Source organism: Hermetia illucens, chromosome 2 (assembly GCF_905115235.1).
Source record: "Hermetia illucens chromosome 2, iHerIll2.2.curated.20191125, whole genome shotgun sequence".
NCBI classification, from domain to species: domain Eukaryota; kingdom Metazoa; phylum Arthropoda; class Insecta; order Diptera; family Stratiomyidae; genus Hermetia; species Hermetia illucens.
The window spans coordinates 174,143,021-174,215,109 of record NC_051850.1 but is presented as its reverse complement, the minus strand read 5'-3'; positions in this window follow the sequence as shown (position 1 = coordinate 174,215,109).

Here is a 72,089-nt window from a genome sequence, read left to right as displayed (position 1 = left end):
CTGATAACATCTGTTTGCTCTCTCCGTGGGCCATAGACCTTGGCCAAATGGCTCTGGATTTGGGAAGAAAGGCAAATAGAGTTGAACTGAAGATAAACACCAACAAAACCAAGGTTCTCAGTCTGACGGGTCATCGCACTCTCCCTATCCGCATTAATAGGCAGAACATCGAAGGCGTCGATAACTTTATATATTTAGAAAGCATGGAGGCTATAGCTACCCTGTCTGAAATCTAGAAATGCAGCTATCCCAACACGAAGATCAAATTGAACTCTTCTTCTCTCCAATGCGGCAAAGAGTTCGCAATTTTTCTTGCTAAGAACCCAAGTTTCCAAGGAATACATGAGGACTGGCAAGATCATTATCTTGTCCAGTAAGAGCTTTGACAGTTTTTGCAAGCTGAAATAGGCTATGTTGGCTGCCAACAACCGTACGCGGATTTCATCATCTTAACTATTATCGGTTGTAATTTTCGACCCTAGATAGGAAAACTTGTCGACGGTCTGTGTCTGTCAGTGCAGTTTGATGTTGTTGGTTGGGTGGTTTTCAGTGCTGACGTAGCCACCATATATTTTGTCTTACCTCGAGTGCAACCCAAGATTTCGCACCAATCACCGACTACTCGATCTGGATGAAGGCAGTTTGTACGTATCGGGTGGTTCTTCCCATGATGTCGATATCGTCAGCATAGGCCAGTAGTTGGGTGGACTTGAAGAGGATCGTACTTCTTGCATTTACCTCAGCATCACGGATCACTTTCTCCAGGGGTAGAGTAAAGAGGACGCATGATAGGGTCGTTGTCGTAGACCGTTGTTGATGTCGAATGGTCTTGAGAGTGATCCTGCTGCTTTCATCTGGCCTCCCACATTGGTCAGGGTCAGCCTAGTCAGTCTTATCAATTTCGTCGGGATACCGAATTCTCTCATGGCCGTGTACAGTTTGCCCGATTTGTTGCTGGTTTGCCTGGAGTGAAGCCTCTTTGGAATGGGCCAATGATGTTCTGGGCGTATGGGGCTATCCGGCCTAGCAAGATAGCAGAGAATATCTTATTGATGGTACTCAGCAACATGATACCTCTATAATTGCTGCACTGTGTGATATCTTCCTTTTTGTGTATGAGACAGATAATGCCGGTTAAAATCCCCAAGTATGATTTTGATATCATATTTGGGACAGGCTTCGAGGGTTCATTCTACCTTCCCCGACTCTGTAGTCTCCTCTGTAAGGGCGTGAACGTTAATGAGGCTTATGTTTCTAAATTTGTCTCGCAAGCACAGAGTGCATAGCGGTTCGCTTATGGTTGCAAGGCCGATAACAGCGGGTTTCATATTTTGGCTGACTAAGAAACCTACTCCGAACACACACACGCTGCTTGGCAGCTTCATTTCTGTACAGAGAGCGCACGTCCCATGAGAAAATGCGTAAAACGTTATTCCTTTTTCGTTGCCGGGTTCGTCGTTGTAAAATCCATCCAGTCCGAAGCTCCTGTTGTGGCCTGAAGGACCAGTTGGTCCTGTTTTTAGGCGCGAGAGACTCGCCTTCATCCTTCTCCGTCTGGAGGTTTTCGTTAAAGAAGAGCTCGCAGCGGTCACCACGTGGAGGTGGAGATAGGGTTTGGTAGTAGAGCTGTTGGTGTTGGTTCAGCAGCCGTTTCCCAGGTTTTATGCTCCATCGTGGGTACCAATCCACGTTTCGCCCTGGGACCTATACTACCCTTTGACCACTAGCAAGCGATGATATTAACCTTATGCTGGAACTCTGATTCCGCTAGTTGATGGGCAAATTTCGCTTTGTGCACGGAGTTAACATTCCATAAGAAAATGCACAAATTGGTTTTCCTATTTCTTCTTCGAATCCGCTTGTTTTTCCTATCTAGTACAAGGCTCCTTTCATGGCTCTGTGGCAGGTAGTGATTCTTTAAAATGCTGTCACATCTACAGCAACGTCAAATCTGGAGGGTCAGTTTTCACGGTTTCTCCGTTTCTAGGTGGAGGAGTCTGGCCAAATTGTTCTCCATCTCTAGAACCCTCGGCGATCACTGTGTTCCGTTGGAGATAGAATTTGTTAGCAAGACTACTGGCGTCGGTTCAGTAGGCGTTTTCCTCTCTTTGTGCTCCATCGTGGATACCAATGCACACTATCACTTTAGGACCTATATTATGATTTTAAAAATACTAAATTTGTTTTTAGTAAAAATACCGAAAGATACAATCAAAAGTAATTGAAATTCCTTATTTACAGGTGCATCACTTTCTTATGGTATATCGGTAAGTATCTTCTTGAAATTTATTCAATATTTCTTCGTTTTATCAAAGAGAATCCAGATTAGGTTCAGGAGTCAATACATTGTCTTCTTAACTCCGGCATCCTTTTCTCAAAGGAAAGTAAGTTTCATTAATGCAAGTTCGATATAGGCCTTATCGCAAATACCCTACGACGCTCCCTAAGCGTGCAGTGATTCTTCCTGGATTATTGGACGGGGCGTCCATATCGTAAATGCTGTTTGTTTACCGTCCCCGAAGATTGGAAATTGACCTCATCACTCTTGATCAAAATGAGATTGCCTCAAAGCAAAATCTAATGACCTTTCTGTGAATCTGAATCTTCCACATAACAATTTTAAGGGTAAATAGATGGAAACGAAGCTGGAAAAGAAATTTCTACGAAGTGAACGTAACGCAGGGCGGAATCAAGAATGATTTGCCGCAAACCGAAATGGCTCCTTCCAGCGAGTAGATATTAACCATTCAAAAACAATCAGTCAACAGCCCATGAAAATCTATTCGAAAATACAATGTTTTCCTTCCAGACCATGCAGATACTAAAAACAGACGAAATTTGTTATTTCAATATAAGATACTATATCTATTCTCGAATAACAAAATATGTTTTACAAGTAACGAAAAAGTTGCAGAAATGAAATACAATATTTCTATTTGGTCCCCCATCGAAGTGATGGCCACCTCCAATAACACTTAACTTCGCTCGGCTGCAGAGGATCCGCCTTCAAGGAATAAGAGTCCCTTGAATTGTTGTTTATATAACATTACGTTATTTCGTACATGAAAACGAGGTCTAATTATTTTTTCGAATTTTTCGATAGTTATTAATTCGATTCTGAGGTGCATGCCATTTTCATGGAGCTTTATTAAAATTCCTGACAAAATCGCAAATATCTTTCAAATAGTTGATTCTATTTGCAACAATAGAATATTGGAAAAAGAACAAAGGACAAAATCAGAATGAAAACAGTTCAGTCAAAAATCTTTGTTATGATTTTTAGATTTTTAGATACATATATATGTGAAGAAAGCCCAGTTCTTTCCCTACCAATCCCAACCACCTGTGCGGTCAGCAACACAGAAATCGAGAAATCTCCACTGCATAATCTGAATAGCAACAAAAATGGACTTCAATATATTTCCAGCTCATTCACTTATTCAAAACCAACATAGATGGATTCCTCTTGCACATTCATATTTTTATTCGTCCGTCTTTCATTACCCGAGAGAGAAGCCATCCTTTCCGAAACCGTGAATGGTTGAAAAACTTTATACTTGGGAGAAATGGGAATTGCTATTACAAGGATTCCCATGAGCAGCAACAATAGCAAGCAGTTAAAGTGGAGTTGATGAAAATGATGGTGAGGTGATGATGAAGACGACGGTGATGTTTGATGATGTTGTGGTTGTTGCTGTGCATAAGGATTCGGGTAATAGTTGCGGTTTCATCGATGAATACGAGCACAAAGAAAGACTTGTTGACTGTGAAGCCTGAAAGGAGTAGGGGTGAACGTTTAAACAGGTGCGAAAATAATAAGGGTTGAGGTTGAGCAGTTTATTTTTTTTTATGAAGCAAATTCAGGGCGTCTGCTCTTGCTTTATCGCTCAGAAATTTTAAAGATATTACAGAATCGGCGAATAGTTTCACCTCCTTTGTATGGCGATAGGACATGACTAAAATTAGTCTACTCTTGTTATTCAAAAGTTTCTTAAGTTTCCTCTTAAAATGTGTCCAATAGTGCTATCCGCGAACAAAGACAACAGTTCGTCTTTCATAGTAAAAAGGAGCGGCTCCTTAACAATAAACTTAAGCAGCAAATTAAGGACTTCATCCACTGAATAACCTTCTCGAATTCTAGATAAAATTGCAAATCTTTACTTTAGAGAAGCATTCACGAAGTTAGATAGTATTTCAATCAACACTTGACTAAAGTATCTAAACCGCGTACTTAGCCAACTTTACTTTTCCACTCACAAATTAATTGATATTTTCGTATTATCTTGTCGGTGCAGATCAGTTTTTAGATGCCACCCTCAGATTTATTGTATTCCTCGAAATCTCCCACATAATACCCCCTTATTATCCGTATGTGAACCGGAAATTGTCTTCTTATATCCGTGACTTCCCAACGTACTCTTCTACTGCACAGGAAGCAATTTCATTCAGAAACAAACGGCACTTAATCGGTTGTAAGAGCATAAAGTGTCACCTTTTCCCCAAAATGCCTCCCTTTTATCATCCCAACCTGGATTAAATTCGTCTCATTCTCAATCCCAATTTTCCAGATTCACTCTGTAAATTTCACAGTACCGACTAAGGATGATACCACCTTGGTTACGTTACTATGGTGTTATTAAATTAATGCTCCCAAATTCCTTCAAATTATCAACCGTGAAAATCCTTGCGGCAAAATTTCCGTGTCGATTTGAGAGGCATAGCATCGTTTATGGTAATTAAAACATTCTCATGGCTCGACTGGAGAAAATAAAAGAGCGGTAAGAGGACAGATTTTGAATTACAGCAAGGACTTAACGATGGTAGGAAATGTGTCACGTACGATTCTATTTTACATTCAGCTTTTGATTTAAATAAATTATTGCGTTTCCGGTCTAGGCCTGCCTCAGTAAGGACACCTCTTCGATATCCCTAAAAGCTGTCTGGCGTCCTGACCTAAGCCATCGCGCCATCTTAGGCAGAGTCTGCCTCGTCTTCTTTTTCTACCATAGATATTGCCCTTATAGACTTTCCGGACTGGATCATCCTCATCCATACGGATTAAGTGTCCCGCCCTCCATAACCTATGGAGCCGGATTTTATCCACAACCGGACGGTCATGGTATCGCTCATTGATTTCGTCGTTATGTAGGCTCTTAACAAAGCTCCTAAAAAGGTCGTCATCATCAACGACGGCGCAACACCCGGTATCCGGTCTAGGCCTGCCTTTGTAAGGACACTCCGGTTTTGCGCCGAGATCCACCTGTTCGATATTCCTAAAAGGTCTCCGGCGTCCTGATCTACGCCGTCACTCCATCTCAGGCTTGATCTGACTCGTCTTCTTTTTTTATCATAGATATTGCTCTTATAGACATTTCGAACTAGATCATCCTCATCCATACGGATTAGGTGACCCGATCTTAAAAGATCACTAAGGACCTACAAGAATAATGCGATTCGACTCATGTGTTTCTTAGTAATTTTCCAGTTTTAAAAAAATAAAATATCAACCGATAGCAGACCTAATCTTGGAAGTCTTTTCACGCTTAAACTGACAAATAGCCCACAAAATGGCTATGCAATGGATCGTCCTTTTTGAGACTCTGCGGCAAGTGTTAGGTATTAGAACATCACGTGGGATCTGTTTTGTCCTAAAGGGAAGCGCAAACATCAATGACCGGAACTGAGATTTAAATGCAGGCTACGTTAAACAAAAAAGTATGCTCCCTAAGACTTGCTCCAGTGTAACAGTGGATGAAAGGAGAGTAATCAGCTCATCACCGCTTTTTGCTATAATTTTTGTCCAGAATGCGTTTATCAGAGTAGTCATGACCTCTGTAGAGTAGGTTGGGGTAAACAACCGCCCGTAAGGTAGAGGACATTTAGTGCCATTGTGCCCTATTTGACACTATAAGAACCGCCAACGCTGACTATTGTATACGAGGGTAAGGGAGACACAATCTGGCAGATTCTAATTGGTAACGCTCCCCTTTAGTGTTCATAAAAGATATCAACTCCCTTACTATAAAATTATTAATTCGGTTCGCAAACGTCGAGCTTACCTTGTCTCCGTGGCTTAGCTCTAGTTATATCTGGGCAATGGCAATGGAAGTTTTATCCTCTTCCCCAGAAAATCCAGCAATTCGTATCATAGCCTATGGTGAATTTTGAATGGTCCCCTGCTAACAACGACCTCTTACAGACCGTAGTGATCTTACACGCACTCGTCTGGCTTAAAAGTTTCCGTATCTGGATTTTGCCGGAGGAATACTAAATTTTCTCAATCTTACTCAGGTAGTAATCCAGCGGCGTCTGAAACAGAAGACAAGTACTCTCTTATAGACTCCGCTTCAAACAGCTTGCACCATTCATGGTAGATCCAAAATTTTCGCATTAGGGTTGAGGTTTTCTACCCCGAATCGTGGTTCATAGTGGCTGACAGCTATTTTATTTATTGAGGTCTCCTGTTGGGCGAGGCTGCATGGCGCAGGAGTACCTATTTGTGTAGTCTTTTTATCCCATTATACTGCTAACCCGCAGTTCAATATTTACGACCGCGGGAAGTCAAATTCAGTTATCTTTGGCTTCGTATTGAATAGCATCAGGTCACTTCTGCCTAAATTAACGCTAAATCCGCATCCTGAGATCCACGAGCACGAACGTAATTCCACCAATCGCGTATCCCTTTATCGTATCCTGTGTTTATTTACCCTGGCACAGGCCCTTCGCCAGTACGAAAATTTCTTCGTCAAGTTATCAAAACCTCTAACCGTATTGTTGCCTTCTCTGCCTGTCATTCTCTTGAGCAACCTTGACCTTCCTATGCTCCAGGCCTTCTATCTCTTCCTAATAACTCCTCCCACCCTTCACCCACTTTACCCTCTCTTAAGGAAGCCCTGTTGTCGCCCACTATTTCAACCTTTTCAGAAACCACTTAAATCACACTCTTTCACACTTTCCAGGGTGTAGCTTTTTCTAATCCCCTCATGACCTTTCTTATGACGTTCCTGACGTCCACCGTCTTGCTCTCGAAGTTGATGCTCAGATCACTCTCTTATTATGGGCAAGTCTCCCCAATTTAACTTCCGTAAGATGAATTTCGAATTCCATTGCGAAGATCAGCTTAGATCCTCCCAGCACTTTCTTCACTATTCTGTTAGATCTCCTTCCTTGCTAAGTCTTCTTTTACTTTAAGTCCCTGTGCTCTTACCCAGTCTAATTCACCACTAAAGTTCACCAAAAATTTCGATGGAAACTTACCGCTAGGAAAGAGTTCTTGTCTTCTGGAAACCGAGCTGGTTTTGCTTTCTTTTTCAAAACTCGTCATTTCTCAGTCAAATCTCTAACGATTAGGTCCAGGAATCGCCTGCCGCATTCCCAACCAGCTATCTTCTCCTTTCATCAACTTTTCCCAGTTTATGTTCCCTCTCCTTCCAGTTCTCACCTCCCACAACTGGATATAGCCTGAAAAAAAACTCACTGAGGACGAGGAGAACTGGTCCTCGAAATACCGCTATATGGGGAATAAAAAACTCACTATTCGGCATTAAAAAATAAAATTTGTCTTTTTTTTTCATTATAAAATAAGCCGGAAAAAACGACACACACAACCGAAGAAATGGATATAGCCTGCCCAGTATCTCCTGGTCAGGCTCAACAAGAGCATCGAAGAAACCATTTTCCTAGCCTGCAGAAAGAGAGAGATGCTCTTATCGTCCCTACTCAGAAAAGTCGAAATCGCACTCTCGCTGAAAATTATCGCCCTCCTTCGATCGTGTCCTCCTGTTCAAAAATCTTGTAATGGTCTGCCAGTGACAGGTTCTCTACCCGCTTTGGCCACCCGATGATGAAAGAGCAACAGGATTTTGTTAAAAGTTCATGAACTGACAGCAACTTGCTCGATTTCACCAAATTTTTGGCCAAATGTCTCAATTCTCGGCAGGAAATACATATTAAATACATTGATTTTTCCAAAATCTTCGGCACTCTCAATCAAAAGATGATTGTGCAAACTTGCTTCTCTCAGCGCCCCTATATCACTTGTAACATGGCTAGCCTCTTACCTTTTCAACAAATCCTCCCTTGTATCTTTTGGTGATTTTACTCCTGCTGCTCCCTTACCCCCTCCTCTGGTATCGCACAGGGCTCTCTTTTAAGCACATTCTTCATCAACGAACATCTCTCCTCTTTACTTGTTTCTGTTCCACCCTTGCTCTATGCCGGTGACCTCAAGTTGTTTTCCGCTATATCGTCACCTATGGACTATATCTTCCTACAATCAAACCTAAACACTCTAATTCGCGGGTGCTATGCTAATGGGTTAACGCTCAACTTCAGCAAATGTCAATCCGTTTCTTGATGGATAGTCCTTATCAAATCAGAACTCTACATAATATTTCGGAATCACTTTCGACAATAAGTTTCGCGTCGGCACCCACTACCCCACTACCACTACCTCGAAGTCACCAACCAATTTGTCGAGTTTTATACTATGCTCCTGCTCTGATATTAACTCCTTCCAATCCTCCTTCGCACTCTTCAGCCCCCCTTTAGAAGTATTCTCAAGCTCTGTTCCGTGACCTGGTCACCCTCCCGTAGATGTGATTGTCTTGCCCTCTTCCTTAAAAAAAAACTTCACCTTTCTCATGAGGACTACCCTCCCGTCTCCTCAATTTTAACGTCCACTTCCATCAACAACGTAGATCCTGTCTCGATTCGTCCCTTCACGGAAGTTGGAATCTATTTCCATTCCCCGATTCCAAAATTCGATGTTACAACGAACTATAGTTTGGTCCTTTTAACACTTGTTCCTACAGACATTTTAAGCATAGGTTGAGGTTTTTGCTTTCTTCTGCTTCGAAAACATTATAAAGTATAATTGGAGTTCACTCTATCCTTTATATAAATAGATAAATAATAAATGTTCAGAAAAGACAATTGAAAATGAAGTCATTGGTTAGACCCTCATATCTTTAGCATAAGCGACAAGATTATGACCATCTATGTCCTCCAACTCTTCCGATGGCTCTTGTTTCCACAGACTTCTCATCGAGTTTGGCATTATACCTCTGTACAGCACATCTTAGCTGAAGAGCGCATTATGGGTAAGATACTATGACTCTAATGAGTACTCCCCTTCCTCTTGCGGCAATGTACTCTGGAAAGGCAAATTGTAGCAAGCGCTAATACGGTGTTGGGTTGTTTATGACAGCTAGCGCAAACCAGACACCATACGAGCAACAAGATCAGCCACTTTGTGACCAGCAGTAGATTTATGACTTGTCTGTTAAATGTGCTTAACTAGAGAGACGCTGAAATCGACTTCAAAAAGGATCACCATTTGATGGTCGCTTACGTTCACTTGCGTGTTGCGTCTGCCACTTCTTGTAGGTGGGCTGCGACCTCCTAAGTTCAACAGCGACCACTTGCATGATCCGGCTGTCGCTTGCCAGTGGGAGAACTATCTCGCTGAGCTAATACCAGATATACTGAGTAACCGGCCTGAGAATATCGATAAACATTGAACTGCCATCAAAGATACTCATTTCTCGGATGCTACACAGGTAGTCGGTCACGATACGAAGGAGCGTATTATGATCTGGCTGACTGCAGAATGGAGGAAATGGATCGATGAACGGAAAGGTTTGAAGGCTCTATTGATTGTTACCAGTGATGGCCGGCGTGACGCGCTCAGACTATGATAACGACCGAAATCCCAGGAAGTGTTCACAGATCTATCGATGGTCTTGTGAACGATGTTTACGTTGGCGAGCAGCTAAAGTAGTAGAAGGAACACTTCACCACCGTCCTTAACTGCATTACATCTAGCAAAGTTCCTCCTCTTGTATATGAAATGAGTAGTCACCGCCATATACAGAAATATACTATTCCTCCCAGCAAAAGCGAAATGACAGGTAGTAAAGCCGCTAGGCTTGACGGTCTCCACGCTGAATTACTTACGAGTAACACTGCATCTGCAGTTACTGCAGATCTGTTATTTCCACTAGTACGCCAATCTTGGGAAGCAGAGACCTTTCCCAGAGAGTAAAAGAAGGGGATGATTGTGAAGATTCCACGGAAGGGCACCCGTTTTGAGTGATACAATTGGAGAGTTATTTGCATGCTCCCTGCCTCGCAAAAATAATGGCTAAAATAATCCTTGAACGCACCAAACAACATCTCGAAAGCGATCGGCAGAGCAGGCTGGTTTTCGCTCCGGACCCTCCTGCATTGACGATGCTAACACCCAAAGGATCATTTTGGGACAGTGTGCGGAAGTTAAGTCTTCGGTTAACCAATTTCGATAAATCTTATGAAAAAGAACGAACAGCATCGAAGTAAAATGTCAGAGGAGTTTGAGGTTCAAAGCGAAATCCGCCAGGGTTACATATTATCACCGATATAATTTCGTCGTATTATCAGAGACGTTCTTCATGTTTCCTTGTCTGGAGGATGTGAAGGAATTCAGTGGACTATGACATCTTTCCTCTACTACGCTTATGATATCTGTTTGCTCCCTCACCAGGTCATGGACGGGTCATATGGAGCCATATCCCATATGATATTACGTCACGTGGCTGGATCAGAATTTATCCTGCACTCGTGTTAACATTCGTGTTTTCCTCACGTTCCTCGCGAACTGTCGCCAAGGAGCACGAGATTCTCCGGTAAGATACGCTCGATCGTAAAGCCGTTGTCTTTCGTTCGCCACAATCTCAATCGGGATCATTTCTGCTATCACGCATGCTGCTTCATTGGATATTGTTCTGTAAGCGCAGCACGTTCGGAGTGCACTTATGCGATACGCAGCTCCAATCTTCCCTTATTTGTTGTATTTTTCAGTGCATCTGTCCATACTGAGGCTGCATACAGTACGATCGGGCTAACCACTCGATTTGGTACTTCGGCACGCCTGAGTTGAATAGCGGAATTGAAAGCGTTCCTCACATCTGCACAACATTTGTCCTCGTCAAGTGCGGTCTAAGCTATGTTAGCCACCAGGACAACTACATCCATTGTAGGAGTCCACTTTCGATAACCGACCTGATTCTCAGAGAGACCGCTGTCCTTTTCGGCAATTGGTAATAATCTCTTATAGATTATTCCTATGTCTGTCTGTCTGTCTGTCACACCCAATTTATTCGGAAACGGCTAGATCGATTGCCAAGAAAGTTGGCTAGGGCGTGTGATCTGTGGGTCCCTTTACATACAGCAAGTGGCACCATTTTGTGTTAAGTTTAAGGAAGGGCTCCCCATGCATGTAAAATTGTTTTCCTAAGAATGTAGCCATGCGGTGTGTCAAATTGTTTAGAGTGAGCATCATATCTAGGTTTGTAATGTGTGCGCATATCTTATAGTTTGAAAAAAATATGAAGGAGAGTACCAAAGTCGATAGAAGGGTCATTTACTTGAGAAATTTAGACTGTTAATCACTGGCTTTAATCAAATCATGAAGTTGATCCTTGAAAACCCCGCCCCCCGCCTACGAACTCCAAGCTATAGTTTGTATAATTTTACTTTATTATGTAGCAATGAGACAGGAAAATGCTACTGCATTTTTATTAGTGTTCACAATGATCCACAACAATTCAACATTGCGAAATGTTTTTATTTTTAAACTTTATTAAAACTTTTCCTTGATTGAATTGTTCATTCGAACCGACTGATTTCTATGCATATTTTCAATAATGTTTACTTCTTTGGAGTAATGTTTGCACTTGGTGAATTTCCCGTTCGGGAAAATAGTGTGGTATTTCTATGTACGTACCTACCTGTATATGGATGTGCTTGGAAGCTACGTTGGTTGAATTCATTGAAAAGTGAAACTCTTTCCTTTATCACATCACAAATCATTCAATTATTCTTTCTGGCTTTGTTCATATTGTATTTGTTTTGGTAATGAAACAGAAATTGTTCCACTAGTTTTATCGCCCCTTTTGGAAATTACTCATAAATTCATTTACGGTGAGAAAATGGATGATTTTCCCCTATACTCCACAACTTCCTTCCATCCACCTCCAACTGCAATCTACGATACTTTGAAAACAAAAGGAACAGACAAAAAGCAATTAGCATAATCGAAAACCCTTTCAGCCAATTAGCCTCATGTGGGGATGAAAAAGATAAGCCTGGCAATGTGCATTCAAGACTACACTCAGATGCCGTGGTGTCAATATCTTTAATTAACGCTAAAAGCACACGAGTGGAGTTTTTATCTGCTGAACACACGAGAGTTGATGCTGTTTACAGATGGCTCCCCGCCGGGAAAGGAGCTGCAATCCTTTCAGCGATGAGTGTGAAATGCACTTTCTCTTGACGCTTTCATGCCAAAGGATAATCTAAATGCTTGTTAGAGATGAAAAGAAAAAAAATGAGCAGCAAAGGATTTGGATCAGGAAAAAGCGTATGGTGTTTTGGGAATGTACATACACATATGTATCTGAAGGTTAAGAGCTTCATAGATTACATCGAGAAAGGGAGCGTAAAACTCCTTGCATTTGAGTTGCCAAAATTGAACATTGGCAGATATTCATAGTGTTTAATAGATCCTTCTCGGGCATTGTATTAGGACCTGAATTCATAAAATGTGCGGAAGCACTAGGGTAGCTAGGTAGGTATCAGTGGCAGCTCCGAGGAGCCCAATTAGCGCTTTGGTGCGCCATTTTGATGCCACAAACTCCTAAGACCATAACTATTGTTATGGGAGCAGGGAGGCAGAGTCCAGCCGGCTCGGATCTTCGGAGCCAGCCCGTAGCATTCAACAAGGAAAGCAGCTCTACCACCCTGCAGCTAGAAATCTCTCAGAGGTTCCTAAAGAATAGTTTGCCCAGTGTCCGTAGCCTGAAACTAGCTAGAGCTGGGCAATTGCAGAGAAAGTTCATGAGGGTTTCCCTTCCTTCTCCGCGAATTTCGTCCCCTATAGGTTAGTGCCCCGTACAGACCGCCGTAATCTTGAATGCATTTGCACGCGTCTGGTACAGGAGCTCTCGTGATCGGGCTATGTTATAAGCGGGCCAAATTTTCCTTGACTTGACGCAGCTAGTAAGCTTTCGCCATCTAAGGCCCGCGGCTGCTAGACAATGCGAGTAGACTCGGCCCCGACCAAATTCAATACTGGTGAAGGCTTCCTTGATGCGTTGATACTAACGTTGTAAAAAGCTCCCTCTATATCCAAGAAGGCAGCTGGGATATACTACTTGTACTGCAGCGACCACTTAAACGTGCCAATTACCTCGTGGAAGGCTGTTTCTGTGGATTTTCCTTTGAGGTAGGCATGCTGGAACCTAGAGAAAGGCGTTCTCTCGATAATCATCCTTAAGTGAATGTCCAGGACGCGCTCCAGGGTCTTCAACACGAAAGAGGTTAGGCTGATTGGTCTAAAGTTCTTCGCGGACTAATGACCGCACGTGCCCGCTTACGGTATGAAAACCATTCGTGCGCGTCTCCAGGACTGTGGTATGTATGCTTAAGAGATGCAGCTCCAGTAAATCTCAACAAACCACGGCACAACCCTTTCCTGCTGCTTCTGTAGCATGACTGCCAAGATTTCTGTGGTCGGCTTCCTGAAGCTGGAGAGGTCTTCATTCCACCACGCTGGCAGTGTCTTTTAGCTGTATTTAATATGGCACGAGACTTTTAAGGCGGTATTGAATGTCTTTTCCAGAGCCTCGACCTTTAACTCCAGTTCGTCTGTCGTGCCAAACTTACCAATTTGCGCGCCCGAGAGTTTGTTCTTAATTACTTGACCAAACTTTCTCCCGTCGATCTTCCTGGGGTCTTTGAAGAGTTTGGAAACCTCTGCAGAGATCTAGACTGAAAACTATCCAACTGTGATGAGAAAAGGATCTCCTGACAGACACTCTCCAGTCTTCCACCCTAAGAATTGTCGGTTATTAGGGTGATATCAAGAACCTCCTCCCAACCGTCACAGTTCTCCGAGCAGGGAAAAGGGAAGGTTTGTGTATTGCCGCTGTTACACACCGATAGGTCTGAAGAAATAATAAAATCAAAGAATGACTCACCTCTTTCGTTGATTTCCGAACTGCACCAAAGCGTATGCCTTGCATTAGCCGTCGCAGCCTATCAACAAGTTGGCTTTCTTCGCTGCTATGGTGTTCATCAGATGTTGTAGTTCTTCTGACGGAACTGATCGGTCGTGAACCATGTAGGCCGAGGAAATATACATGTTCTCTGCCCTCCAGCTTGACCACGACTAGGTCGTTGGACAAGTCCCCATCGGACCATCGATCGTCATCTCCTCCAAGTGCTCGTTGGCGGCCTCGATTGAATCTAGGTCGTCGTCCGGTTTTGCAGAGCGAAACACTTTTACCTTTGAATTCGTGACTCCGAACCGCACTTTATAGTCGACCTGTTCCAGTGCCTCCAGGTGCTTTTCATTTATACGGAGTAGAAAAGGTTGGCTGTTTGTCTGAAGTTGCTCCTCCTTGAAAACATTCGAGTCGTCCATGGGAACCTTAGGGATTTTGGAGGCGCAGGAATTGGACGAGCTTGTCCTTATCCATGTGGATCTTCGGCAACAGGATGCGAGCGACCGGTCTCGTCGTAAGAGATGACTTTGAGCTTTATCCCCTTCCAAACGCCCCTGATCATAGCGACGCACGAACCGAGAAAGTCCCTAGAGAACTAGTCCTCGCAAGCTGGAACGTGGAACCCACGGACTACCTGAGAGGAATCAAAACAGGGGATGGGTTCCGTGTGCTTGCCTTCGGTGTCCAAGAGATGCTCAAATACCATCCCCAACAGACTGGCGTTAACACTGCTCTACACCTCTGGCGCTAGTTTACCACTAGCAGAATTACCGTCCGCCAGCGCCACTCGTAAGTGGCTCCTGGCCACGTCGCTGAAGGGTTTTGCAGTTTGTGGCCCGTCGGCTGACTGTTGCTCCGTACTTTTCTTCGGATGTTGCTTAGCGTCTGAGCTCCAGCCCACTCCGTTCCGCTTCTGATCTTTCTCGACCTAGTCTTGAGATCGATTGCATTTCAGAGCGATGGCCTTCGCCTTCTGCTCTTCTGCCAAGTATTTGCTATTGTATTCCTCAACAATCGCCCGGTATTTAGCGAGATCTTTTTCATCCCGCTCAGCGACAGTACCGGCCTCCTTATTCTTAGCAATCTTGCTGAGAATATGCATGGCCTTCTGGTACTGGCTCATGAGCAGGCGACCTTCGCTTCTTAGTCGGGTTCCGACGACCGACGTTTTGTCGGTTTTCACTTTCAAGGGATCCCCCGACGTCGAGAGGATCGAGTTAGTAGTACTATATCTGGTACTCACTACGCCCAGTTTAACGGCGGTGGCTTCCAGGCTGGAAGCCACTAGTCTGTCTGCCGCCTCGCTCCGGGAGGTCCCTGTGGTTGGTTTCATCACAGCAGTACTACGGCTGGCACCGAGTGTACTGCTCTCGACGGCTACTATCTCCTGGCATCACCCCCTATTCTTCTATCGTCTTTTTTTTTGCTTTTTTAAAATTGAGTCCATGTCTTGGTCCCACAAGCAGTCCGGGAAGAATAGGAGGGAAGAATAGGTAAGGGTCTTATTTTAAGGTATTTAGAGTTCGCATATTAAAGACCAAGCTCCCCATTGGCCACGCAGCCCTCAGCGTATACTGTTCCACCTTGGCTTGGGGTCCTATTAGCACCAATTAATCCAGAATGTGGTGATTGTCGTCAGATGTCTACACAATAAATCGCGAAAAGTTGAGAAAGAATCAAAGAAAGGCCTTAAAACTACCTTTGGCAGTAACGCGCTCAACCCAGGTGTCACTGAACAGTGTACCCGCAAATGATCGGGGGCCTGGAGTTCTTCTCTTCTGTAGGAGTGTCCCCCGCTCCCTCTACGACATGATGCTTTCCTGCATATCGGAGCCCCTCATTGGGCACCATGTCACCTTCTCTGCTTGCTCTTGCCATTTGAGCCTCTATGGCTTCCGCGATTCCTTCGCTACAGTTGACACTGAATTGCAATGGTAGAAAGTCCTTAAGCCAAAGGCTCCAAAGCCGCATAAGATGGAACCAGCTGTTCTTACCGATCAATCACCAAATTCAGAATATTTTATGTTCTCCAATAAAAATATCACTCCGTCATCTTTATACGAGAAAATAAATAGAATAATGGGTTTCCAGATAACAATACAATGATCTAATTATCTGATAGAATGAGGATATGAAAGTCTCCGCCATCGTTTTTTTAATACTTCGTAATTATGCTCAGCGACTTTATTTCCATCTTAATGGAATGAATAATAAAATTGTAATTTCCTTTGGTAGTTAATTTTATGAAACATGCTTCAATGCATAGAACGAAGATGGAAGGACTCACGAGAAGGAAAACGATAGATGAAAGTCAATGGAAGTAAGCAGACAGCTCCTTGAATTTGAACAGACTCTGCAAGATTCGTCACTACAGATGCAGAGTATCAAGGGTGTAACCTGTTAAATTTTTATGACATGATTTTGCATCCTTGAAGGATCTCTTTCCGTGCAGCGAACTGAATTATGCTAATGTAATTGATCTAGATCGCTTAATATGGCTGCAGGGTTATGTAGGGTTGCGAATTGAAAACGAAGAGTCCTTAAAGGTGAAGTCCTGGCCAGAAGACGATTACTAGGACCACAAAAGAACGAGGAGGAAATTGAAGAAGCGAAATTAATTTATTCTCTGAAACATTATTTGGCTAAATTAAGGCTAAAAGCTAGTTGCCGGGTATAATGAGATACATCCAATTTCTCTTTTGTTCTGGAGATATTGACCTTAGCTGGTACTAAATCCCAGCAAGAATCTCCAAAGAAACAAGCAAGCAACCTTTTATTTTCTGCATCAGGAAAAAAAAAAACCTAAACAACAATAAACACTGAAAGGAAAACTTAAGTTCTTCCTACCGCCTTTACCAGAGAAAACCAAAATGGGTTCTCGTGGATTGTGCAACGGAAAACTCAGGGGAAGTTCGGGATACAAACAAACAAAAGAAGCAATGAAAGAAAAAGAGCGGAAGTCACCCCCATTACGATTAAGGAAATGTTTAAAGCCTTAAGATGCCGAATAACAAAAGATGCCCTTTCCTTGCTTAATGTTAATAGAACATGAAATTTTCGTGACTAAACCGGAAGAAAAGTATCTCAGTAGCATCCCTCACTTACTCACCCCCATTCTCTCTCTTGTGATATTCATTTTCAGCTCCGATTCTCGCTAAATAAAAGTCGAATGTGCGTAATTAGGGTGAGTCTGTATTACGGACTTTTTGACGTCCTGCAAGAATATTCATTTGTGAAAAGGATGCTGGCCGTTATGATGCCAGTGAGCAAGTTTTCAGATGCCTCTTGCTATTCAATAAGATCTTTTTGTTATATCCTTTCTCATTCCAATGTTGGTTTGTTCATTTTCTAGACGGAAAATAGCTGGACTTATGATTGGTGGAGGAGAGACTATTTGAAAGGATGTTGGCCCGGTTTATGACACTCAATTGTTGGGAAAGTTTATTTATATTGCTTTATATCATTGAGTTCTTTTACGGTTTGAATTTATTATATTTCACTTTTTTGGCTCCTGGCTCTTTGGTTTCACCTTTAGTTTGTTGCAAGGAATGGAATTCGAAGTAAAACAAGATATTCCAACGTATCTTGCAGTAGGAGAAAATTGCGCTTGGGTGAGCATGTTATGTGTGGTATATCTGACTTTTTTTAGATGGCTGCCATTTACTCCTTCGTAAATGTCATCACTCACCTCTCCTTTTTCTTCAACCTTTGTCCCTTTGCTCACAAGCGGGGTCTGTTTGTCGTGACCGGTTTTGCCATTTGGTTCTATCAAATGCCTGATCTGGATGCAATCGCAAGGCTTTTAAATCCCCATCCAGCGTATCAAGCCACCGTTGTTTCGGCCTGCTTTTGGTCGCCTACCATCGAGCTCGATGTTCAGACCAACTTTGGCAAGTGAATTCTCGTTAGCGTAAATTACGTGACCATCCCATCGAAGAGGCCTCTCTCGCAGCTTTTCAACGATCGGTGGAACCCCATATCGATCACGGATGTCCTCATTTCGGAGGTTAAGTCCTTGAGGGTTTGACGTGAGGACCTGTCTTGCGACTTAATCCCACACATCCCGGTTCCCATGGTACCAGTATACCCCTGGTGAGGTTTCGTGGCCAATTACCACCTCAGATGAGTCCCCGTGCAGACTCGGGTCTGATCGCCCTGATTAGGCCTTTGGAGCATTCGCCTACTGCATCACGGCCGGCAAGCCAAAGTGAGTACAGCGTCTCCCGGTGCCACCACTATGAAGGGACTCATTTCGGAGGTGATCAAAACGTGTCACGCCACTAGTCCAACACAGCATTTTCGTCTCCATTACCGCAAGACTACGTCCATTGTCTTTTATAGTCGACCAACACTCAGAACTATAGAGAGCAACAGGACGGGCTCCATCACTCACGATTACCCGAAATGCATTTCAGCTCACCCCAGGACGCTTGGAACTCTTGAGATAGTGAATTCAGCTGCACATCTTAGCTAGCGACGAAATTGTCCCCCCTCCTCCATGTGCGACCTACCTACTAAAACTTCTGCCTTTCGATCATATCGCGTATGGTTCGTTTGTAATAGTATCCTTATGATACGACGCAGACAGCTGCCGATAAATGCTTAGATCCTTTAAGTGACAGTGATGTCCTACTCCCATACAGCAACACGGAAGAAATACTGGCACAGAGCAGTGTCAGTGCTTGACCTTGGTGTTGAGATGCATTTGCAGATTTTAGACCAAGCAGCAAAATCGGATCTAGCACTGTTAATACGTCGTTCAATATGCAGTTGGATGTCCCGTCGACAGAAACCACGCTTCTTGGAAAATGGATCGATATCTTCAATGCCATTTGGTCAAGGTCCATAACCTGGCGAGAGAGTAAACAGATACTATCAGCATAGTTGAGGTGTTTGAGGAAGATGTGTAATGTCATGATGAACGTCAATGATAACAAACAGCAATAAAATCGGGACAAAATATAACCCTGGCAGACTCTACTTCGACGACTTCATATTACTCTGAGATTTTACCTCGGTGCCTCACGTGAAATTTTGCATCGCCCTGATAATAGTTATCAGTTTCTTGGAAATGCCCCTCCTACGTAAAGCACGCCAAATATACTCCCTGTTCACGCTATTGAAACCCTCCACGGATTCAATGAAGAACAGGTGAAGCGAAGATCTAAGCTCCGTGCACGGTGAATGCAGGAGAAGCCTGCTTACCAAATTATTCCAGAATTATTTTACGATGGCAAGGAGGACGCACATAATCCTCCAATTGGTACCCTCAAAACAGGTGCTCTTCTTTGGAATCTTCTTCCACTCTCGAGGAAAGTCCCCGCTTCCAAAATTTTCACCTGAATGGAACTAGGTGGTCTGCTGTAACTGCAGATGTAGAGATGGATACATCGACAGGGAAACCGCCAAGCAGCTTTACTCCATGTTATGGTAACTAGCCACTCCATTAACGATCATGCCAGTCAGCGATCTAAGTCGACATATTCGCCGTATTTCCCAGTGGTCGATACCATAAATTCAAAACAAGGCCTTATTGAAGACCCCTTCTATGTTCCTACGGCAGTTGTTTTTCATTCAACTGGAACCTGGGAATCGGACTTCTAGAAGAGTTACCAGAATTTCTCTCTCAGCTCTTGAGTGTATTAGCTAATCTCAGACCGCAAACAATCGGCAACTAATGGGTGAAGGTGTGACACCTTTCAAGGAATTTTAATTCATAGTTTGCATAGTTTGTTACAGGTTTCATGGAGGATCTTGTTGCGCTGCGTGCAACCTTCATTTTTAAATATGCCGGTTCAGTAACGTTAGATCTGAGGTGTTGGTCCCTGGTATAAAACCGAAAGGGATTACTGGTTGTATTAACCGAGTATACCATAAAATCCGAGATCTTGATAGCCTCACAGAAAAGGTCGAAGTAGAGGAGGCGATAAAGCGTGAATGTCCAGAGATAACCAATGCCCGGGTAGGTACAACCTCTGTAAATGCTCGAAGCCAAAAGCTCGCCGTGGTGGAAGTCCCCGAACAATATGCGAGGGAACTCGTTAGGATAGTCCCTACCAAGTGCTACAGGTGTCTGGACTATGGAAACACGTCAGCAGCTAGCATGGGACCGGACAGGAGAACAGTGTGCCGGAGATGCGGCCAAGTGGGTCATCAAGCGAAGAACTGCAATGAAAGCGAGAGTTGCGTTCTCTGCAGGGATCATGGCGCGTCTGGTGAGAACGTCGCACACACTGCGAACTCTGGACGGTATCCAATCTTAGGGCGGAATTGGAAAAGGCTAGGGTGCGAACGGGTTTTTTTTACAAATTAACATGCACCAGAGTGCAACCGCTCACCAGTTGCTAGCTCAGTTCGCTCCGGAAGTAAATGCTGATCTAGTACTAATTAGCGAGCAATACCGAAACAAGGACCCGTCCTCATGGCATCTCAACTTATCGGGCACCGCTGCCGTCTGGGTTAGGGACGACGTTCAACTTCGTGTTCGTGCTGAAAGCGGAGGGAATGGGTTTGTCTGGATGCGGTGTTTGGGGATAACGTTTTTTAGCGTTTACCTGACGCCTAACGAGAGAGCCTTTTGGCATCGGCTTCATGCTCTAGGGGATGCAGTTTCCACGACGGAGGGACGAATCCTGGTGAGCGGTCATTTCAATACCAGGGCTCTTGAATAGGTCATGCCTCAGTCAGAATCCGAGCTCGTAATTTTAAACGTCAACCTTTCGGCACCCAGACTGTGGAGGAAGCATTCCTGACATTACTTTTGCGTCGGCATCATCAGCGGACGGGTGGCGAGTCCTAGAAGACTTCTCGGCAAGTGATCATCAGTTCATCGCGTTCGAATGGTTGGTTAGCGCACCAACACAACGCTTCCCCGGCCTGTGGAGCGTCGAAGCTCTTGGAGCAAGCAGAGCCGCGCTGGAGGGCGGTAGTGTCGCAGGTGCCACCATCGTAAATTCAGTGATGAACCTGATAACAAAGGCGTGTGAGATTGTCGACCTAAGGAGGGAGTATCATAAGCTCCACCGTTTGTCACAACGTTTGCACGCCAACGAGGAGGCATGTGCCATAAAGACACAGTATAGATCAGCAAAAAGGAGACTCCACAGCGTTATGACTAAAAGCAAAGCTCGCGGCTAGCAAGACCTTGTTAACGAGGTGAATGAGGACCCGTGGGAGCTTGGCTATAAGCTTGTTACCCGAAAAATCGGGGCTCTGCCGAGGCCCTGCATACTAAGTACCGACCAGATGGACCGCATTGTGCGGGCATTGTTTTCCAGACACCCTGTGCGGGTTGACGTAAATAGCGCGGAAAGCGTCGAGGATTGCCCCCTTTTCACAATGAGAGAGCTCGAAAAAACGATTCTCACTATGAAAAACAAGAAGGTGCCAGGCCCCAAAGGTCAGAATTGCTGCTTGACACGTTCAACGCTTGCTTGAAGGAAGGCATTTTCTTTGTCGCTGGAAAATGGTCAGACTCGTGCTGATTAGTAAAAGTAAAGGAAACCCGGAGCTCCCGTCTGCATACCGACCACAATGTATGCTTAACACGGCCGGAAAAGTAATCGACAAGCTCATCACGAGTAGACTCGCAGAAACGATCCGCGCTGCCGGGGACTTATTCCCAAGGCAGTTCGTCTTCAGAAGAGGGAGATCCACAGTGGATGCTATTATGAAGATGCGGACTGAGCATAAACCCAACCAAAACGCAACTGATGCTATTCATCACAAGGACACGGATACCTGAATTCCATCTACCACGGCTGGATGAGCAAACATTGGTTCTTTCCTCTAATGTAAAATATCTGGGTGTAATCCTGGATCCTAAGCTAAATTGGAAATTAATTAATCGTTGGAAACACCGCATAATTTCACTCAGATAAATTGAAGATTGAACATAGAACTGAGGGTTAAGATGGCCTGTATAGCCCTTTATGCCTGCAAGAGAACCTTTGCAAAGAAGTGGGGTCTCCGCGCGTGCGTCCAATCCTAACGAACGGGTCTATTGTATGGTGGCAAATACAATAGAACGAAGCTTAATGAGATTCAAAGAACCGCGTGTGCGGTGCTACTGGGGCTCTGCAGTCCTGCCCGGCAGATGCTCTCAATGTATTCCTGCATCTCCTCCCCCTAGACCTCCATATCAAATATGTTGCAGCGTGCAGTGCCGTCAGACTACGTGAGTCCGGATGCTGGACAGCGAAGTCCTACGGCCACTGCAACATCCTAGACCTCGGGAAATCTGGGCATCCCAGACGGACTATGTCACACGCAAGTTGAACTTCACGAGAGACTTTGCTGTGGACCTTCCAACCAGGGCAAAGTGGAAGACCGGCGGCGTGTTGCAAGACTATGATAAAGTATCCTTTACGGACGGTTCAGAGATGGCTTATGGAGTCGGCGCGGGGTTTTCTCGATGATACACATGATGTATCCAAGTCGTATGGCCTCCTAGGTTTCGCCAGTGTATTCCAAGCGAAAGTACTGGCGATACTGGAAGTCTGACGATGGCTGAAGCGTGATTCGAGCCCCAAGCGTAACATAGTCATTCTGACCGATAGCCAAGCGGTCATCAAAGCCTTGTACTCAACGACATCTTTGAGGCTGGTGGGGCAGTGCAGAGACGCGCTGAACTGTCTGGGCGGCACACTGAAGGTCATTCTCTTCTGGGTTCCCGGGCATAGGAACATAGAGGGGAATGAGCGGGCTGACGGATTGGCCAGGCTCTTGGCTGTCCCTCGGCGAATACAGTCAGTGTTCCGCCGAGGGCCAGTCTACTCGCACTACCTAGCAGCCGTGGGTCTGAGATGGCGAAAGTTTACGAGCTGTGCCAAGTCAAGGAGAATTTGGCCCCCTTATAACATAGCCCGATCACGAGAGCTCCTGTGCCAGACGTGTACAAATGCATTCAAGATTACAGCGGTCTATACGGGGCACTGCCTCACAGGGGACCATCACGCCAGGCTCAGCATACCCTAGAATTCGTATTGCCGAAGCTGCGGAGAAGGAAGGGAAACCCTCATGAACTTTCTCTGTGATTGCCCAGCTCTAGCTAGAGTCAGGCTACGGACACTGGGTAAACCATTCTTTGGGGACCTCAGATAGATTTCTAGCTGCAGGGTGGGAGAGCTGCTTTCCTTCGTGAATGCTACGAGCTGGCTCTGAAGATCCGAGTCGGCTGGACTCTGCCCCCCTGCTCCCATAACAACAGTGACGGTCTTAAGAGTTTGTGGCATCAAAACAGTGCACCAAAGCACTAATTGGACTCCTCAACTGATACCTACCTACCTACCCCATGAAAGTCGTAGATGCGGTTCATCGAACCGAGGCACGCAGCCACCGGTCTCGACGGCTAGTGTTCCTCATAACGCTTGATCTCAGAAATGCCTTCAATTCCGCGACCGTGTTTGGTAACCATAAGCCCCTCTGCTTAGCTGTATAAGAATCACCTCTTAGGTCATTCTAATTACTACATTGTTATAATCCAAGACTATGTATAAGGGACTAAAATACCCAAAGACCTCGACCCATCATAAAAAGCCAAAGGTAGTGGCCTATCATCGTGTATTAATGGGATACTACAGTAGTGCTTAGGTTCTCGCTGCTTTTTCATGGTTATGATTAAAAGCTGCTATCATGATTGACCACAGTCACCCCGGATGGTCATTCTACCTATCGCAAACTACCTGATTAACGATCTTAGTGTCACTACAGTTCTACGAGAGATACAACAAGGTACTGAACGTCGGATCAAAAATGTGAAATTCAAATTCATGTATGCTTTTGCAGTAGAAATGGGTAGGTGATCTATGTGATATCAGAAAACTGATATCACCTTAAAGTGTAATATCACATTACTGCGATCAAAACATCACTAAATATTACGACTTGACTTAACATTTCAACATCACCTAACAACACCAAGTAACCAAAGTGAAGATGCTATTTCTCTGGTGATATAACACTACAAAACACCACCAAATACCGCCGTTCTTGGTTATACAACTGGTGGTGGCAGTTGTCGAATGTCGAGTAATCTACATATTTGCGTTATAATGCACTGTCCTCTTGGCTGACTTTAAGTAAGCTTATTTCGGAATATCGGTTGCCGAGTGCTAATGTGTGATGTTGGTAAAATAACATCCTATATACGGTTAGTATAGCAGAAGGTGATATTTGTGATATTAAAGGTGATGTGATATAACATTTCCTACTAAAGTGATGTTACGCACGCTTCTATAAATTTAACTTCGTTGGAAACCACAAAACAATGGAATACCAATTAAAATAGAATGGAAAACATGAAGCTTCCTAAACGCCTCCATAATTATCGTGAAGCAAAATGTTTCCAAATTTTGCTACTAATCAAGTCTCGCCTCCGCCTGAAATTGACACCAACTTCATCAATTATATTAACTCAGGTTAACTTGATGGAGCGATTTTCGTGTTAGAAGAATTTTCCTTTGAAATTCGAACCTCCCAACTAAATACCTGGGAAAACTTTTATTTTAATGAAGCAAACAAATCACGTTCAAAACAACGAGGAAGAGTTCAAATGTATTGTGTTGCGTTCAATAATGATTCTCTCAATTAATTGTGGCATTCGTTAGCTCTTAAAGAGTCGATCAAAATGAAAACTAAATGAATATTCGCATTTCAATGGCTAACTCGGAAAATTACACCTAACACCTTTAATTGCGTTAAACTTTGGAAAACACTCTGTTCTCCGTAAAGTAGCTGTAACGAAATTATTTTACAATAAATTCATTTACTTTACAAACATTACAACGGGATGAGAGCAAACTCAAAGGACCGTTGGCCGGAAATTTCGAAGAGGGTCTCGTTCTTTAATATAACATCCGCCTACATACAAACACAAGAATCCTGCGAACATCCTGGCTGCGTTCTTCTTCGTTCAACTTGAAGAACTTCTTAATTACCAGACAAGTTCGTTTCTTGAATGTTTAATTTGGTGGAACATGGGAGTCTCTGTTCTTATCCTCCCCCGGTTCGGCTCCATTCTTTTTCGGCCCACCATCCATCGTGATTTCACACCGGGCTTCAACAGCTTCATTAGAACAAGGACTACGTTGGATGGACCGGTAGCTGGGTGGGAATCATAAATTCAATAGCCCCCCCCCCCACTACAGCCCTCGGATTTGAGTATTGTCTCGGCAGTCTACCGGTCCCACTCAGATGGATCTGAACTGGGACCGTTTTATCCTTTGCTTATTCAGTGCAGACAGGATATTTTGTGGTGCCCATTTGGGGCACGGAAGGGTGCACGTGTGTATGCCAGCTATGCAAGTGAACTAAATTTTCAGATATGACAAAATAATGATAAAATCTGAGATGGTCTTTTATAGCTTTAGGCCATGTCCTTGCGTTTGGTCGGTTAGTGTGTACATGCATGGGGATATGTTTGCGATACACTTAATGGCATATCAGGATTCAGAATATATGTGGGCAATGTTTAATTTGAAGTTCTAAATCATAACGAAAATTTTAGATTTGTATAACTTTGAGTATAGTCCTGGGACGCCACGGAGTTCAGGGCTCTTCCGTTGGTGTGAAATACAGAAGTAGTAAAAACTATAAATCATTTAGAATCTGATTTATGGGTTCCGTCCCTCCACAAATCAAGACTTTCTAGAAAGGGTGTCAACACGAAACTTATAAATTTATTTATGTTAATTGTAAGGAATGCTTTCTCCACTTTCCAGAACTTTTCTAATTTATTGTGATTTAGTCAGTCTCCCTTACCACAACCTTCAAGAGCTTCGTTCTCAATGCAGAAGTACCCCTCGTTCTGAGCTCCTACAAGGAAGGTTGATTGCCTCTTGGCTTCCAGAAGGAGTTGATTTGCTTTGCATTCACCAATGCACTTCTAGTCTATTAACCCATATTTTGTGGGACAATCAGTATCTGAGACGTGGGACTTCTAATTTCACCAGTGTTCATGCCAATTTACTTTGGCTCCTCTTCGCTGCAATTGTCCCCGAAATTAGCAAAACTCTAGGGAAATTTCATGCAATCCAATTCCACTTTTCGACATTCAAGTGATCTCTCATTGGTGAATTCAAATCTATTCACGTGACTGTATCTTTTCTATTTCCCTGGAAAATGCAAGCCTCGGGAAGTCCATCGATCTTGTCCTCCCCTAGGCTAGCCGTTTTCCACAGTCCTCAGCCACCACATGACGATGAAATCACGTCCACTGTGGGGGGATTGAGATAAATTTAAAGTTACCCAGTCCTGCTATATCGCTGTGTTTAGAATTTTAAATGAGCAGCGAAAAATTTTTAATGAAAATGGCAAATTGCAGTGAAATAATTTCGCGGTGAACGCCAGATATTAGGTGGACTCAACCAACATACCAACAAAAGTGGCAGAACCTTAATTAGGATTCAAAGACACGTAGATCGAGGATAATTAATTCGGCAATTTGTGGAGCAAATACAGAGATAGGGGATGAGGAATGGATTCTCGAATGATGAGGTCCATCATAAGTTTACCCATTTTGAAAGGAGCTAATTATAAATGTTGGGTATGTATACAGGAGAAATTTTGGGTACTACCATATCCTCATCCAGAGAAATTTAATTTTGATAACTTGTTTGCTTTTTGAACTGCCAAATTGTCTGGCAATGGTTGTCACTCCATTCTGTAAGTAGCTTACAAAAATCGGAAGAGATTTACTCTTGATTGGAAGAGACACCCTTCTTTAAACATGGCATGAAGCTGTTCCCTCATCTAGAATATGTCTCCATTCATTTTTAAATCAGTGAATACACTTCATCCTTACTATCACGCTGAAAGGTTTGTTGGAGTAGTATCACGCTTTCCTCTCCTTCGCGGTTTACGTTAGATAGATCCGATCACGGAATTGTTTGATTATCCTGATCTTCCTGGTTTGCTAGCATTCTCAGCAGTTGATTTTTTGGTACTAGCACTTTGCCTAGAGTTACCTCGTGGTTTTTGTGCTGGTGTAGGAATCTCGCCCATCCTCCAAAGCTTCATCGCAGTTTGGTCAATCGGGTGAAGCGTCCCTTCTGCAGTGGCCACCGGGAAGCTTTTGTCCAAATAAGGAGATGCGTGCAGTAGTTGAGATCCCCAGGCACATTAGCCGCGTTTTTCACGTGGTTAGCAGGTCATCCGAAGGTATTAAGCCCCTACCTAATGTCGAATAAAGGGCCACTAGGAAGTCACGGGTTCTCCCCGTACCCCAGCCCTGCAGTACTTTCAGTGCATTCCTCGCGATTGATTTTTCTGAGACGAAGTAGGACGAGTGGCCGGGATTGTGACCAATAAGGATCTTCTTAAGCCATTATCGTCACTTTCAGTGTCTTTTGTCATCTTTCAAGCATCCCATTGGATTGTAACTGACAGGGTGGTGCTCAGAGGTGACGATGAGGAAAAAGAGGCGACAGCCCTGTCGGCTGAACCAAAACCAAGTGGCCGAGGAGAACCTCCATAGTGGTGACACCGGGAGACGCTGTACTCACTTTGGCTTGCCGGCCGTGATGCAGTAGGCGAATGCTCCAAAGGCCTAATCAGGGCGATCAGACCCGAGTCTGCACGGGGACTCATCTGAAATAGCAATTGGTCACGAAACCTTACCAGATGTATACTGGTATCATAGGAACCGGGATAGCCCCTGAAATCACATACTTCGGGAGAATTCATGTTGTATGTGAGTACAGCTTGGTTGTTTGCGGTTGGCCCCCTAGTGGGAGCTTCATGGTGGTTGTGGTTACGTTCAAGCGAACAGAGACCTCTGGGCCTCGGGGTGTTGCATTTCAACACGGGTGCCGTACTCCTTTGTTCGGTAGAGATTTAGGCAGGTCTTGCACCCACCAGTATAAATGCGGAACCATTCACTTAGTATAGGCTGGTGCCGTCGTAGCTTGCTTCGGCGGGGCTCTGATTGTGGTCACAAAATCAATCCGTGTCTTAAGAAGACCGTGGGATTAAGTCTCCATGACAGGTACTCACGTTAAACCCCCAAAACTGACTAACTGTTTGAAGCCGGTCGGTTTGTTTAATTCCGAAAAGTGGGGTAACTTAAACTACATTCCCTCGTTGGTGATTATGTTTACCGGCACAGAGAAGCGCGGAATCCACTTTTGACCAAGGACCTAGGCAGAAATATCTTTCAGACCACTGTGTGAGCCAACCAATGACTCTGAGCCAATACCTGAAATCGTGCGAGAAGCCCATTATGTAAAGATGGGTTGTGTGCCAAGAATTAATGTCCTTGCTCATGAACGGACCGAAATATTTTGCGATTAATAGCCGATTCGTCCGAAAGCGCGGTGCACTAAATGTTGAACTGCGTAAAAAACTTTCTTGCGAAAATCAGCCGAACTGACGCTGTTTCTTTGCCCGAGGTCTCCCAGTGTATGGTACACGTTGAACCGAAGATAAGAAACTCCCTAAATGTGTATTTGGAGTTAGTCCCGAGGCTCTGAAGAAATACATCATCCCTCTATGCCTCCGCAATTCCCGGGAACCCGACAGTGGCCAAGATCTTGACCACAGCAAGACGTAGCAGACATGTCCTGAATATCCTTTATAGATATGTATTGAGTGTCGGAAGTGTACTGACAGATAAGGCTCGGTGCCAAAATAAAACCAAGTCGCTTATGGTCAGTGAACACGGTGAATGACTTCACTTCAAGGCAGTCCCGGAAGTATTTTATTACACGATACGCGGCTAATAACTGACGGTCGTAAGCGCAGTAAGTCCATTGAGCGGAGTTCAACTGTTTAGAAAAGAAGCTCACAGATTGCCAAATTTGGTTCACCTTCTGGTGAAGGGGAGTCCCAATGAATACGGCTAGGGGTGCATTTAGCTGAGGAAGTGCCAGAAGTTTTAGCTTCCTCGGTCGATTCAAACGTCTGAACAGCCTCTGAGAACCACAAAATCAGGTCAGAGTTAGTAGTATCCGGCTCAAAGAGGTAAGCGTTAAGGATCCTGTGATGATGGTGGCAAGAAACGACATTGGAAATTTAACATGCCCTTCTCAGACCTTAAACTGTTTTTGGAAGGGGGGAAGTCGAAATCACTTACAGTTTGACTGGGTCTGGATGTGTACCTTCAGGGGTTATCAGGTGGCCGAGATATCTTGCCTTCGGTTATAAGGATTTACATTTCTCAACGTTGATTATTAGACCGGCCTCAAGAAAAATGCATTCAAGGTGCTCTAAATGCTGGAACTCAAAAGAGGATACGACCAGAACATCATCCAAATGAACGGAACAAAAGTGATCATTTCGTATCACAGAATGAAATGGAATCTCTGAAAGGTTTGCATTACATAGCACAATCCAAAGGTCGTCCTAGTGAACTCGAAGAGTCCGAAAGATATGCATATTACTGCTTTCGGGTTGTCTTTGGGAGCTACAAGGATTTGATGATATGCCTCGACTAAATTCATGTTCCAGAATGAAGAAACGGTCTATAATCGTTTGACCACTCAGATACATGTATGGCCTAAGAGAAATTGGGTCAATGCAGATCCGTCAGCAATTCATAGTGGCAGAGGAAGTCTGCGCCTAAGATTGGAATGCTGATTTCCGCTATAATAAAGCGGCAAAAAAACGCCGACCTCAAAGTCCTAAACTTGGTCGTACGTACCGATAGACGATGAATTTGCTCCCAAGAGTTTAAAGATTGGTGTTAGTCTCTGATTTCGGGATACAGAGAGAACTGAGACTTCAGCGTCTCTATCGATTAGGTAGTGGCACCGACTCAAGGGGTTATAAACGGGCTCCATTTCGGGTATTTCGGATAGCCATCGCCAACTAATAATAATCGTTGGCGCAACAATCCATGTTGTATCAGGACCTTAAATTGTGTTAGAGCACTTCATTCAAGACCGTAACAATACACTATAGGATTATAGTACCCTGTAGGAGGCAATGTGGTGAGCATTGCGGTCGCCCGAGATTATTACCCTGATTTGACTCAGGTACTCATTCACAGCTGAGCCGACTGGTATGCGGGTGAGATTTGAACCGCGACCTTCTGTACGGCAGCCTAGTGCTCTAACCACTGAGCTATCTAGACCACCCATCGCCAAAGCTCCCGGCAATTCTAGTTTTCTTCGGGAAAAGAGCAGCGGCTGGTACGTTTCGTGACCTTTTGCGCAAACCTTCAGTGGTATCAGCACGCTCCGGCACTTGTTGAGGTTTTGCGATGGTGGATTTAAACCATGATCTATTCCAATTTCCCAAAACCATAGCACCAACTATCCCTGCCATTTGAGAAATGATGGCTTTCAGCGCTGCCACTATCTGCTGCGGTTAGAACACCTAGTTTGATGTGTCACGCAGTATCACGACAGCTTTTCCATATTTCTCTTAGAATTCCAGCTCCGGACGATTTTCTTTTTCTGCGAATTATCTTTGCCCGCTCCCTGCCAAGCACCTGAATTGGAATCGATACTCGTCCAAAGTCTTCACCTTCCGTGGGCATTTTGCATGTCCGAGCAGTACTTCATCATTGGGGTATGACTGTTACTTCCTGAGCGGGGGTTAGCTTGTCCACATGACCGGTGAGGTGGGTGTTTACTCGAATGGCATCCGCGGGCTTCACTTCCATTCAGGTGACAAGGGGTAACGATGAACCATGTCTTTTTGTTTTCACGCAGGATGTGATTGCAAAAGTCAACAGTAGACAGTCACCATGCACTGGAGCCACCAGTTCTTGTCTGTCAGGTAACAATACCAAACTGTGCCGTTTTCAGAAACGGGGAATGTTAATTTGGCGCATGCATGCTTTGAACAACTCAGCATGGTATCCATTCTAAGCTTCACCGCAACTTAAGGAATTTACTTGGCAGTGTAACTTCGTTATCTCCTATTTACTGCTCATTACGAGCAACTCGTCCCTGGTAACCACAGAATACAAAGATTTCTGGAAGTTATCAGTGCCCTTCTTTTAACAGTAATTCGCTAAATGTCTGTTTAATCAAACTTTCCATATTAAGACCTTACTTTCACCAGCTCTCAACCAATTAGACACTGCTCAGCTCAAATACTCTTGGGACAGTTCCAGTCCACGTATCTTCTCCAGGGATTGGTTGAGTCACTCTGAGAAAGTTAACGTATAGCAGTGTCACGTTTATATTAGGGTGCAGAAACCAAAAAGCTCTCCGTTCGCTTCGGTCATTGAGTTTCAGCACCACAAATCGATCTGCTTCCCGTCTGGACAATGGACTACAACTATTGGACTTCCTGTATCAATGTTCACTCTAGCGTTCCAATTAATGTGGCTTATATCGCTGAACACATCACATCACATCGCTTCATTTTCTTGCGAAGAATCGCGATGCAAAACCACTGATTTGGCAACCCACACACCGTTAACCGAAAGTTTGGCAGGCTGAACCAATCTCTCAGAGAATTTCGCTGTCTGTTTTCTGTGTTCCCAGCACTCTTCTTATGGTCATTACTCGGTGATGTGCTTAAGGCACTTGCGGTACCTACAGAAATCCCGGCTTATTAAGAACCTTGAGCTGATACTTTGGTTGCAAACTTAATCTTCTGCTATTGGCGTCCTTCGCTTTTAACTGTCCGCTAAATGATATGTGATTCGTTACAACATTGAATGGTTTCCCCGGAAAGTCGCGTCCGTACTTATTAACCCCTCATTGCATAGCCGGAAGCGATTGTTCCGTCGCACACTACTTCTTTTTGCCGGCAATGGGGGCCTTACTAGCATGCACACTCACCCTTCCCCTGCCCCCCGCCTCTTCCTTCCGTTGCAATTTGTTAATGGACACTGGAGTTATAACGTAGCCTGATACGAATTTCCGTTAATAATTAATAAAAACAACTCCAATTATCTATCAGTTTTCAATCTAGAGAAATTCTTCGCCCTTTCGGTTAACCTGGAATCCGTCCTAACTTCCTCCTCCGAGCATACATGTCACAGGTAAGTTACCTATTTCCTCAAAAATTGAAAATTGACGGATTGTAATTGAAGGTTAGCTTCTCAAGACCGTCTCCGAATGGCTCAGGTTAGCTTTTTGAGACCTTCTCCGGATAACTCAGTGGTTAGAGCGCTAAGCAGAAGATCATGATTCAAATGTCACTAGTGGCAAAGAAATTTGCATCGTGACTGAATGTCGGATACCACATAAATATAACCTAGCATCCTCTAGATGCTCTCTCTCGACAAAAAAAAACCTACTTGGCTGTTAATAATTGCTATAACTTTCATCATGATGGCTACAAGCCGTCTACCGGAGGATGGCTCGCCTGGTTTACCAATCTAGGTAACTCCAACCAACTCTGCCACATCCATAATATGAGGACCGGTTCCCTTGCTCAGGAATATATCCATTCTTCAGTGTCCTCTGTTCTACTGCGAATTGCCAGGAACTCATCCCTGGTGTATACAGACACACAGGGGTTTCCAAAAGCTGTCAATGACCCTCCCTTGTTGGAGCATTAACTCGATTTTAATTTTCGAGTAGAACCAACCACCCGCAAGGAGAAACGGCCTCTGAGTCATCTTTCCAGAATGTGATAGGTCAACGTCTCCAACGAGTTTATGTAAGCAGCTCAAGACGTCTGCGCTTCCTTTATAGGACTATCAGAAACAAGCAGATGTTGCAGTGCTAAAACTGCCAACGAGTGGGTCACGCAACAAAGAACTGCCATTTTTCTTACCGTTGCGTGAAGTATGACCAGTTTCATGGTCGGGGCGAATACTTCAAAACACCTGAGCAAGCGTCAAAGTACGTGAACTGCGGAGGCAACGATTACCCCGCAAATTATCGTAACTGCCCGATGTTCGTCCGAGTTGTGGCGAGGAGGAATGCTCAAAAACGAGCAACACCCCTCCGTCCTAGTCCCACTCCCACAACAATCACAAATCCCGCTTTCATACGGCCATCTGTGTCCTTCGCTGATGCTGTACGGAGCAGAAACCCGTCTGTCCCAACATTCCAACCCACAAATCCTCCGATTTCCTCGAGTTCACCAGGAAATCGCAGGAATTCCTGCAAATGTTCAATGCAATGGTCGTTATCCAAATGTCCAATAATGGACGTTATGGTCATTGAGTTGAACATTAACTCGATCATAGGCCGTGCCCGCAGGCACGAACTCGAGCTATTTCTCGGCGAGCATAATTCCCACATAGTGCGCCGTATGAAACCAGGCTGCACTATAAGCATAGGCCCATTTTCCCAAATTTGAACCTTTGCAGAACTGACCGTCCTTAGTCCAATTTTCAAGGCCGAGACACCTGTGGTGGAACGGCCATCCTTATTTCCGACAAATTAGTTCCCAAACAATTGTTCCCTCCACCAAATAGCTTCAAATCTATTGAGATTACCATTATTTCCTTAGAAACGCAATCCTCCTTGGTTTTCGTTGCTGCTGTCTACTGTCCCGATCATTTCTTTGATACCTATGATATCTGTTTAATTCTATCCTACCGTGCGACTCAACAGAGAGCAGGCAAGCCCTGGTTATTAATTACAGGTGGAGACCTCAACGCGAGGAACCCGTCATGGTTCAATGTACAGTCGAACAAGAAAGGGGAAACTCTCCACCATTTTCTAACCACCTCTAACCCCAATATCAACCTCTCCCACTTCAGCCCTGCCATGTCCTCTTTTAATAAAGGTTGTTACCATTCCTACCTCAACCAGTTCCTATTCAGTAGCAGCCTAACCCTCAAACCCAATCCCAATACTTATCCCTTCCTAGAAACCGTCCCCGATATCAGTGATCTTGGATATTTCACTCCCCGACAGAGCCACCTGGCCCTCTCCAACCTTAGTCCCTGACTTCCAGAAGGCGAACTGGAAACTCATTAACCGTACACTTAAATCCAAATTTGAACCTCTCCTCCTCCCTTCCAACGAAACAGTTTTCAATGATACTATAGATTGGACAGTTCTTCAATACACTGAAGTAATTCAGCAAATATGTGACGAATTGATACCTTCTCGTCCCCTTAACTACTACAATCTAATTTCTCTCCCAAATGATATCCTTGATGATAGCAAATACAAACGTATCCTAAGGCGGAGGTTATTTAGAAATAGGTAATCTCCGCAATCCTCTCCTCTCCGTGAAGAAATCCTTTGCCTTGACAGGTCAATCCGCGATAGAATTTTAACCCTTTACACCAACTACCTCCACAAACGCCTCTCCAGCATAGAACTGAACCCTGATACCTTCAGGGAAATCAGAAAGACTTGCCTCGTCTAGGCAAATCCACCCAAACCACTATCCTCCCACAAAATATTTCAACTCCCGAAAAGGTGAACATCCTAGCCAACCACTGAAGGATCAAGCGCACCATTGCACCCTCTACATTCGTGATCAACACTTCGAAAATGTTGGAAGCGAATTCATAGAGCAACTCCAATCCTCATCAACTTTTTACCGCCCTAGTCTCAACCTGAATCTTTTCTCTCAACCCCTTATCCATCCCGATGAACATGATGATGTTTCTCCCATCCATTTTGTCAGCCCAAGTTCAGTGGAAGCTGTAATTGCAGCCTCCAAGAATGTTGTATCCTATCCTTAAATTCAATATCCCTACTTCAAGAAGGATTAAGCTGTTTTGTTATAAACAGTTTATCGGTGCACTCTTCATTTTCGGCTTCATTTTCTGGTCTGATTGCTCCCCATCCCAAATGGAACAACTCTGACGTAGGAGGATCAAGCGCAGGATCTTTCGCCACTACGCCATCATTTTTAAAAACGAAGACCGCCGTACCAAGTACATTTCCAACGTGATCCTCTGCGAGCGCTGGCAAACCCCACGTATCGATGCCTTTCTTGCCCGTCATGCCCTCAACTTCCTGGTCAAGTGTCAATCACATCGCAATCCTCTTGTCTCCATAGCCATGCAGATCGAGATCGTTGAAGATAACCTTCTTCGAACTCATCTGTTTCCCCAAATCCTCCCTCCCGCATCCTACCTCATTCTTTTTTCCCTCCCCGTCCCACTCTGCTGCTCAACGAGTTGAGGTTTTTTTCGACTTTTCCTCCAAAATGGCTTGTAAATATTTTCTTTAGTGATAAGTTAGGTTAGGCTTCATTATATACCTTAGATTGCTCGGTCGCTATGCTTTTTTCCCACCCTATTCATGCACACGCAGCTATATGCGGTAATCTCAGCTCTCAGCTCATACGTATATTGCTGCAACCATGAGTAATGACAAACTACCAATAGACTAGCAAAATCCTTGTGGAATTGAAACCTCGTAACTCATGAAACTCTTTACTAGTGGCAAATATCACAAAACCTCCATTAATGAAATTGGTGGAGAACTTTGGAAACACTATCTCGGATGTCCAATATTGTGGCAAAAAAAACTTGACCGAGTTGTCCCTACTCGCCTTCACTTTCCCACAGGACTTTCACCCAATATCCTTAAATCCCTACATCATCATCTTCATTTTTTCCATCCAATGTCCTGTCCCCGATTCCCAACTTCAAATGTACGAGTCCAAATAACGAAATTACCAAGTCCCACGGGAAGGCTCGATTTGCCTTTTCCTGTAAACCAAAAAAAACTAATGCGGTTACATGACGCTTTCGGTCAGAAGGTATGCTTGGCCTATTTATCCCGACAAATCGTTCCTGTTCCTGAACAATTATTTAGGACTATTAAAGGACTTTTCCTCCTCTTTTTTCTCCTTTTTGTTGAGGGTTTCGAAAATTTGCTTAGGACTGGAATCGAGATGTATTTGAACAACACTCAAACGGTGAAATGTGGTTAGAAAATCACCCTTAAATAGCAGCTCCCCGAAGGGTATTGGATGTTTCGAAATTGGAACGCAATAACAATAAGCGGAAATGTTTTGAAGGCTCTCCGTAATTTTCTGTGCCGAGCTGAAAACATTTCACTTCGCCGGACAAAAGTACAATTCATGCCAGCTAAGTTCCTTTTTCGTCCTTGTTGTTCCTTCCGTTGCTACCGCTCATTTTCACATGACTTTAAGAATGAGTGAAGTAAAGGCAAAGGAACTTTGTTCCCATAGTCTTGTTGGCGTCCTTTCTTTCATCTTTTGTTAGGTCGCTTTGGTTGGAGTGAATATGGGGCTTTTATGTTAGTGAAACATTGGAACTAGCACGGGAAATGCAACTCATAACAATATGTGGTATTTAACACATTAACTGTGGGTGGAACACGAGATTATGGGGTCCGATAACCACGTTGAGGGTGTTGTTTAATCACCCTGTTTTAATCGCAAACCTTGAACAATCAAACATAACGGGCTATGGGTCTTCTTATGAAGCGGCGGATTCGAGAGTACTTCCTGTATCTACCGGGTGTCATAAGGAACTACATCCTTCCTAGTGGCTCTTCAGAAATCCGTAGTCACATCGGCTAGATTCACCCTTTTTCCTTCTTTTCCTCGAAAACTCCAGTGGACCAGCCAGCTTTCCTGGGTTGTCACTTCTATTGCACATTCAACTGCGGCCTCTTCCTTTTCAAATGTCGGAAAACATGGTCTGGTGGTCACTGTGGGATAGTATTCACTCACCTGCCAATGGAAGCCCCTCACTCACGAAGTACCAAGGTAGGTCTCTGCCGCGGAAGGTAGGCTTGCATCCAACGTTGGCTGGTACGATGTCCAGCTCCGCGAAGGTTTCAAGCAGGATTTGGGCCCTGGTGTTCATCACTCTGCTTTCCCAGTCCAAGACTTACTACCGTCCAACACCGAACTGCCTCCTTATATTCCACTAATGTTGCACTAGAGGAGGCATAACAGCTGTAGATATGGATGCCATTGACTTTTGTCCTGACAAGGCCAGCCCTTGGGAAGACCATTATTTCTTGGATGACTTGCGCGATTCCGAATGATTTGCGAGAGCAGGCTTTGAGCTGCCTCGTAATGGTTGAGGTTGATTTGTATCGCTCCCCAGCTCCCTCCTATATGCTGGACACCTACGTATCTCCAGTGCAATCTTTGATAAGATACACTTCCTACACCTTTTCGACCGATCATGCTCACCAGTACATGATGCTGTAAAGTGAATGAAATGGAGGAATCGGAAGCATCTTCCGAGAGATACTTGCTCCCTAAGTCGACACACGACCCAACCTATTCTAACTTTGCCGCCAGTAATCAGTTTAGCCGCTGGTTCCACTGATAAGCTTATAATAGCGGGCTGTGTACCTCCACACACCTTCTCCATCCTCTTTATCGCACTCTCTTCTCTTCCACCAAGGATGAATTGTTCCTTTTGCCCAACACAAATATCCTCTCGTGACGTATCCCAATTATTATCTCTTGCTTGCCTAGCACCTTTTTCGTCTGGGCGCGAAAGTAATCAGCTGCCTTTCCAGTGGATTTGTTTAGTTCCCATATCAGACTCCCTTTTTACCTAGGCGTGCTACGACTCACACTACCGCCCCAATTCCGGATCGGCTCTGACTTTCCGAAAAATATCGGCGTAAAACATATCTTCGTTCTTGGAGATAATACTTATTTCCGGATGAATCTTCTTTTCCTCCTCTTGCCGCTTTTTACTGCCTACCTTCGTCCTTTGCTCTGGTTTATGAACTGCAGACTCTTCCCGTTTTGTCAAAATTGAGGCCATGATCGAAGAACTACCAACTTTTCCCAGATCTTCAGCCGGTTCAGCTTTCTTCGGCAAAGAGGGGTTTTTTCTTCATGGCCGCTTGCTGGGTAGGAAGGAGCTCACTCCTCCACGGTCAGGTTGATGTGTTGTAAGGAGATGGCAACGAGGTGGACACAGCATCAACCCTGCCGACTGAATCAACACCAAGTAACAGACTAGATCCTTCACGTGGTAGCACCGGGAAGCGCAGTACTCGCTTTGACTTGCTGGCCGTGATGCAGTGGGCGAATGCTCCAACCCTTAATTAAGGCGATCAGACCCAATGTTTTCCTCCTCTACTACCCTAATATAGGACAACTTAATGCCGGTAACTTGGAGGATATTACACTTATCCTTGCTGAAATCACAGAGTTCGTTTATGAGTTCTCCCAATGAAAGGAACGCTGTTCCACTTTGCTCCTTTCTACGCTCGTCTTTTGCAACAATAGCATTGAAGTCGATCCAGGCACTATTCGCATTCCTTTCCGAGTCGCATTTCAAGAAAAGAGCCCGCTGGCTCACTTCCAAAGGCTGACGTTGCTGAATTACTCCAAAGCCCTGCATCCTAAAAATCTCTTCCTTCGTCGTCCTCAATATTTGGTTTGGTTACTAAATATCGTTATCATAGTCAATTTCTATCCACGGATACTCGTTTTTCAGTCTCTTCTACCCGGCCTGTGCATAAGCATGCCTATGCAACTATACCTCCTGATGCGTTCATACCTATAACGCATCCGTCGAGCGTTCCCTAATTCGCAGAAAAGGACGCGTCTGGCGAGAGATTTGGCGACACAGAGAACTTGAATGATTGGAAAAACTCAAATCAGAGTCATTCATTCTCTTGGCCGCAACCTCCTTCTTTCTATAATAGTCCCAAAGCCTTTTAGTATAAGATATCTAACGACCATTTAAAGCGACTGCACTTTCTAGTGGAGATAGTGGCTTGGAGCTAGGACCCAAACTATAATGAAAACACTAACAGCAACCACCAACATAACGCGATACAACCGTTAATAGCCGAAATTTTTAGAAGGAGCAACAATGTACCACGCTCACCGCTTCTGGCAGCTATAGTGATAGACTCCACTATAAATCCTTTTGCAAGTAGTGCAAAATTACGACGGTCACCTACTGAAGAAGTAGAAAGGCACACAGTCCCAGCGGTGAAGGCGACTGGTAGTGCAAAAGGGAGTAACAGAATAGAGAGTCCTGGCGGCCAAAAAGGAGAGACGGCATCGAATTGCAGTTCGGAAAAGAGGCCACGAGGAAAGATAGTAAATTCCGGACAGCGAGACACCCGTTTGTCATCTAAAGGTGGCGACGAACTCCCCAATTCTCACCGATGAGGATAAACCTCAGTCACCAGACAAGTCAAGAGTGGAAGAAGAAAGGCTACTCAAGAAGTGCATGGAAAAATGAAGGCTGCAGTCATCATCCCACGAAGCATCTCCATAGCTGTCAAAAATTGCATAATGGAGGCGGAAGAACTGCCGGGACTTATTGCACATCGGCGAAACTCCTGGAAACAACCCAAGAGGAGGCTGAGGAAGAAAAACAATCGCTAGTGCAGCCCCTAGTTGCACAAAACGCAGCACCCTCAATCTGCCAGAAGGGGAACAAACAATCGACAAAACAAAGGGAGGAACAAACAACATACATATGCCGACACGGAGCAAGAAAATTTCTGCGAGGTGGTGACCAAACGAATAAAGCAGCCTCGAAAAAAGGAGAAAATTCAACAACAGTAACAAGCGACAACAGTGACAGACTAAATATATATGGCAGACTCGATCCGACGATATACTTGTCGAACTTAGGTCGAAGACCGATAAGGCAGTCCAGAATATTCTAGGCACAAAAGCAGTAGCCTCCCGCTGACAACCCATATGCACCCTTGAAATAAGGAATCTGGATTGTTTCACTAACACGGAAAAGGTGGAAGAAACTATAAATTTGGATTGCCTAGATGTGAGCAACCTCAAAGTGGGAGTTATGTCTGTCAACTCCTGACGACAAAAAATGGTCATTATCACTGTCGCTGAGAAGACAGCGAGCCGTTGGAGGAAAATGAAAATCGAGTGGATCCCGCTTTTTTAAGTGCTGGGCAAATTGACATATAACGAGGGCTTCCAAAAGGTAGGGCGGAAGCACTTTTTCTTACAAGAGTGGCGAACCCAGGCACAAAGCAAAGACTTGTGAGAGGACGAAATGATGTGCCCTTTGCAAAGACCGTGGTCTGCAAAAAGGAGATGTGACTCATGGGTTCCGGGCAGGTCTGCAAAAAAAGATTTACATGTGAACAGTGAAACACCATGACCATCCTGAAAGCAAACACGTAAGAGCTTACAACCTGATGAGGCTGATGGTGCAAGTAAGGAGAATTAACTTGTTGCTTCTCAGCGAGCAGTATCGAGGTAGAAGCTCACCGTGGTATACCGACTTATCTACCACTGCTGCCATCTGAGTAAGAGATGAATGGGGGCCAATGGTCGGGGAAATGGCTTTGTTAGAATACGTAAGTTATGTGGAAGTGGATTACCTTACACCGAACGTCTTTGTGCGCTTTTCGGAATAGACTCGCCGTCTTGGAGGACGAGATTTAAAACACGAAAGGGAGAGCTCCAGTCGTGAGACTTTAACGCCAAAACCCTCGAATGGGCGCGCCTCAACCAGATTCTCGTTGTGCACAGATTTTGGAGATGGCCGCCAGAACAGGACTTATTGTCCTAAATGTCAGTAACACTCTGACATTCTGACGCCCTACTTGCGAGGAAACTATCATCATCATCAACGGCGCAACAACCGGTATCCGGTCTAGGCCTGCCTTAATAAGGAACTCCAGACATCCCGGTTTTGCACCGAGGTCCACCAATTCGATATCCCTGAAAGCTGTCTGGCGTCCTGACCAACGCCATCGCTCCATCTTAGGTAAGGTCTGCCTCGTTTTCTTTTTCTTTTAGATATTGCCCTTATAGACTTTCCGGGCCGGATCATCTTCGTCCGTACGGAGTAAGTGACCCGCCCACCATAACCTATTGAACCTAATTTTATCCACAACCTGACTGTTATGGTATCGCTGCGTGAAAACTATCTCTTGTATAATCTTTTATATAGCGTCCTTATTGTCAGCGGTCTAGCGATGGCAGATACTGAAAGATTTTACGAGCGTTATCTCCCATACATTTCCTTTGAAGTGACAAACGGCTCCTCACACTGTTCTGACCTGCGGCAAACACCTACCGGATGGAACATTGGGAACATCGGCGTTGGAAAATTTACCGGAGCTCTTGCAACAGATAAATCAACGACTAGACCCAAGCGCAGACAGAAGAAGTGAATCCCTAGTTCACTCAATAATGAGCCTTAACACCACAGTTCCTAATGCATCGGGTCCCAAAAGGAAACTCCCAATGCACTTATGGATGGCTGAAATTGCAAGCCTAAGGAGGAACTCCCTCAGACTATGATGGATTGTTCAGCGTACAAGAGGCCAAGACGAGGTGATCCTTAGATCGCAGAATATAAGAAAGAGAAGAGAGAACTCCACCACAAAATCAACAGGAAGAAGGCGCCCGGCTGGCAGCAACTAATCAACGACGTTAACAGAGAGTCGTAGGACTACCAAAAACTCGATTCCCCATCGGTCACTCTGTTCCATGGAAGCAGCGAAAATGGAAGAAATCGTCCAGGATCTTTTTCCTGTCGAAACCATCCGAGGTGACACTGTCGAGGAAGAAATTGGTATTACAGAATTCCACTGTTCACTGTAAAGGAACTAGAGAAAGCATGAAGGAGAAAATAACATCAGGACCAGATGGTATTCCCAGCGAAGTGTTGAAATTTGTATGTAAATGAAAGCCGAACTTCCAACTCAGCACAATCAACGCATTTTTGGCAGCGGGTGTTTTTCTCTTCCGCTGGAAAGCTGCGAGGCTTGATAAACCAACAAAGTGAAGAGCAAACTGTGAGTAACCGGTATTCCCTGGGACACGCTATAGTGCCCAAAACGCCGACAGTTCTATGCCGAAGTCGATGTGATGTGAGTCTAGCTCTGCCGGTGTGGTAGGTGTGGCGTGTATCAGGAGTTGCCCTCTTTGGAACCCAAAGCAGGTAGTATGTATTCAACCGGTGTTAGTAGACGGCGTCGTCCCGAACGACTGCTGATCCGTCCATGAGTTCCGGGAACAGGTTTCTCCAGAGAGTATACCCATTGTGAACCACTGTTCTGCACACAATACGCTGATAGCATTTTGACAGATTGGGGAAGCAATAAATTTGATTAAATAGTAAAAAAGGAGGAAAAGTTGGATACGTTAGGGGTAGTTTGAAATGATGTAATTCACCGCAGCGAAGGGCTGAAACACCTGGCGAGACACTGAAACCCGACCGACACGTGCAAATAAAGAGCAAGCTTTCCAAAGTGGTTTCCGGATGGCTCAAGTGGTTAGAGAATCTCACTGGTGACTGAGGGATTTGTTATCGGGACTGGATGTCGGATACCAGTTGATTCAGCTGTAAATGAGTACCTGAGTCAAATCAGGGTAATAATTGTCGGGCCGAGCGTAGTGCTGAACACATTGCCTCCTACAGTATAGTGTAGTATACTGTTACGGTCTTGAATGAAGTGCTCTAACATACTTCATGGCCCTGATCCAATATGGATTATTGCGCCAACGATTATTATTTCCGAGTTATCACAATCTCGGCAGATGCCGGATTTTACCCAATACTAGCACTAAGTGCCAAGCATTTAGGCTCGGACGATCCTACCTACTTAAAGACTAAAGGGGCACTGGTGGTGGTGGCCGGTGGTAGGTCAGTGGGAGAAACCGTCGAGTACTCCCCGGAGTACTCCCAGGACATCAAGGGAAGCCGTGAGGGATTTAGGTACAATACCTGTAGCTGATAATATTATGGGAACTACAACCACCCGCTCGAGACGCCAAATTTCTTTGATTTCCCAAACCAATGGCTCATAGTTCACCTTCTTCTCCACGTATTTCCGTTCAATGTTGCTATTATGGGGGATTGCAACATCAATAATATACGCGGAGCGACCCGTCTTGTCAACTAACAGTACGTCAGGCTTGTTGTGTGCGGTATGGCGATCAGTCAGAACTTGCCGGTCCCAATACATGCTGTAAGCAGAACTATCAAGTACTGCTTGCGGCTCATATCGGTAAACCGGACATGTTCCCGTGATCAGCCCATGCTTACATGCAAGGTTTTGATGGATAACCTTACATACAGCATTACGCCTGGTGATGTATTGCACCGGTGCCATAACAGTACAGCCAGAAATGAGGTGGTCCAACGTCTCTAACGCCGAACCACACAATCTGCACTGGTCGTTCTCCACCCGTTCTTTCATGATGAGCTTTTTATAAGCTCGGATGGCGACCGCGCCATGCACACATGAACCCCTCCGTCTCAGCAAAGAGCTCCCCAGCACACAGCCATCTGTTCGACAGATGCAAATCGACAAATGGCTGCCAAAGACAATTCACGTGTTTACCGTGCATTGCCTTCGACTTCTATTCATCGATCCGCTCTTGGTCCGACTTCACCCCACTTAGAGGATTGAAAGATCGATCCATCAAGTTAAGTGGAGTCAGTCCACAGTCTGCCTTACAGACAGTCGCATGCAAGGGAATCGCCTGCTCTTTGCTGTAAAAATAAGCGCTCAGCGAGTCGACTTGGCGATGATGTTGTGCCGCCACGTCAAACACGCCCCTACCTCCGATGTCACGAGGCAGGTTCATCCGCTCCACGGCAGACTTTGGGATTCGGCATTCGGAATTTGGACATAGTTGTCCGTATCCGCCGCTGGACGTTTTCCAGGTCGGTCTTCGTCCACGGCAATATTCCGAATACATAAACCAGTGAAGGGATAGCGAATACATTCAACATGCTCATTTTATTCTTCCCCGAGAGATGCGATTTCAGCACCAGCTTTACACGTCACAGGAATTCGGACAGCAGAGCTTCCTTCAGATCACCAACTCGAGCATAAGTTCCTTGCAGAATTCCTAGGTACTTGTAGAAGTCTGTCTCGGTCATAGCTTCGATGTGGAGGTCACCAATGCTATGTCCGGCATGCGGCTCGTGATGACCTTTGCGGATGGCTTGGATTCGACACTTGTCTAATCCAAACTCCATCCATATTATTAAAAGCAACCCGAAGCACCGTCAGCGTATCACCCTCTCAGTATGTTGGACACAGTGAGGAAGCTGCTTGAGGAGCTCATCAAGACAAGACTGACTGACGCACTGCTACGAGAGACAGCTCGCCAACACAATATTTTAGGTTTTAGGGTGAAACGATCGATTTATGCGATTGAAGAGGTGGTCCAAGCAGTGAAACTGACTGGGGCACAGAGTCGCCACTATCAGCGGGTGGTACTCCTTGCGGCCCTACACGTAAGATACGCCTCCAATTCAGCGAGGTGATGCCACATGTTTGAGGCACTGGAAAATCGTTTCCATACTCCACGCAATGGGTAGCCACCTATTGAGATACTGAAAGACTATTTGAAGAGTCGCACCCTGTTCCACGAGACCTGGAAAGAAATGCTTAGAATGAAGGTCGCATCGGGGGTGGCTCAGTGATCTATCTTTGACACGGACCTTTAGAACGTCCTATATGATATTCTTGTACGACTCGATATGTCTGATGAATCGCGTTTGGTCGGATATGCAGGTGATGTTACGACACTGGTTACTGCACGCACAGTTGAGCACTCGAGTGGTGATACAGAGAGGAAGCAAATGGATGGCTTAACATGGATTCTTCCTACTAGCTCTGGAGAAAGCCGAAGTCGTTGTTCTAACCAAGGAGAGCATTCTACAGTCCTCTCTATTCAAGTTGGTGAAACCTTGGTCTTGTCGAAGCCGGCAGTGAAATATCCTGACATCATAATTGACAATAAGATGAGTTTCTTCGAGAAGACAACACCGCTGATAACGCTGCGGCTAGAATGTTTCCAATTTGCAGCTGATATCCAATGTGGGAGGTCCCTTATCCAGTAAGCGTCGCTTGCAGATGAGTACGGTTCAGTTCGGCCTTCTGTACGATTCCGAAGAATGGGTTGACTCCCTCAGTGAAGAATGCACCACAGATACCTGCGCGCAAATACAAAGACGAGAGGCTTTGCGAATTTCGTCCGCCTATCCTACCTTCTCGGAACCAGTAATAATGGTGATACCAGAAGTTATTCCGACCGCTCTCCATGCTTTCGAATGAAGATTTATATACTTCAGAGAAGGTGAAGGAAATAAGGATGTCGTCGCTTATGAAAAAAGAGCCCGTACTCTCTATGCATGGTAGCAATCTTGGGAAAAAGAGGACAGCGGATTTCATCAAAGATGTGTGGCAGTCGTTTAATTGAAAGCACGGTGGCATAGACTATTACTGAACCCAGCTGCTCAGAAAGTTACGGTCACCCGACTGCATTTATTGCAAGGATGTGGTGAATGATGCCTGCTACACCTACCGTTAAACTCAAGGCATTCTTAAGGCGAAAGGGGGGGGGGGAGATGGATAGAAGGATTCCAGGGTGCCGTGGTTTTGCTCCTATAGTAAGCCTCACCTGAGCGTATGTGTCAAACGGTTCCGAGTTAGAGTCCTAGACACTCCGGGGGTGGGGGATATTTTAACCGGTTGTCTGTCTGAGACAGGAGCCCGGCAGTTTCTCCGTAAATCTATTTCGCCTCCTGACGTCCACCGAGTGTTAAGTCATGACCAGCCAACAATCACGCCGCTACGAAAGCCTGCAACCAACTCCCACTCACTATCCCTTTTACAGCAGACAAACAAATGCAACCACCTCAGTAGGACAAACCTCACTTGGTCGTTTTCCCCACAATCCTTCCCACATCCTTACGTTTTTCTCCACTGCACATCAATGATATCTTGTTACAAACTACTGCACGCCCGAAGGACGAAAGGAACGTTTTCCAGCATGTTCTGGTTGAATAGTGGCTTGGCATCTATTCATGTCGGACATTTTGATAGCAAATTCAAGAACGACTTGAAGCTAGGGGACTAGAGGAAAACTTGGAAGGCTTCATGCCACCATTCTTATCATAATATTCGACAATCAATCTTGACAGTGACTCAGTGACTTTTCTTTTTCATTTTACTCCCATTGTTCCTCTCCTACAAATACACTCTGAAGTCGGGAAGCATGTTAACTTCACAACGTACTCAATGAATGAACACTCCTTGGCTTCAGAAAGTTCAGACAGAATCGTGGCAAGACTGACAGGGACAATTTTCGTGTCTGAAGTCATTTGTGATTTTGGAATGTGTTCTTTGATTTTTCTTGAGCAGTTTTCTAGGGGTGCTTCCAGGGTCCGGTGGTATTAGGATTTAAGTTTCTAAAACGGCATCCCCCTCGGATTACATGATTTTGTAGATTGCGCAGTTTTTCTTAAACAAAAAGCCACCGACCGCAAAAAAACTCATCAACATTTTCAGAGAATATTTCTCAAGGACGACTTCTAACTTTTCGATACCCTCTCGAATAATACTCACTAGACCCTGGTCGTTCCACCCCCTACACTCATAAAAGATAGAAATGCTTTCGCCTGTGATATATTATTGAGTTCTATGCGAAATTATCCCCCAGCTCCCCAAAGGCCCCAAACGGCATTTTCCATTGTAGTCCTTTGATTTCAGCCGGTCGTTACCTTAAGTACTTTGCATGTCAGGTCGGAAAGTAAATTTGTCCGTTCCGCGTCACACTAATGAATGGAATCAGGACGACACAAATAAATGTAAGATGGTCGTGTCTCTATTTATGTCGTATTGTTCGCAGTGAGGCTTTTGTCTCTAATTTCTACTTTTTTTTCTGTAATTTATTTGACACAGGACATTAAAGCCACCGTGGCGGGATTTTGCGAGCCCCGTGCTATTTCCGTTAATTTGAAGTTATTTGTCCAAATCAGGACGATTTTATGGGAAGTAATTTACTCGGTGGAGGTTTCTAATTGGATTGATGATTTTTAGGGGTCGAACAGTGGCTTTTCGCGATGTCTTGTTCTCGGTGGTCCCTTCGATTGATTTTAATTAAGTTGACTGTTGTGAAAAGAAAGCTTAGTTACCATCGGGGAGTATTCATACGCAACTTTTATATCTTATCACGCATCCTATGCTCCTCATTGATTCTCATTCCAGTTCCACCCTCTCTCCCCGGAACTCCCATTTTAAGGCCTGTAGTTCCGCCACTTCACCAAGAATTATGCAGTTGGGGCTAGTTGTGAATCATTAGATCTTGGGAAGTAAGATGTTTACACATTTGCATGCATGTGTATATTTGCACCTCACCTGCCTCTGTGAAAACATCAACTGATTCAGTTAATTTAATTGATTTACAGCTCTCTTAGCATTCATGAAAATGGATCAGATTCCCCATCACCTCATGTACACATTAAGCACGCACAGTTTGCCGTTCAGATATGAAATGGAGTCCCGCACTAAGATCCTGATAGTGATCTGAAATGATTGGAAGTGTAAAGGATTTAGGGGAATACTCCCAACTATTTATCTTATAATGGTTAATTGATGTATTGAGGATTTACATATTAAGTTTGAAAGGCCCAGAGTTGTTTGTAGGAAGCATATTCTTAGCAAGGCACTAGGGAATGGTATATCGATTGTAATTTGCAAGTAAATATGCAATGCTATATTTGGATTGGAAGAGTAACTGGGTTTTGGTAGGGCTCCAATCCGTAGCACAATAGATATGAGTAGGATACGAAGGAAGGTTATTATCATCTCCCGATAAAGCGAAGGGTCACACGTTGGCATTTTCAGCAGGGTGAGGATAGACCCAGAATTCACCAACTTCAAGAAAATGGGCCACATTAGGCCGTCTCAGAAAGGAGACCTTATGTTGGAGATCTAGAAACCCAAGTGGAGAAGCGCGGATAGATTCTTGAGGCATATTGGAAAGTCCCCAGGACAGCAACCCGAAGTAAGGGCTAGTAAAACCCCAAAAAGTTTATTGTCTGCAAAGATATATTATAGGTAAGGTCACCACGAAGGAAAAGGTTCTCGAGGCCTTGGAAAAGGGGTTCGACCTTCGGTGGGGCACAAACCGCCATCATCAACCTACCAGCGACAGCACCCAAACTGTTGGCAGCGTGGAAAATAAGAGCAGGCTAGATTATGTGTTGTCTTAGAGAGCAGGTGCCACTTAAACGATTCTTCAGACGAATTAGATTTGGTCACATTATGAAGGTATATACCAGTGGGGATAACACATATCCACAAGGACGATGGAGCTGACCTAATTTGAACACTGTGCAAAAGAAAGCAGGGTGTGAACCATCAGAATACAGGAGAGCTCTCAGTGCAAATTACAGATGAAAGTGATACAAATCAACCTCTACCAGTGCCAGCGGCGCAGGACCTACCCTCGCAAACCATCCGCGGGAAAGCGATCTATATGATTATAATTAGTAAGGCTTGACGAGGACAGGAAATTCGAGATATACAGCGGCCACCCTCCACCCAGCACTACACTTGAGGAGTATAAGCACATGCTATGCGCGCTATGGTTTCGTGCGTGATAGGGTCTTGACTGATAATCATAATCCGTGGGTTCTTGAACAGGGGAGCCGGACAACGAATGTGAGAGGTCGTGCTCTGCTTGATGTATTCGTCGAGTTAAACGTGATATACGCAAATGTTGGGAACTGATATACTTTCAGAGGAAGGGACCTGGGGTCTATAGTAAACCTTAAAGAAAGGGGGAGGGGGTTGCTCATGTGGACGGCGAAAACTATCTAGTGACGGCAGCATGCGATACTACTATGCCTAGAAGGCCACTGCTCCCTGGTAAGCAGCCCAACTAATGGAATATCGAAATGGCAAGTTTGCGAGGCGCATGCTTCCCATCGAAAAGGCTTTAGAAGATTATAGGAAACGTGGTAACGACGGTCGACAGCTACGTGTTGAAATTTTTACGTGAGTATCGGCCGCGTTGGCCTAACACCACGGTCTTCTTAAAACACGGACTGATTTTGTAACCACCACTATAGTCCCGTCTTATTGATAGATGGAAGACCTACCTAGGGTTAAATGAGCTTGATACAAATCAACCTCAACCATTCCGAGGCAGCTCAAGACTTGCTCTCACAAACCATTTGCGAGTCGAATGTGAATGTGGCGGTAATATATGAACCTTACCGAAATAACCTTAGTGTTACGTGGCGGAAACGCGGCGATATGGGCATGCGGACGGCAAGCCTTTCACGAAACAAAGGCATTCCTCGGGATCCGGCTTTGTACGAGCGAAAGTCAACAGGGTCCATGTCTACAGCTGTTACACTCCTCCTTGTGCAACATTCGCGGAAAATGAGGAAATGCTAGATAGCTCGGTGTTGAACACTAGAGACTGCAACCCCAAAAACATTGCTTGCGATTTCGACGCGTGCGCTTTAAACTGGAGAAGCCGAGTGACAAACACCAGGGGCCAGATCCTACTTGAAACCTTCACGAAACTGGACATCGTACTAGCCAAATTTGGATGCGTGCCCACTTTCTGAAGCAGAGGGCTAGGCGAGTGAGAAAACACTACATCCACAGTGACCAATAGGCCATCTTTCTCGACATCAGGAGGTTACGGTCCAGTGAGTAACAAACGTAGATAAAGCTAGATGGTAAATTGGAGCTTTCATGGGAGAGACATTCCTGGCGGCTTTAGGAAGAGATCACGACCCGAAGGCAATGGCGCTGGAAAAAATGAACCACTTATGTCAACGGGTAGCTGAAGCAAACGACGTAAATTCCACCACAGTAGGAAACCAAACTACTGATGAAACAAAAAAATGTTGCTGCTAAGAGCATCGTATCTTCGAGAGAGGAAGCATTGCCAAACGACAAGAGGCAAGCGAGATCATCGGCATTCGGGATTCCGTACAAAGCTCTGAAGTTAAATCGTGCATGGTCAAAGGACTGCTTCGCACCCAGTGGAAAAGGCAGAGGTTGGTTCTGCTGCCAAAGTCTCAAAAACCACCTAGCGCACCCTTTTCATATAGCCCTATCTGTCTTTTAGACACGATGAGGAAAATGTTGGAGAAGATGATATAAAAGAGGCTGCTTCCGTTCGTCGAGTGGTGGTCTGTCGTAGTGGTAGTACGGGGTTTCGTAGAGTGCGGTCCTCAGTCGATGCCATTGCAACGGTCGTAGACCTGGCCCCCTGACCTCTTGGAGAGACTTCTTTGGTATGAGACGGACGACGGACGACGGCCGAAGGTATATGTTGTGACAGCAAGTGTTCCCCAAGGTTCCGCCTTGGGGCGGCTCCTGCGGAACATAATATATAAAGGAGTGATCGGCCTTAGCGTGTCAATGTCACCAAGACGTGGAACTATGTACAAGTGAAACCATTCATGCCACCAAAGCATCGCTCCAAATGGTGAAACTGGACCTGTCGGAAGATAAGACAGAAGCGGTCCTTATTACCTATCGCAGGGAAAACAACACTGTCAAAATCCGGATTGATAACCTCGAAGTCGTTTCAAAGTCGATGATTAGATACCAAAGGGATACCAGATGTCCAGTTGGGCTTCAAAGAGCATCTGGACTATACACGCGAAAAGGCAGCAAGAGCTAACCCATTTCTAGCAACGATGATGCCAAATATTGAAGAGCCAAAATCTAGTTGCCGGCTGCTACCACAGGGGTGGTGAAGTCCATCTTGCTATACGCGACTCCTGCCTGGACGTGCGAATTGGATAATACAGTGAACCAGGGAGGAGTAAGTTCAGCATACCGGCCAATCGCGCTAAGTGTGTGCAGTGTGTATAGGACGGAATCACGTGATGCAATGTTTCTCATTGCGGGGAGCTGCTGTCTCTACCGGAGAAGGTAAGTGAATCCGACCGAAGCGACTGTGGGCTTCCAAAAAGCCACTAGGAAATAGCTGTACAAGAGGTGACACGTTGCTGCCAAAATAGGCCGCTGGACCCATACACTGACCTCATGTATCGAAAGAGGAGTCGTGCCCAAACATGGAGTATTAAATTACCACCTAACACAGTTACAGTTCCTTACGTGACATAGTGGATACAGGAAGCACTTGCATTCCATCGGATTGGAATAGTCCCCGGACTGTCCTGAATGCGCCGCTACACCCGAAGACCCAAAACATGTTACTTATCACTATCCGAAATTTGCGATTGAAAGAGGGAGGTTAGACGATGCCCTCGACGAAGTTATCGGACGCTATAATTTCGTCGAGGAGATGCTGAGTTCCGCAGCAAACGCAACAGTAACGGCGATACAGGAAAAGCCGAAGGAACTAAACCGAGTCCGGAAAGCGCGACGGACGCGTGACTTAGTTGTTCTGGTGTAAACCGGAGCCCTCCACTCGGAATTATACCTGACGGCGGTCCCGCGGGAATATGGGCGGAAAAATGGAGGTGATTTTAGTGGGTGAAAATCCCACACTCTGCTCTAACCTAGCACAGCAACGTTTTTTAAAATTTCCACCTTCACCAAAAACACAAAAAAAGGGTGAAAGACCTACCTAGAGTCTCTAGCGAACTAAGTAGTACAGCACCCGGATTACATAGCCAAGACCCACAATCTGAACAGAAACACAACCCCCATGAAACTTCCACTAGGAATCAACTGCAAAAAACTGGACCGAGGACACGTGATCCAGGACTTCTACTGAAATATATATAAACTCGAAGGGCTATCATGGTTCGAATAGTACCAGATAACCTCTGGTACGGCTTCATGGCCGAAGCCACTAAGTTGAATTTTCGAGCAGACTCGATTCTGATCGCCCAAAGCCTTGGGGTATTCGCCTAATGAATCAAGATTAGCAAGTCAATGTAAATATAATTTTTCCCGGTGTCACGACCTGGGGGTTCGCCATAGCCACTTGGTGTTGTTTCTGTTCTGAAAGAAAATGCTGCCATTCTTTTTCCTCACCACCAAAACAGCAGATCAAAGAGTGCGTGATACCTCCAATTGCCGGCACAACGCTGCGGGAAATATGTGGTAGGATCGGTAACAATAAAGCTAAGGTTCAGATGACATTCTTAACAGATCTTTGAAGCTGACAATGAAAACTACCCCCGATCTTTTCGCCAATACCTTCGATATATACCGAAGAGAAGGAATGTTCCTTGCTCAGTGAATGAAGCAAGAAGCGGCGCCCTAGAGAGATCCATCATCATATTGTCCGCTCTGCTTGCTAGGTACAATGGGAAAGATGCTGGAGATAGTCATCTACAACAGACTGTTACCCACCGTCGAAAGCGGTAACGGCCTGTCAGATCGTAATTATGGATTTCGACGAATTAAATTCCACCAACTGGAACCGGATTAAGAGCCCATCGGTCGACATAGGTTTTCCGGATTTACAGTCGAGTCTGGTCGAGAGCTACCCCTTAGAAGGAACTCTCTAGTATGGGACAAATCAGAACTCATAAAATACATCTTTACAGTGGCTACCGGAAACACGACTGTAGAAGCTTGCTTTTAGCCAGGGTAGTGCGATCTGTTCTGCTTTACATGTCACCTGTATGGGCGGAAGCATTGCAGGCTCTTCTAGAACCACGTCAAATGTGCAGTACTCGTGGTGCCAGATATGATCCCAGTTGACATATTGATTCAAGAGTGATATACGGTACAAGAAGTATTGAGGGGAATACAGCATACAGAAACACAGCAAGGTCAGAATCGCATAATCTCTGGCAACGCAGATGAGACGATTTTTCAAAGGTCAGTACACCCATGAGTACCTGACTCACACGCCAAACTAATTCTCTATTCGACTTTCGTCAGCCCAGAATACAGTGAGAATTCGATAGAACGAAGGGAGGACACAGAAGACTTGGCATGTTCGGTCACCACTCCATGAATATTAGTTTCATTATCCTTGAAACGTTAACCACATCTACGCGCCATCGTTGCTGGTTTCAGTTCCGCCCAGGTCTTTTCAATAAGCTTTTCTTCTCCTCTGCTTCTTCCAAAACCCACTCACAACAATCATCGGATAGTTAATTCCAATGCAAGTTCGCCCAAGTTTTTATTCAATCAGACTAATTAATTGAAAATCCAGTTTTCATTAATATTCTACGGCGGATTTTACAAGCCGTTTGTCATCTGATGTGAATGGTAGTTTTCCTGCTGCCAAAAGAACCTCTCTCCAACCCAGTAAGCATGAATGGCAAACAACCATCAAATAATGACCTCGCTGAAGGCCGTTATCAATCCCTCTCGTGCTTTTACATCCAGAGGACATCTTCCAAATCTACTGCTTTTCGCTGTGCAAGAACAATGTGCCGCCCATGGCCAGGCAGTGGAAACTGCGCAAACCAGGAAAACCTCCACTGTTATGGTTTTGGTCCCCCGGATCGCGTTTTCCCATTTCACACTCTAGTAAGACATTTTCAGAGCCCACCTCCAGATTACCCATCATGAATACAATGTAACCTCCAGGAAGCCCTTCATGAACCCTACTTAGCCTTCTTCTCCTCTCTATTGAAAGATTCCGCTAGCTCTACACCACTGAGAAAATCCTTATTCTACGCCAAAATTTCGGGGTCAATATTCTCTCTGATATCTGTTCCTGTAAATTTTGTGTCGAGTTAATGTTTACAACCCAAAACAGGATTCACCCCTCAAGATCTGTAGTTACTTCGGAAAGGCTTTCTAGGGTAGGGGAGGAGTGCTTCCCAGAGTACCACTATCTAACCTCATGCAACCTGTAAATTGGTGAAAGGTAACATACTGGAGGCACTCTGCACTATTATCAAGGAATGTGTGCACATTCAAGAAACCTTTACGATAGCCGAAGGTCCATGCAGGGAATTTGAAGCAAGAATAAAGTTTAGATGGCAAAGGAACGAATTCAAATTGGCGGAATGCTAAAATTGATACGTTTGATTATAGGCTTTTAGTATTATAGTATTATAAGGTTTTCCAGGCACTTACAAACTGACTCTAAACTTTAATATTGTCTTTTCCAGGGAGAACCGTCGGCAATCTAACCTACAACACCAATTGAGGTAAGTACTATATTATTATAGTTCGATTATTGCTGAATCAGAGACTCTAGCTTTTCCGCCAAAAAATTTGAAACTTTGTGGACGTACTGCTGTCAACATATTTTCTTCCCAGAAAAAAATTCCACAAATGTCCCTTCAATGGACATCCTGCAGATCATATCTCCTCTCCACATATCCAAGACAAAAGACATATAATGCATCTTAACAAACTCCAAAGCATTTTCCATTTCTGTCACCCAACCTCTCAATTTTCCTTTAGGATTTTTTTTACTATATTACTCCCAAAAATATTCACTGAGAAATAAAAGCTCGAGAAACAGATCCGATGCATTTATTGGCTGAAACGAAAAAAAAACTTTCAAGGAAATGGAATTTGTCAAGCTAATTCTTTCGTGACGTCTTAAGCATTCCGCCCAAACCGTTGATGATGATGATTATTTGTAATGAATTGCGTTGAAAACGACTTCCATATTCTTGATTGTGTTGTAATTTCGTTATACGATGTAATGTATTTCGAAAATCACTTACTTCTTTCAGCTTCAGATGTTTATTCAAGTTATTTTGAAACAAAGCATTCATCTCTCTATCCTGGTATCTAAAATATCGTAGTAGAACACAACCTTCATGGAAATTTCGTATTGCGTAAAATATAAAAATGACTGTAAAATAAATCAATAATCTAACTAAAATCCGAAAAAAAACAGCGTCACATTCTTCCAGAAAGAATCTCATCCAAATATCTAAATTTCCACAAAGAACAACAAAACAAAAGAATCCAAATTTATGTCATCATCGCTCCTCATTAACCGACAAAGTAAAAACTCCAGTCAACAAACTTCCTTTCAGAACTTACCATCTAAATCAGCGCAAGTAATTACATTTCGTATTTAATTTGTTCGTTTACTTCCTTCCGTCTGCCATTTAATAAACATAAAACCGCAAAATTTTCAAAAACCCACTAAATACATCAAGTGCGGTGTCATGTCCTTAAAGCCTCCGTCTCCACTTGGGCTCACCTTCTGTCTCGTATTTACCTTGGCATGACTTTAGTCCAAACTCAGGTCTTTCGGATCTTTCGTTCCACGGTGTCCTGTTCCATCCCCCGAAGGCTCATTGCCTCCTCGCCTATCTCATTTTGATGAAATTCCACTCAGGTGGTTTCTACTTTTAAACCAACCCATCATAACCTTTCACCTTACAACCGACAAAATGAATTATGCACTTGGCGTTTATGAAACAGTTGGTGTTGAAAAGAAAGTTTGGGGTTGCATATTTGAGTTGGAGTTAGTGAAAGCGGGTTCTTTTTTATGTCAGCTAAGTTTATGGTGATTCAGAATAATCAGTGTAGAGTGATTCAATTCTAACTGCAAAAATTTCTTTGTAAAAAACGTTAATTGAGAGGTTTTCAAACGCTGGCATTAACTAAAAGAACCATTTGTAAAAAATCCCAAAACATTGCTAAGAAGCCTACCTCAGAAGGGTGGATTGGTTTAACGACCTAAAACAATGACAGACGGTTTCATCCAGCGCAAAAGCAACCCTTCAGATGCTACCTTACCTCTTTCCCAGGAGCAATGCGACTACAGGTGACGCAAGTGGCTACAGGTGGAAATCGCTTTTTTATGTGCAATTGCAAACACGACATGAGTGCGAATTATATCCAAGTGAAGTCCGCCCTATAATCAGACCCAAACTAGGCTGAAGTGAAATCATTTTTGTATGAGGGAGTCCTAAGTCCGCATCCAATTGATGTCGGACCGGACCAATTGGGAAGAAACTTTCTTCGACATTTTTGGTCCACCGAGATCAACTGCATGAGAACATAGGACCCCCTCAATCCCCAAACAGAAATAACTAAAAACAATTCTAGAAGTAAAAGATGAATTGAAGGGTTGTAATGTCCGTCATTATTAGATATTTTTGGAGGCGCTGTGGTGGCTCCAATGTGCCAGAGGCGCAAACCTGAGCACCGTTATGAATTCGCCGCGGCCGCTGCATTCAATGGCCTTAGAAACAGTTGACAGCTTGACCAGGCAACGCAATAAGTAGAGTCGTGCTTCCTAGGCGACCTCACCGCCGCTCGCACTCTTTCTTAGCTATCGGCGATTCCACTCGGCGCTGACAGGTACGTGCTGCGGACATCGAGTATTACTCTCCCACACTAGTCGGCCCCCAACTAAAACCAAGGAGTACTCGGCCGCAAACGCCGAGTGGCCAACATCAAAATGGACACAGCGCGACTTCGGTCTGTCTAAAAAGACCGTCTTGGACTTACCTTCAACGTCCAGTTCGGACAAGTGTCCTCCGCGCTCGAGGACCTTATGGGGGCTCTCCTACGATGACTGCAACGAACCTTTGATATGCGATGCAGAAGGATTAACGTCATTGTTCATGGACGGCCAGAATTACTTACTAGGCACTAGCGGGTTCTATGTCCAAATACACAAGATCATGCACCGAAATATTCCCTTACGGAAAGTGCCTCGAATATATGGCCTAAGTCTCTTTCCGGAGAACTCGCAGCAAATAGAGGAAAGTGAGCCGAAGATAAGAAACTCCTTGAACTCCTTTGGAGTCCGACTTCAGGCTCCACAACGATTGCCGAAAAATCGACCACGGCTGAAATTTTGATCTTTGAGATCTGGGACAAAGCTTCGCCAATTAAATTGTCTTAACCGGGCACATATTGAATATCCGAAGTGGATTAGCTTGTAAAGATTAGGTGCCAGATTTGACAGAGAGATGCTCTGTCGGTGCTGTAAAGTAAATGCGAAAGACTTTTGATCCTTGAAGACGGTGAACAAAACTTAATGTTCAAAGACGCGGCTAATAGTTAGCAATCATGGGTGCTGTAGTTGTGTTGCCCATCGAGAACGTCGACCCCAGGGTTTCCGCAAAGCAAAACCTGCTAGACATATTAGAGGTTCTATGATATATTTGGTATCCTAGAATTACCGGTTACTGAACTCTAGGGGTCCACCGGACGAAAGCATAACAATTATTCTGGGTCGGGGCCAACTAAAATGGTTACCCCTTTCCTAATCCGAGCCTGTCAGGTACGTCTGCATAGTCCGCACTTAACCGGCAGCGGAACATGGGTAGTATGTGGCTGGCCTGCTAGTTTGAACTATTCAGACGGTTTGTGATCGAATGAAAAACCATCCGGTAATCCAGCCAGATGAGAAGGAGGTAAGGCAAACCGGTACGTATGTGCGTTGATGAGCCCTATCGGTAGCCGTCACGTAGAGGCTCTTTAGAAAGTGAGCAAGGATTTTATATACGTTTAGGCAAGGAATGTTATGCGCATCTTCATCGCTGGTAAACAGCTTTTTTATAAATGCTCAAACAGAAAACTATCTCTGATTTGTGCCTCAACGTCTTTGATGGCCACAGTTAAACATATAGCGTCGTCCGGCTTACCGGTAGGCAGATAGTGTTTTTAGTTTAACAGGCGGCGAATGGATTATGTACTGTTCAGGCATGACTCGTCCCCACGTACTCGAGGAGGGCGATCCAACCGGAGTCTGCAAGGGACTCATCTGAAGCGGCTTCAGCCACGAAGCCTCACCGGAGGTTATCTAGTACCATGGGAACCGCGACGGCCCTCTAAGAGCATATGCTCCTGGAGAATTCCTGGAGGATGTGTTCTCGGCCCGGTTATTTGCGTTTGGCCCCCTAGTGGGAGTTTCATGGTGGTTGTGGTTATGCTTACATCGCGGGCAGAGCTCCTCAGAGCTCAAGCGTGAAGTTGCGCTGTGCAACTCGGGTGCCGTACCCCTTAGTTGCGGCAGAGGTGTTAAATAGGCCTCGCATCCACTGGTATGAATGCTGAGCCTGCACTCAGTATAAACCAAGACCGCTGTGCTTGCGTGGCGGGGTTCTGTTTGTGGTCCCAAAATCAATCCGTGTCTGAAGAGGACCGTGGGATTATGCCTACACTGCAGGTACTCACGTTAAACCCGCAGGACTTTCATGTTCAGGCATGACTGAGAGGCCTACCTGATCGTGGACTTTAGACATAAAGCCAGCAGAGCTTTAGCTCTAAAGTTAATAGTCAAAGCGGCTTGAAGGAAACTAATGACCTAGCTGTATAATTTTTTCACTTAGCCGACGCTTCCCTATCAGTATCAGAAATCTTCCACACTATTTGGGTTTGTTTGTGCGACCTGCTTCATGCTTTCAATAATAATGAATGCTGTGTGTAGTATCATCCCCTTTCAAGTATTCAATAGCCTTCCCTTAACTGTGCATTCAGACGTCTAATACTGTACGCGCACAGCTTTTTCAGAGGAGACCTTCAGGTGCGAACCGCAATCTTAATTAAGCGATAGACTTTGTATTTGGGGTCAAAAAACTTGTGAGACGCATTCATGGCATTTTATCCGTCTCCATTTTCCTGAGTGTCCGGATGGCTCAAGTGGTTAGAGCGCTGGGCTGTCGTAGCGGAAGGTCGCGGTTCAAATCTCGCTGGAGGCAGAGGAATTTGTTATCGTGACTGGATGTCGGACACCAGTCGACTCAGCTGTGAATGAGTACCTGAGTCAAATCAGGGTAATAATCTCGGGCGGGCGCAATGCTGACCACATTGCCTCCCACAGTGTAACTGTGGTGTACCGTTTCGGTCTTGAATGAAGTGCTCTAACACACTTCAAGGCCCTGATCCAATATGGATTGTTGCGCCAACGATTATTATTATTATTATTTTCCTGAGTACATTCACTGACAACGAACCAATCGTTGATGTGCACTACTTTGCCCCTGCAGTCACTATCAATACCTGGTCTTACATCAATCTGTACCAACCCATGCGGGAAGCTCTTATGGCGGGATCCCTTTTCGTTCTCCTCTCCTTATCCCATGTAGAATTACCTACAAGGAAGGCCAAACAGTCCACCAAGGCGCCGTCATATTCTTTCCGCAGCTATGAAAATCGTTAACTTTACCCCTCCCGTTACCCCTAGATTTGTCTCATCTTCACTTCGTATAGCGCCTTCTACCCAGTAAGACTATGCCTTAGTTTCATTATCATTACACTTAACGCTATGCAAGTGATAAGTTCAGAGCAGCACCCCTAAACTCCATAGGAAGTCGAGTCTCCTCACCTCTTTAAGCTACTCCCTACCAAACAACAAACAGCTACGGAAAGTTCCATAGGCTCTCAGAGATAGTCCTGGAGATTAAGACATACTACTCTCACTAAACTATGATTGCAGCAACCAGTTTCCACACATTAACAAATCCTTCGTTTTCTGTTCTGTGTATCGCTTCGATCGCCATTTTTTCGGAAAAACATTTTACTCTAACTTAACCGCTGCATGCACAATCCCAAATGTGAATTTCTTCATCAGCACGTAGGTACTCGTCTTATGGGCGCTCCCTACACATGCAGAGAGGGGATGTATACTTTCCTTCCAAATGGGGTATCAAATGAAAAGTCTTGAAGAGCACCTTGCGAAGCAGCCCTTTGTTCTGACATTAGTAATAACAAATCGGGAAACCGAAAGCTGGACGCTTCAGGTATGAAAGGTTTTGTGTATTTCTCCTCTATTTTTTTTCCTTCAAATTTTTGGGTTGGGTAGTTTCTGAGAATGGGTCTGTAAAAGAAATGATCACTTTCAACCCCCGCACTCCCCGCCTTTGCAACAATTATCAAAACTAAGGCCGTCTTCGGAAAGTACTAACCGAGACCTTTGATTTGATACATGAGTGTATTTGATGAAAAAAAATGTACACATCCCTTTTGCATGTGTCGGGACCCCCTTAAATTCGAGGCAAAAGGATGTTACTCATTATATGCGTAAGCGTGCACTCCAAAGTTGGTGTCAATCGCTATAATCGTCTCCGAGGAAAATGCGTATGATGGACTGACAGACGGACAGACAGGCAGCCAGCCAGAAAGACAGACAGAACTTCAAGTACAGCGACCACCAGGCTATCACCTTTGAACACAAGGCCGGAGACCCGCACCCTGGAAGCCGAAATCCAAAAGAACACCAGGATGGTCTGCAAAAGCGATGGATGAGCAGACATTCATGGAGGTGTGGCTAGACTTGCCTAGCAAAGCAGGCACCTCCACGGATAGAGTTCTCCATGTCACACAGTAGAAGACCCAATTATTGGTGGAATAGTGAACTTGCCAGCCTTCGATTGATTTGCCACAGAACCAAACGGATCGCCTCCGCAGATCACGTGCCCTATACTCTCGTTGAAAATAATCCAGGGATTACTTCCCCAGCAAGAGGGGAGTACTGACACCTTCCAGCGCCCCCTGAATGTGGCGCCGATTTCACCAGTCACCAGGGACGGGCTGAAGGAGATCTGCAGTCGAATAGGCGACAGTAAAGCCCCGGGTCTTGACGGCATACCTAATAACGCCCTCAAACTTGCCGTCAAATGTAGACCGGATATGTTCGCGGAGCTGTTCGAAACGTGCATGTCGGAGGGTATCTTTCCTGCACCATGGAAACGGCAGAAGCTGGTGCTGTTGCCTAAGGCTGACGAACCTCCAGAGGAACCGTCTTCCTATAAACCCAAATGTCTTCTAGACACTATGGGGAAAATGTTGGAGCGGGTCATTTATAATAGATTACTTCTAGTCATCGAGAGCCAAGGGGGTCTTTCAGATATGCAGTATGGGTTCCGTAAAGCCAGATAAACCATTGATGCCATCAAAACGGTTACTAGTTTGGGCGAAAATGCAATTCACGGAAGGGGTTGTACCAGCAAATATTGCGTGGTGATGACCATGGATGTGAGGAATGCATTTAATTCGGCTAATTGGAACCTTATACGAAAGTCTCTGGCGACGATTGGTGTTCCCACCTACCTTGCCGTTATTATCGATAGCTATTTGAAAGAGCGGACACTCTGGTATGATACCGATGATGGACCTAAAGAGTACGTTGTCTCCGCGGGTGTCCCACAGGGCTCTGTACTAGGCCCACTACTGTGGAACATCATGTATAATGATGAGGAGGAGGAGGAGGAGGCCACGGTGGTGGGTTACGCCGATGATATAGCACTGGTTGTGGTCGCAAAGCATCTGGAGGATTCTGAGTTGTACTCAAGCGAAACAATCAGTGTTGTTAAGGCTTGGTTAGGGAGTGCTGGACTGGCACTCGTGGAGGAAAAAAAGGAAGCGATCCTCATCACTAAGCGCCGCAAAAGAAATTACGCCTGCATAAGAATCAGGAATCAGATCATCACTTCCAAGGCGGCCATCAAATACTTGGGGGTGATGATAGACGGAAGACTTAATTTTAAGCAGCACGAGTATTGCTCTGGCAAGGATGATGCCGAACGTAGGCGGCCCGCGGCATACTTGCAGGCTGCTCATAGCCAGGGTGTTGAGCTCTATCATGCTGTATGCAGTCCCAGTTTGGGGAAAAGCACTGCAGGTTTTAGGGAATACACATAAATTGAGTAAGGTTTACAGAAGAACATCCCTAAGGGTGTGTTCTGCCTTCAGGACCGTCTCAGACGATGCAGCGTTCGTCATCTCGGGAATGATGCCCATTGACATCCTGGCAACCGAAATGATGAACATTTATAACACCAGGTGAAAAAAAACCGAAAGGGGGAGCAGCGATGGGACCAGTCAGAAAAGGGTCGTTGGACTTACAGGTTGATCCCTTCCATCGGGGAGTGACTGGAGAGAAAGCATGGGGAGATCAATTATAATCTCACCCAGTTTCTCACCGGCCATGGAGGGTAGCGTTAATACCTGTGCAGGTTTAAATTGAACACCTCGCCTAATTGTCCAAATTGCGGGGTCCCAGAGGACCCAGGAAGAAAGGAGGAACCTAGAGGAAACTCTAGGTGAAGTGCTATCACCGGAAAATTTGGTCCGGAGAATGGTAACCTGTCAGGAAGACTGGGATGCGATCAATTAAATGATCGCTGTAATCCAGGATAAACTGCGAAAAGCAGGAGAAGTGAGGAAGACGCGGTTACGAACACCGCGGGTAGATGAAAGGAGACCTAGCTAAAATAAGCTAACTCCGCCCCGTGATGTAATACCTGAAGGTGGATCCACGGGTTAGGAGAAGGGGGGGCGGGGGAGTCAGGGGTGGTTTCAGTGGGTAAAAATTCCACACTCTGGCGTGCCCAAGCCAGAGTCTTTTGAAGATTTGCACCTCCTCCAAACAAAAAAAAGAAAGAAAGACAGACAGTTTTATTTTATACAAAACCTTCAAAAGAAATAATAATAAAGGAATATTAGGGGGCCACATTATTTTCACCCCAGGTCCGGATTTTCTCTCTACGACTCTGGAAATGAAATAAAAAAATGTAAACAGAAAAGCCGGTAGTAGTAGTGCTGAGCAAAATCGTTAATATTTTTTATTATCTTTTTAAGGTTTTGTTTGCAAAACAAAACCTTATTAAAATCGGTTCAATGTCTGCCTGTCTTTTTTTTCCCCGATGGAAGGTGGAAAGCTTCAAAAGCTACCGCAGGCTCCTGTCACACGGTTATGTGGGACTCTTACCCACTAAAACCACCTTCTTCTCCTACCACTCTCCCCGCGGGACTCCCATTTGGTATTACGTTGCGGGGCTGGATCAGAATTTATTCTGCGCTCATGTCAACATTCGTGTTCCTCTCGCGTTCATTCTTTCGGATGACTTCCTCCTGGCTAAGCTTCTTTTCGATGGCTGTAATCACTTTTTCAACTTCGATCCATATCCCCTTGGCTTTCACCATAACTTCCATGATATTTTGGGGTAAGTGCTCCCCGGTTGCAGCTTCTAATGTAGCCCTTTGGGCTTCGAATCTGGGGCAGTGAAAAAAGACGTGTTCTGCGTCCTCTGGAATGTTTGCACACTGTGGGCAATATGGCGAATCATCACGACCAAATCAATACAGATATGCTCGATAGCCTCCGTGTGCATTCAAGAACTGAGTTAGGTCGAAACATACTTCGCCGTGAGGTCGCTCGATCCATTTCTGGATATCCCATATGATTTTGTGAGTCCAACGCCCTTTTTCTGACTCATCCCATTTCTATTGCCATTCCGCGACAGTTTCAGCTCTGGCAAACTCTCGCCGACGGGCAGGAGATTCTTCAGTGAAGTACGTTCGATCGAAAAGTCGTTGTATTTCTTTCGCCAGAATCTCAATCGGGACCATTCCTGCTATCACGCAAGCTGCTTCATTGGAAAATGTTCTGTAAGCACAACATGTTCAGAGTACACTTATGCGATACGCAGCTCCAATCTTTCTCCTATTTCCTATATTTTCCAGTGCATCTGCCCATACTGGGGCTGCATACAGTAGAATCGAACTGATCACCCTTGAAATAAGGAGTCGACGGCTCGGCCTTGGGCCACCTATATTTGGTAGCATTCTCGCAACCAGCGCTCCGATGTTATATGCCTTGGTTGCTGCACCCTCCACATGCAATCTGAAATTCAACCTCTGGTCAATCATTACACCTAAGTACTTAAGTGCAGGCTTGGAATGAATTGTTTGCGTTCCAACTTTAATCTTCATGGAAGAGCACTTGGTAATAAGTACTACTTCCGTCTTATGCTCTGCGAGCTGTAGACCAGCATTCTCTAACCAGGATTTAATCTCATAGACTGCTTCATTTGCATAGAGCTCGACTTCTTCGAGAAGGCGTACAACAACCGTCACACCAATATTATCCACGAAACCAATGGAGGCCACGCCAGTAGGAAGGTCTAGAGTCAGTACAATGTTGTACATAATAATCCACAAGAGTGGCCCTAGGACAGACCCTTGTGGAACTCCGCATGTTGTTTGGTATGATTTCATTCCTTCATCTGAATCCCAGCACAGAATCCAATCGATTAGAAAGTCGGCAACGATACGCACTAGGTACTTCGCCACGCCTTAGTTGATTAGAAATTCAAGTATCTTGCTCCATCTAGCGGAATTGAAGGCAGGAAGCGTTTACCTTTAACTTTTGATATTACGGTTTTATAGGCGCCACCCCAGGAGTTTGTGTCAGCTTCATTACACAGTCGCTTAAAGTATTCGCTTTTACTTTTCATGATGGCCACATGTAGTTTCTTCCGAGCGTTTTTATATTCTTCATGCAATTGCTCGTATCCAGATCGATTTCTATTTCGCTGACTGCGCCTTCCGGCATTAAGGCAGGCCTTGCGGCATTCTCCGATTTCAGAATCCCACCAAAAGTTCGGTTGTCCCCATACATGTAAAAGGGGGATGTAAAATTTTTTTTCACCGAACGTAGTCATATGGGGTATCAAATTAAAGGTCTCGATTAGTACTTTTCGAAGCCGGTTTTATTTTTGGAATTTGGTAGAAAAGCGGGGAGTGGGATGGGTTGAAAAGGATGATTTCTTTAATGGACCCATTCTCAGAAACTACCCAACCGAAAAATCGTGAAGCTGCCTCTATATGGTCCCCAGGCCTCAAAATACTCTCCATATCGATATCTGTTCAAATTAAGTTGATAATAGTATATTACAATATTTTTGGGAAAATTGAGTAAAACCCCCCTTAAGTTTATCCCAGAGTTATAGAACTTGGTAGTAATATAAAATATAATATGAAGCATATTATCCCCAAGTTTGATCAAAATCATACTATTAGTAACAAAGTTACAGTATCTCAAAATTATCTTTACCGTGTAAATTTACAACCCGAAGTACTGATTCTGACATGCTAAATGCATATACATAACGGGCTACGTACAAATGGGATAGTTCTACACTCAAATATACTTACAGAAGAAGCAAACAAAACCTTTCATACCTGAAGCGCCCAGCTTCCGGTTTCCCGGCTTGTTTTTAAATCTTTTTTTAAATAATTTGTCTGTTTTCAATGGAGTCTAAAATCTAAATTATGCCTTTTCCATCTGGCGATTCCTCTTTTCCGCTTGACTATAGACTCAAGACTACAATTCCACTTTACATAACGTCAATTTGACTTTTCCCAGTTTGTCATTTTCTGAATATCCTAAATAAGATGTAAACACCAAATAAAGTAACAGAAAACAAAAATGACTTCCTGTTGCTTTTCCAGTAATCTGCATTCAAAATGCAAATCTAAAAATTCATAATTCAAATAACTTCTCGCACGTTTTGGCGAAAACTCTATTTAATTTTTTTTTTTCTCAAGAAAAATCCTCCATACATCCTTTGGATTCAGGCATCAATGAAGCTACTTCGTCACAAACTTTGTTTCTCTGATCCACCCCCACTTCGCCAGCATACATTGTACTATATGAGCATGTCTCCTGCAAACCGAAGTCGTCCGTGAGACGAAGAGATACCAAAGAGACTCGACAAGATAGAAGAGAAGTTATTTGATTATGAGTGACTTTCAGGCACCTCGTCAAAGTTTAATTGTTGTAAAGTGTGGAGCGTGAATAACGTGACTTATAACTTTTATATGAAAACGCGCCATAATTGACTTGTACGACGCAAGGACGAGGACTTAAAATTGAAACGGGCTCCCAATGCCGACGAACGTGCACCTGAAAGCACCTGCCTCTATGCCACCTGAGCCTACCTTCGTCCCTTGCATTACAGGATGCTCGCCTACCCAACATCGGAAGTTCACAAGCAAAAGTTCATGTCGATATTTAAATAATGGAAGGAAGTCGTTTTCGAGTTTTGTAATGGAAAGTTTTTTTTTTTAATACTTTGCAGACCTCTGAGTCAGTCTGAACTAGATAATTGGAGTCGGGGCTACAGGACATCAATAATTCATTGGGAGAAATTTGGAGGAAGTGAATTTGGGAAATTTACTTTGCAGTTAAAGTTTTTAAATGGGAAAATGATGCCAAGTATTGATAAAATAAGATAGTGATGGCATGCAAGGCTTGCGGTTATAAGGATATCGGAGGACGATGGGAAACTTTTCGATATGAAAATATTTTTGTGAAAATAATGAAAAATGAAGCTGAATTTTGAAGTTGCCTAAATATGAAAATCTCCGAGAACTTTGAACCACTCCTTAGTTTCTGCCGAGGAAATCGTTGTAATAACAGAGGACTCCAAGGAGGAAGCCGAAGATATCCTTCTTAAACACAAAAGATCCATTACTTTCTTGGGGAGAATGATATTGGTTTCACTAACAGTAAAGGATAATGTTGACTCCATCAATAGCACAGTCAAAAAAGTTCCAAAGGTATTCAATTTCGCCAGTTGAGGTGTCCACCCGAAGGACCCTCAAACTATATAGAGGAGGGGTAATGGACTTTGCCTCCTAAAAAATCTTTATCCCTCATGAATGCCTCCCTGAGGCGATATCTTGGCCTCACCAAACCACCCCAACTCACGTCATTTTTACTCTAGCTAACAAACCTCCTCTCTTCTCCAGAAGAAACCTGCTGGCAGTGGGGGATATTCTAAATGCCAAAGTTTTCAACCCTCCTCTCACATCAGAGGCAATTATGTCTAACATACTAACGAGCAGTTTTTAATAAATTCTTGCAATCGCAAAAGGCACTGTTGCTGACAGAACCAACAGCATTTTCAAAAACTTCACCGTTTTGAGCCTCAGACGACAAAACTGACCTTGCCTTCTGCTATGAGGAGGTTACCCACAAATGGAAAGCCATAGATTTCACAATCCTGGCAACAGATACCAGAATGGCCCCAAATGCAAAACCATACGTTTCACAATCCTGGCAACAAATGCTTCGACTGACCTTATGAATTACGGGAGTGCTGTCTGGTCAAAGCTTACACTACTCTGTAGCCTGTTCAGGACATCCACAGTTTCGGTCCTCTCTGCCAAACTCTCCTCGCCACATTTGTCTACAAAATTATCATCATGGATTCACTCCAAGCATTTGAAGCCCTGACCAGCAAAGCACCGACTTACTATCTGGCAGCATAGACGCAAGATGAAATGAGAGAGCTTGGCTTAAAGAGGTCCTTATCCTCTGCTATCCTGGGCGGTCCTTTTTGTAATGATAAGCAAATGAGGCTGCGAAACGAGCCAGTGAGGACGGCCTGTTCTTTCCCCTCTACCCGCATTCCCAGATACATACCGTACACCCTCTTTCCGGTTGGAAGACAGAATACACACTGACTTACGTGACTAAAGGCAAGTTAATTGCTGGAAACCTTTACTCCTAGACTGGTTCCTTGAAATATTCCTCAGTGCGAAGGATGAAGACCCTGAATAGATTATCCACTAACTTTTCTTCTGGCGAAGCTTATCCCGCCAAGATTCAAGCGTTTCTTTTACCCGGCTCTGGTTGCTATGAGATAGAAGATGCAAATGACCGTATCATTTTTCAGGGCGATCAGTTTTGAGGCCCAGGACCTCTCTCAACTAGACTAAAACATACAAATATTTAGGGATAGACTTGTCCACGTTTATAAGAGAAGTTTCTAGTTTTCTTTTCTTTCCCTTTTTTATAATCGCTTTTACAGTATGCTAAAAGGACAAGATCTCGGTCTGCCTGAATATAAAATTTCTCCAAAAAAGGACGGCATATAAGCAGCTTTATCCGCTAAAAGTAACATATCGTAACCACTGGTATCATAGGCAACGCCCTGCCACTTCGTTTACGTCGTGCATCATCATAAAACGGACCAGTGTGATTAGCCTTTCACGTACACACGCACTACGATAGGTTTCGGCGATTCAGAACACATCGAGGTGCACCGTAGAAAGTAGGTACGGTTCAATAACCTGCAAAAAGATTGGATGAATGATAATAGTGGCAGTCCCATGTAAAGAAAAGCCTACAGTTGGTTATATTAAACAATATTACCCACTTCCTGTGTGAAGTTGCCAAATCTCCTATCACACGCATCTCTTCGTGTGGATAAGAAAACGCTCGGTGGAGGTGTTATGGGCATGCATATACACCCATCCAGAGATGTGCGTGTATGGGCATGCTTATCCGTAGGGGGAAGGTAAGAACAGTGCCTCAGTATTAGGGACCTTGGCTACTGTGACATCTAATGTTGCAAGCGTACGGGAGAGACTGGAACTGCCTCTATTTACGGGCCCGTTTAGAAGCAGCACGATTCTTTGCAGATCCCCTCCCACAGCGGGAAGCGTGTAGGGGGAGTCTTCGATAAGGAAGAATCCTTGGCGTCGAAGCACGCCAGCGATGTTTTAGGCAACCGTCAATGTGGAGCTATCTTTACTGCCCTGGGTAAAAAGATCATGGAGCTGTGTGAACTCATAAAAGAGCGCACCAGAATATAAGGGCCATGATAAGAGGCATTCGTTTGGCGTACGGTCAGGCCCAGGACGAACGAGAAGGAAGGCCGTCGATTGGAAAAGTGAACCAGGCGACTCAAGTCACACCTGCTCAAAATACGAAAGGGGAGAAACCGGAGAAGAGGCTGCGCGAAAAGCTGAACGACTCAATAGCCTACCAAACCCCGTAAAGAAAAAAGCATTCAACTCCCAAAAAGGCGGTACACATAAGAACTACGACTGAAGCTGCCAACGAAACTGTTGCAGCGGCAACCTCGAGAACAAGGAACTGACCTTGGAAGGCGGATGTGGAAGCCTGGAGGATAATGGAACCACGAAGAAGAAACGATCGGAGGAAGATAAGACTGCAGGTGATTATCATTTCCAAACGAAATGAAGAGTCATATGCCCACATTCTCAGGAGACTGAAGGCAGACCCCGAACTCACTAACTTGGGAGACAACGTCAGTCGCATTAGACGGTCCCGGAACGGAGACCATATGTTGTAGCTTAAGAATTCCAAGGATATAACCGCGGACAAATTCTTGAGCCAAATCGGAAAGTTGTTAGGACATGAAGTCGGCTAGCAGGTCGGAGATCACTAAAATTTGCAAAAATATAAATGAAATCACGACGAAGGAAGAGGTTCGCGAAGCGTTGGAGATGCAGTTTGATATTGCCGCACTACAAAAGTCACTGGTGAGAACACTGAGGAAAGCCTACAGGAGTACACAAACCGCCATCATTAGCCTACCAGTGGAGACAACACTCAAACTTTTAGCAGGGAGAGTGAGAATAGGCTGAGTTACGTGTCATCTTAGGGAACAGGTGGGGTTGAAGGGGTAATTTAGATGCCTTGGCTTCGTCCACATTGCGAAGGCGTGCACTAGTCCAAATGAGAGGTCGAAATAACACAGGAGATGCACAGAGGAAGGCCATATCAGCAAGGACTGCGGAGCTTGCCCAAATTGCCTACTGTGTAAAGGGAAGGATCATCGGCACATTGCAGGCGGCAGTAGGTACCCGGAATACAGGAGAGCCCTTAACACAAATCGCAGATGAGGTTAATACAAATCAACCTCAACCACTGCGGGGCGGCGCAAGATCTACTCTCGCAAACCATCCGCGAGAAAAACATCAGTGGTAGCATTTGGGTCAAAGACCAAACGAGCCAAGAAGCGCTATGGGTTTGTGGAGAACAAGTCTTCGAGGAAATAATGGAGCACCCGGAGGAGGGCTTCATCGGAGCGAAGGTGAAAGGTGTCCACATCTATAGCTGTCATGCTCCACCCAGCGTTACATTCGCCCAGTATAAGCAGCTGCTTCCCGCTCTGGTTTTGAATGCAAGAGGACATTGGCCGACCATAATAGCAGGCGATTTCAATGCGCGAATGGAGCAGCCGGAAAACTAATGTGAGGGGACGTGTTCTTTTCGAAATATTCGCGGAGCTAGACGTGGCACTGGCAAATGTTGGGGCCTCGTTCACTTTGCAGGGAAGGGGCCTGAGCTCTATAGTGGAGCTAACATACATGAGTGCCACTTTAGCCAGTAAAGTCGCTTGGCATGTCAGTGAGGACTATACTCACCGCGACCACCAGGCAATCTGCATAGAAATCAAGGGCAGATCGAGCTCAAAAAAGAGTTCTCGTGGAATGCCGGGTGGTATGCTCGGCTGGACAGCGGAAGCTTTCGAGGGAGGCACGTTTACCGCGGCGCTCAAACTCAATATATCCCTGAATGGTACGGCTAGAGAAAAAGTCACCCGGATGGGTGACGGAAGCATGCAATTCTCCCCAGTAGGCAACCCAACTAGTCGTGGAACAAAGAAACCGCAAGCTTGCGAGCCGCATGTTTTCGGGCAAAAAGGCTTTGTCATAAGTTCAGGGGAAAGCCCGGTGGCGACGGCTGAGAGGAGACACAGAGGCAACTGCGTGGCCGCCTAAAAGAAGCCATTCGAGGGAGCAAAAAGAACTGCTTCAAACAGCTGTGTGATCATGCCGACATAAACCCTTGTGGCGAGGCCTACAGAGTGGTAATGAAAAGGCTGCGGAAATCACCCCAGGTGACCTGTCCGCACCTCCTGAAACAGATTGTTACCACTCTCTCTCTCATCATGGATTGGATGGCATCCCCAACCGAGCTTTCAAACTGGCAGTGAAAATTAAGCCCGAAATTTTGCCAGCACCTTCGAGGCGTACCTACCAGAAGGAATATTCCCTGTACAGTGGAAAAAGTAAAAGTTGGTGTTGCTTCCGAAACCTGGCAATCCACCTGCAAACCCAGCATCGTATCGTCCTATCTACCTGCTGGATACAATATGAAAGATGATAGAAAGTGTCATCCACAACAGACTCCCACCCATCGCCAAAGTTTGTCGGAACGCCAGTTTGGATTCCGACTTTCCCACTCTACAGTGGGCGCAATTAGCATGGTACTAAACCTGGCAAAAAGTGCACTGATTTCTGACGGTTGCTGTGCCGTGTTGGCGCTGGATGTCAAAAACGCATCCCACTCGGCCAACTGGAACAGAATTAAAGAGACGTTGGCTGACATAGCTGGCCTCGTATATTTAGCGAATTTGGTGGAAAACTACCTCTCTGAGAGGACTCTTTGCTACGGGACGGAAAAGGGTCCCATAGAGTAGGATCGGTTTCATGTATAATGGGGTGCTTGCTCTTCCTGTCAAGAAGGGACTACGATTGTCGGCTTCGCTGGTGACCTAGCTACGGTTGTTACAGAAAAGCACCCAGAAGATGTGAAGGTCGAAGGACGAAAATAGTGAGAACGATGAAGTCCTGACTAAAAAGAGCCGGGCTGACCTTGGCGGAAGCGAAAACGAAAGGGGTCTTGATAACGAACCGCAGGAAGATTACCGAAGTGGTGCGTTTCATGCTGATACACTCGTCACCCGTGTGGGCAGAGACGCTTGCAAACTATCAGAGACGAGAGCAGGTGAACTCGGTTTACCGGCTGATGGCTATGAGTATTTGCAACGCTTTTCGAACCACATCAAATGAGGCAGTATTGGTGGTGAGAGGCATCATACCTGTCGACATTCTGGCTAAAGAAATGAAACAAAGTATGTGATTTTTCACTGCCCAAGATTTGCAATGGAGAGGAGGGACCCAAACCTAGTGCTGGGCCGGAGCATGAGCCCGGAGAACTTAATTGCGGAGATGCTGAGGACCGAGAAGAACTGGTTTACGATTCGCTCCGCAATCATGCAAATATAGGAGGAGTTTCTGAAGGAAAAAAGAAGGAAGTAAGCCGCAAGTAGAATAAGGTCGAGCGCTTAAGGGCAAACCTACCGCGCGAAGTAACACCTAAATGGTGGTCCCACCAGGTGGCAGGGGCTGTATAGGGCGGGGGTGGTTTTTGGTGGCTGCGAATCCCACACGCGTCCGTTGTAACTCCGGCGTTTGTGCGACGGAGCTGGAGCAGACGGGTCTTTCTAAGATTTTCCACCTCCGTGTACGAACAAAAAAAATAATATTACCCGCTTTGGAAGGTTTACGAGCAATTGAAGTGTGTTCAGGACAAAAGCAAAAGTAATTCCGTTTAAGGGTTGAGGGAGTCCTGACTCCGCTCCATATGCTGACGGACTGGACCGATTAGGGAGAAACAATATTTTCCATGGCTTCGGAGCATGCACATTATTTCATTCTCTTTTTTCTGTGATGAGCGGATGAAGGATTGATTTTCTTGTATGCAGCATACTTCCTTTTCTCCACCCGCTACACGATCCTTCTGCCAATTTCCAATTTCTGATTCCAACATCCCCTTATTTTAATATATTAATTTTAAAATGATGATTTTTATTTTCAATTCTATTTACAAAACTCTCTCATCTTTGAACTTTTTCTATATTACGAAATGCATTTCTAATATTTATTTCTGGCTAAAGCAGAATATTGTGCATATGAAGGCTGGGATCTAGTGGAAGCGTTATAGAGTGCATACCGCCTTAATGAAAGTAGTCTGAGCCGAAATTCGGGAGGTGAGTTGACGGAGTTGCATGCTCTTTATGAGTAATTTCTACAGTAGACAAGCGCCAAGTTGTATGCCAAACTTATGGAGTAAAACCAGGGCGGCGGCGGTCAAGGTATGAAGGCCTAGGCATTGATGAATCCGAATACCCCGTCTCCATAGGATTTGCCTCGCGGTGGTGACGATGGCATTGGCGGAAATTGTGCAGCTCCTCAGATTGCCAATCTGCCTAGAGGTAACCCTAATAATAATCGTGTG